Source organism: Emys orbicularis, chromosome 5 (genome assembly GCF_028017835.1).
Source record: "Emys orbicularis isolate rEmyOrb1 chromosome 5, rEmyOrb1.hap1, whole genome shotgun sequence".
Taxonomy (NCBI): Eukaryota; Metazoa; Chordata; order Testudines; family Emydidae; genus Emys; species Emys orbicularis.
The window spans coordinates 58,654,109-58,726,197 of NC_088687.1; the positions used below are offsets into that span (position 1 = coordinate 58,654,109).

At 41.3% G+C, this 72,089-nt stretch overlaps 1 protein-coding gene across 2 annotated transcripts; it reads left to right on the plus strand.

Annotated features, from left to right (window-relative positions):
* The first annotated feature begins 18,960 nt into the window (after positions 1-18,960).
* On the plus strand, positions 18,961-57,412 carry EDNRA (endothelin receptor type A). 2 transcript variants are annotated; one of them, XM_065405074.1, is made up of 7 exons: positions 18,961-19,362; positions 41,405-41,532; positions 48,923-49,121; positions 52,238-52,390; positions 54,278-54,411; positions 54,866-54,974; positions 57,272-57,412. In XM_065405074.1, the coding sequence occupies exons 1-7, from the start codon at positions 18,961-18,963 to the stop codon at positions 57,410-57,412; spliced, it is 1,266 nt and encodes a 421-aa protein (XP_065261146.1). The 2 variants fall into 2 exon arrangements, with proteins under 2 accessions (XP_065261146.1, XP_065261147.1); XM_065405075.1 differs by lacking the exons at positions 41,405-41,532; positions 48,923-49,121.
* The last annotated feature ends 14,677 nt before the right edge of the window (positions 57,413-72,089 follow it).

Below are 72,089 nucleotides of genomic sequence, written 5' to 3' on the forward strand. Positions count from 1 at the left end.
GTAATCTCAATAGAACCTACCACAGGAACCCCGCTTCTTCTCTCCTGACTGATTTTACCTCAGTCTTCCTGGGAACTCCATTTCTTCCCAGGCCTGCCTTCCGTATATGCTTGCTTTCTTCCACTGATCATGCCTAACCTAGGCAGGCCATTCATCTGGTATTAAACCAGACAGTTCTGCTTTTCTAGAATTTGTCCCCTGTACAGTACTCAGACAAAACCGGATGTGGTTTTGTCTGGTATTTGATGGGGCATGCTATTTTGAAGAATGTGCCACTCCACCCCCACCAGTGTGACCTTGAATGCCAGCAGGGGAGGAGCGGTGCATTCTTCAAAATGGTCCACCCCACCCCCATGGTGTGACATGGTGGAGCTTCTTCAGGAATGTGTAGCTCAAACACTTATCTCTTTCATCAGCAGAAGTTGGTCCATTGATTAAAAGATATTACCTCACCCATCTTGTCTCTCTAATATAGGGTGACCAGACAGCAAGTGTGAAAAATCGGGATGGGGTGAGGGGTAATAAGAGCTTATATAAGAAAAAGACCCAAAAATCGGGACTGTCCCTATAAAATCGGGACATCTGGTCACCCTACTCTAATATCCTAGTATCCACAGCTACAACAACACTGCTTAGCAGGATTGTGTCATGTCACTGCCAGGCCAGAGCCAATGGTGAGAGAACAACACTCAATGATGGTCTATTCAACGTTAAACACCTTAGGACAATGGATTTGTTCTAACTGGGAGAAGATACTTCTTCCTCCTCCTGTCTGAAGGGAGGAGGTTTTGAGAGCAATGGAAAAATCACCAAAAGGCAGAACAGCAGCAGTCTAATAAAAGGGGGGAACTGGGAGTGAGAGCCATTTTGTACCAGATTAAGATACGGGAGGCTGCTGCAGGGGCAGGGTAAGTAAGGGGGCAGAGGATTCTTCTTGCCAGAACACAGATGGTCCCCCAAGGATTCCAAAGGGTAAGGTGAGCTACTGAGGGACATTGCATTTAGGATGTTTTATTGTTTTGTATCATCTCTATTCTCCTCTGCTTCACATGATTAAGGATAAAAGAGTATAAAGATGTTACTCTGTACAAGCGTATGCATATTGACTGCTTCACAAATGTTGTTTTCCCCTGAGAGAGTTAAAGCTTCACACCTTTTGGGTGGAGTTCTGAGTGAGGGGTGCATTTAAGTCCTGGAAAGTCTGAAGGGTCAGTGTTGTGCCCAGAGGGGGTAGGCATCTGGGCAGTGGGTTCCAACATTCAGAAGGTGGTGCCAGACAGAAAGTCTGAATCCTGAGACTGTGCCTAGGGCCCTCAAGTTTGGGGCAGTGGCTAGACTCCATTCAGTCTCCAGGAGCTTGAAACACCCTGAGGATCCAGAGTAACACAGGCTTCAATTCCCCTCCCAGCTATTGTAGTGGGTGGCCAGGAAGGTGCAATCTCTAGGATCTGTGAGAGAAGGAACGGGCACATTTCCAGTGGTGTGAGAGACTGGGAAGAGAAAAGCCATTAGGTCCTCAGCAGAGGAAGTGAGGACCAGCAATGTGAGGATGTCAGCCAACTGGGGTTGTGGGGCCTTCTGGTACACATATGAAGCAAGAAAAGATATGAGAGGGCCTTGCTAGAGAGAAAGGAGCAGGAAGAGAAACAAGGCTCCTGATGATCTGGGATGTAGGGAAAAGAGGAGTGAAATGAGTGCCAAGTCTCCTTGACTCCCAACCCCTAGTTTAGAATCCTCAAGATAAGTGCAATTATCCTGAGGGTTCCCAGACTTAACATACATTTTGTTCTGTTAATGTAGCCAAGTACTGATGAGTGAATTAGTTCCATACAGGGCCTGATTTTCAACAGTACTGAGCAGCTCCCAATGGGAAAAAGGCCCATAGCTGCACTATAAAAATATTATGGATTGAGTCAATAAAATCCAAACCCATAAAACTTCTGTTACAGTAAATAACCAAGCATAATTCTGCATGGGGCTCATGATCAATGTGGAGGATCTCAAAATAGTTCCTTAATTTTGATATTATTTATTTTATATTATTTATTGTAAATGCATATCATTGTTACTAGGTTTCCAGTCGAAATGGCAGTTTAATTTCAAGTATCCAGGAAATGTTTGATTTGATGCAGTAAAAAAGTAAAAGGGTGAAACTATCTCCTGGTTCTTTTTCCTGGAATTATTAGTATTTCTGTAATATAGAACAAGTAAAGAAGATTTGATGTACGTAGGCACCACCACAACTAGTGGGAGCTGAGAGGACATGACCCCTTCAGTGTTCAGGCATGCACATACTTGGTCTCCCAGCTCTTTGATGTGATTGCATATGTTTTATAGCAATAATAAAAATATCCTTAGTGAACAGTCCCTATGTGGATGAGAAAGGGATACATACTAGATTAATGGAAATTAAATGGAATGAGCCAGACTGAGAAGAAGTAAAACTGCCAAACAATACCAAAGCTTTATAAATCAACTAGGAGACCAATGTAAAGAGAACCTATATCATTTCACTCTGCATATAAACAATTGTTACATATTACGTGTACCTGCAATGCCATATGTCTACTTATGAACATACTCTGCAGACAAAAAATACCAATAAACACAATTTTTAAAAGAAAATTATTTTAAACATTGAAAACCACAACATTTAAAAGGTCATTCATATTTATTTTCCCACATCGCTTGCATGGACTCAGTCAACACATTGTGCTCTGTGTGACAAGAAACATTTTGCATCTATAGCAGGAGACTTTAACTTAAGAGCTTTATCTACTGGAAAACATTCCAGGTCTTTTACGACTTTCATCCTGAATTAGCTGGTATATCCAGACCCAACTCACTAAAATCTAATCCTACAGAAGAAAAACTCCTTTTTTTTTTTTTTATAGAGAGAGAGAGAGAGAGATCATTTCTGGACTGTGATTTTATGATAAAAGGAACCAACCTGCTCAATAGACAAACTCTTACTGCCCTCAAAGGCCCCAATTCAGAAAAGCATATTTAAGTACATACATAAATCCATCTTAGTTCAGCAAAGAATTTAAGCGCATTGAAGTCAATTGGATTAAAGTCAAGCATGTATTTAAATTAGGATGGGCTACTGAATCAGGGCTGAAGGGATTAGGATCAGGCCAGATTGTGCCCAGATGCTTCACAAGTGTACAGTAGAGGAGGGGGAAGCAGTGGTGAAGGAGCCCTGCCCTTTACATCCCTGCCCAGCAGGGGACACAATATCAGTCCTTGAGCCCTCCATGAACCTCCTCAGGTATAAGATACCCTAAAGAGGGTAGGGAGAATGAGTTGTCAGGAGTGTACCATTTCACACATTGGCCACAAAGTTGGTCAGCCATGTGGGGGTGAATATGCAGTAACCCTGAAGAGTGTATCAGAAAGCATGCTCTCCCTGGAGCAGTGCAATTTCTTAATGCCCCCAACACATGGCTGTACCTTAAAGACACTAATGATCCCTAAACTCTTTTATCCATAGCCTGTTAATCCTGAATCATTAGAACGGTTTTTTTCTCCACTGCGTAGTTATGAATTTGGATATTTCGCTGAAGAGTTACTCTAAACATAAACAACCATTCGGCCTGACCAACCTAACCTCAAGGCTCTTTAAAAAAAAATCTGGCTTCTTGCTGTTGGGAAGTTTTCTACTATTCAAAAAAAAATTTGACTCTTAGTCCTGCCAGTCTGAGCATTTGTCTTCTTTACACAGATTTCATCATCTGAACAAGTAGGCTTCTAGTAGAAATCAGTCAAGAATAGGCGAGTCAGAATGTCTCCAAAAGAAACTGCAGTTGACTGAATTTCAAGTAGCCACGGCAATCTCCATTTTTCCAGATACCCTGCATATAATTGAGTCAGTCAAATTATTCATCGCAAATGATATTCTTTGCAAAGTTGCAACAGGAGGATTGGGCATATATACAAAGGCAAAACCACACAATTGGTCATTTCTGACTGGGAAGAAAAACACTGTAACATAACAAATATGCTTGTCATTACACATTAGTGGTATTTTACAGAAGTACCTCAAAAGCAACAACTTTTATACATTGACACATGTTGGACCCTAAACTAATAGCTGTGACTTAAGATGAAACCTAACAGAATGATGGGGTGGAAAGCCATTGGCAAAGCACTGTGAGCCACACTGGTGCACATCTCCAAGCCCAGACATTTTTGACTGATAAAAAAGCTGTGTTACAGTCAAAACAAAACAGTTTTACATTTGTAGCAATATTTTATAGCTACAAGGTAACTCCACCAAGCTAAACCAATCCACTTCCGAAGTTATTCACTGGTTTACTAATCTGGGTTTGTTTATTTGAATGTTGTTAATCACCTCTCTTGGCATAAAAAGGAAGAAGAATAGAACTATCTGCAAACCAATTACTCTTTCCCCATTTTATTTATCATCATACTGAAGCAGCCCAGAAGAATTAATTTTCCTGCACTTGTATAAAACTTTAAATTGTACAGTTCATTTTACAGAAACTGTAACTTCTAGCTCACACCCCTACACAGCACCTCTCATCAACATTTTGTCTTAATCTAAGGGGAAGAGGTGGTGTAAAAAAAAATTCCATTACAATGATTAAAAGATACATTCTACCAACCTTTAAAAATAGCATTAGCTTGTTTTTAAAATTTTGCACAGCATGCAAAAAAAATAAAATAATAGCCAAACAAAACCTTCTCTACATAGAAAGATAGGAGATAACTGTACTAAAGGCTCATCATCTGTAAATTGTGAAGAAAATTTTAGATTCCAGGGTACAGTGAAAAAATCCATCATTTACCCATGGGTTTTACTAGTTAAAAAATAAAAATAAAAAGACAAACCATAGCTTTGTAACTTCATGAAGGATAGAGGTAAAGGCTGTCCCCCACACTCCCTTCCTCTTTTCCCAAATTCTCTTTTTTAATCAAAAACTTCCATCTTCTCAATATCCTTCTGTTAGACATACTGTTTATCATAAAAGGTCTAATGACCTGAATTAAGGCTTTAGTCACCATAATGCCTCTTTTTTTCAGTAATTTCTCAGGTATATCATATATTATCGTACATTATTTAACACTGTAAATTAACTAGAGTTACATCTTATATAAAAGTATAATGTAAATTTGTATATAAGAACAGGAAAAATAATTCTTTAGCGCCCCTTCAGTGTGATGAAAAATAAAACAAAAACAAATAAATGTAATAGTTGCTTTGCAGGTACTATTACAAAATATCACCAAGTATGTCATCTGCCCAGTGCTTTTATTAAATATTACATATTCTATATATATTCTGATACCCTGTGACAGAGCAATTAGATAGTTTGGCAAAACAATAATGCCTCATGAAGTCTGGTAGAGTTTCTGCATGACAAATGCTTGTCCATGCTCTAGCACGACCACTATCAAAGGATGGATACAAAACAGTTTCAAACCCAAAAAAATTCAATCCGTTGTCAAAGTTTCCCCTAAAATCGAAGTCAGCTCTTACCCCCATACTCTGTTTTTTTATGTTAAACTTTTGAAAGTTTAGTATAGTTTATTTTTAAGACTTTATTTGATGTTATTTTTTATTTCATAGACATGATTAAAAATTGTATGTTTAACAGAAAAATATGGAAAAAATGGCAGTTTTTAATTTTAAAAAGTCAAGAAAAGACATACTGTATAGAATTTTCAGGAGAATATTTTGTATGTATTTACTGTCTCCCAAAAACTAAAATATAGGTTTCCCGAATACTCCATTGCTATTTTTGTTTTATTACTAAAATGTATATGTAGTATAATTTGCTAAAATATTCTTTTAATTTATCTGTCCTTCAAAAACTTTTCTAAAATTATGAGGCCTCTAATACAGTTGCTAATTTCCAGTAAGGATACAACGTTATGAAGGAAGACATTACTTTGAGTAAATGGAATAAGGGAAATTTGAATAAGGGTTTGGCATGTAACTACATTAGGTTCTCTATCTGTTTTGCAAGACGATTGTTAAAGGAATTGTATAAAAAGAGGAAATTTTATTCCTGATCCGGAATTAAAAAACAAATAAGGCTAATTGCTAAATTAGCATAAGTTTTGTAAAAAGTTTTCTAAAGAAATCTACATACATGCTCATTTTGGATGGTATTTTATCTTTCAGTTACAATTTAATGTACCACAATGAATAATTCCACAAAAGGCCATAGGGTTAGAAAAATCTTCATGAAATGTAATGCAATTTAATATTTTATGATACAGTATATGATTCCATCAGGTCAAAGAACAGGAGTTTCTGCCATTTGGCTAGTAACAGTCTATGAGGTGAGATGCTTTTCTCTTCGCTCTGCCTTTTTTGTGCTTTCTGTGCTTTTTTTAAAAAAAATAACTTTTATGGATATATGTATTGACACTTCTCCTTTGTTGATTTTGTACAATTTTAATAACTTTAGATGTGTACTAAATGCATAACAAGCATATGTTCCCCTTAAAATGAGGAAAAGGCATGAAATCTATAGTTATTCATTTATTTTAATGATTTCAGTAAGGATAAATTAAATAAAATTTAAAAATCCCTCGCCCTCAAAGTGGTCAATAGTACCAAAAATGCACATGTCCAAACATGATACCTGGGGCTCCTGGGACAGGTAAGAGGGACTTTGCTGCATACAGTCAACTCCTGGGGCAAAAGGGGGTGGAACAAAATATAACAGGGGGCATGGAAACCTGTCAAAAATATATGAAGAGTAAAAGTACAGAGTTATTACTACTTATATTCTTTCATAAAATCCCCTCCCCTCTCTGCAAACCAGGGATCTTGGATGAAATATGTTTGGTGGGGGGTGGGGGGGTTGTGGCTTGACATGGTATATTCTTTGTGATGCTGATACTCTCTGCTTATGGTAGTTTTTCCCAGTAAATGGAAAACTACTGTAACAATTTTCATGTTTAAAGAGGCAAGGAAACGTAACATTTTGTTTTATATCCCCAATGGTTTGATGCTGACAAACTATAACACAGAGCAGCACTTCCTACCTCTCCCAGACACTGTTTCCTGGGTTTATTCTTAGACTATAATTTCAAACAAAATATGAAAAAATACTCCTGGGGGACGCAGAAAGGGTCAGTAATTGAAGACAGTAAATGATTCAGGTTAGCGATTCTCCAAGCTGCATGCTAAAAGGCCAGTGATCTCCTTTCTTATTGTAGCTTTTGTATCATTCTTCTCTAAAATAATTTCATTTATATACAGGATAATGTAATCTATGGGTAACCAAGTGTAGCACAACTGTAATAAGGTATATTAAACTGGAGGAGCCTTACATCTTTCCGATAGAGGGTGAAATCCACTACACTCACAGAGAGCCTGAGAAGTCACACTCTGTACAAGTGGAGTGCAGAGAAATTTGGAAGGTAAAATTCACATGCCCCCAAATCAGGATCAGTGGGAGAGGCTGTGTGAATGGGTGTATAAACTGCACACCAAACAAGAGCTCAAGATCTCTTTTAGCCCCATTTTGTTACATCTCAAAGGTGAGTCAGACTCAGGAGGGAGGAGTTAAAGGGAAGGAGTTTAGTGCAGTGTGAAAAGTAGACCCAGGAAAGCAGGGCCGGCTCCAGGCACCAGCTGACTAAGCACGTGCTTGGGGCGGCACCTTCTAAGGGGCAGCCAATCTTGGGGTGGTAGGGCAGCGCTCCGTTTTTTTTGTTTTGTTTTGTTTCGTTTCGGTGGGCGGCGCTCGCGGGGGGGAGGGTGTTTTGGCGGGGCGGCGCTCGGGTTTTTTTTTTTTTTTTGGTTCGGCAGGGCGGCGCTCGGGGGGTTTTTTGTTGTTGTTGTTTCGGCGGGGTGGCACTTGGGTTTTGGTTTTTTTTTGGTTTGGCGGGGCGGCGCTCAGGGGGTTTTGTTTTTGTTTCGGCGAGGCGGCGCTGGGGGGGGGGTTGTTACGACGGGGCGGTGCTCGTTTTTTTTTTTTTGCTTGGGGCTGCAAAAAAGTTAGAGCCGGCCCTGCAAGAAAGAGGTGGCCTGGAGTTCTTTTTCTGTGGGAAGGGCCTGAGGGAAGCCAGGTGGCCAGGTATCTATGGGAAAGGAGTGGAGTTAGCTCTTTGTGGGCCTTGAAACCGGGGCAAGATTCCAAGGAGGTAGTCATGTAGGCTGATGTTCTGCAGAAGAGTGGAGCAATGGGAAGAGTGTAAAATGGAATAAAAGCTCAAGACAAGGAGCACCGGAAAAAATTGCTTTTTTTTTTAAGATTTGCTGAGGGACTCCATTGCTCTGGAAGAAAAGTGAGGCTGAAGAGGAGCCCAGGAGGGACGGAAGAGGTTGTGTAGGTTATCACTATTTGCCAGGCACTATTTGTCTGGCACATAAATACCCCAGAAGGGGAGGAACTATAATATGACCTGGCAGGAGGACCAAGTCACCACTGTACCAGACCACTGAGGTCTTGAGGAGGAGAGCAAAGCAGAGTCTCTGAAATACTGTGTCACACCTTGAGGGGATGCTCTGGGATGGTGAGACCACAACAGGCTGCAACACAGCTCCAAAGCCCATTCCACATCCTCAACCCCTGACTAATATTCTCATTTATGGGCTGGAATAGCAGCTGCAGCTCTTCCTGAACCAATTGCACAAGGTGTTGGCTCTACTACGTCATTTAAACATGGATCCTCTATCCTTTCCTCGCACTCCATCACAGCCTTGTGCCTAAGCCACTACAAGGCCACCATGGAGATTCTTCGGTGGCACTACTCTGAACATCTACCTAATTATGATGAGCTAATATAAAAATGTCCTCCTTATAATTTACTTTGAATTATAAATTCGTGTTATTAGTGGCTATAGTACTCTGGGAACATGATGAAAGAAGGGAGAGAATAAGTTGTACTTGGCACAGGAATAGAGGGTTTATTTGCGCTTATCATTTAGGTGGAGTAAATATGTCATTACAGGAAACATACTGTAAATAAAGCACTTACTGGGAAACCGTGACTTTCTGTGTATTTTATGAAAAGCAATCAGATTTTTACAAACTTCAATGAGTATGATATTAGATCAGTTAAAATATTTCATTCTTTGCATCTCTACTAATATACACGTTCCCTCAGACATTATATTCCATTACCTACAATGCTAGCCACACATAAGGTTGGTTCCCAGAATGTATAATAATGGTTTTGTGAAGGGGTTCATTCATCTAGTGGTCAGGCAGGGCGTGGCAGGCCCTCTTCTCTCCTGGTGCCCCAGTTCACACCTATTGAAGTCTGGGAGGCAAGTGGGTGCAAGCCCGCCCACATCTGAAGGCCCCTCCCCCCACCTAAGGGGAGGAGCTACTGGACACGGGATTCAAATGAGGATGGGGGACAACTAATGAAGAACAGGGTCAAGAGTGAGGGTCATAAGTACAAAATCAGGGATCCAGAGGATGCCCCTGTTGACAGTTGCTCTGGTGCTGCGGTGATCTGGTCCTTCCATGACAGCCCCCTCTGATCAGGTCACATGTTTCGAGTCTGCCCCTTTCTGGGTATATGAAGAGTTCAACAAAAGAGTAGCTCTCTGGGTTAATTGTGGGACTCTGGGTCTCCCTATGAGTTGAGGTCTCGGTGTCTTGTCCTTCAGGCTTCAGGACCTTCTCTCCCTTAGACTCCCTGTATCAGGGATCTGCTTCCGTTTTGGCACACCTTAGGGGTTCGTAGGCCAGTCCTCTCCACCGCGTTCCCATGCAGGGCCCAGTGTAGGCAGCTACATCCTGCAGTACCAAAGTGCTATACTGTTGTCTCCCTGGATCACACTTCCTACCAGTCCTCTCTTTTCCAACGGGTAAAGTAAAGACATTAAATAAGTGGAAATCAAAGATAAATTCTCAGACCTACAACTCCCAAGTCTCTTCTCTTTGGGTTTGGCCATACTACAGTAAGGCCTCAGACTGCAGGAGCTCAGAAATGTAGGTCAGCTAACCTCTACAGTCTGATGCCTTACTGAGCTGGCCTGCTCCCCTTTTGAGCTCCTCCTCCAAGCCATGCATGCTTTTGCAGGTGTGATGGGTTGGGGCTGCCTAGGCCCAGAGCAGCTGCTTAACCCCTTCCTTAGTGGTGCGAGGTTTGTATACCCCATCACAGGTGTAAACATTGAGTCAGTTGCCATGCTGGATATATGAAAAGGTGGAGATCAGTGCCCAAAATGGGTTTATGTTACAGCAACTCCATAAATAATGTATCAGTGAGGGTGGTTGATAATCACATTTAGGAACATGAACAAATGTATATCTGGATTATTTTCCTTCGAAAATGGAGGAAAATACTAAAGTCTATGCACCACAAAGTACTGCACTTGCTTAGGGGTGCTGCAAATAGAGACCTCAATGGAGTTTTCAAATGCTTTCTGCTATTGATTATTCTTAAGAGGAATTTTAATGTCTTGAGTGCAGGTTATAGAATTTGGCTTATACACTATTATGTGTTCCTCGGAGATGCAGTTGTATGGGAGAGACAGAAGCTTACTTGGGTTAGCTACCATCTTCTAATTGCTTCTTCTTCATTGTTCAGTTTCTTTTTTAAATAACTTGGTCTAGGAACTGTCTAACTCAACCTGTGGCCCGCAAGCCACTTGCGGCCCAAACAGCACAGAGCTGCAGCCCATGTTACATCCTCAGGGCCATACAGGTAGTATTGGATTGGCCCAAAATGGTAAATAGGTTGAGAACTACTGGCTAACTTGTAGATACACAGAGAAAGCTCAAGACGCTAGATTAAATTTAATTCTGAACTGTACAAAGTTCTGTTAGTGTTATGCCATGGAAAATATCTCCAATGGTTCACAGACCTTTGGCATCTCATCGTTTAAAGTTAGCATCATCCAGTCCTGGAGGAAAACCTGATGGCCCATACATCCAGGAAGCCACTGTGAGTTCTGGCATTACACCAAGGTACCCAATTATTTTTCTCCATATTTGCAGAATGTTCCCTAGGATAGGATTTTGTCTGATCTCTTGAGGGAGACAAATATCTGTCATAAATCAAGTTGGAAAGAATAAAAGTAACAAGCTGTTTCAATGTTTTGCCCTGGAGAGCTGTTTTTCTGTAAAATCCAACCTGTTCCAAGCATTTTAAATTACCGTTGTCCAGATTGCAATGACAGGGAGGGTGTTAGTATCTTTGTATGCTTTCTTTCTTTTAAACCTCAGCAAATGGATTTATGGGCACTTTTCAAGCTATAAAAATTGTAGCATATTCATTTTATCTACTCCTTTTTTTATACCAACCAGGTAGCAGTACTAGAAAGACTTGTGGGTACTATCGTACTCAGGTAACATTAATTTTAATCCAGTTAACTCATCCAAACATAGATAATGCTAAATTATGCCACCTTTGAAGGGCAAGTGTATAAAAGGAGTTGCAGGTTTAACATTATCAGTTTAGTTAAACTGGGTAAAAGTTGTGCTCCTTTGACACCTGAATTCCTCACGGGACCATCAGCATAAGAAAGTACTTAGTATCTCATTGAAAGGTCACTCGCTTCAGCTCTCAAAACATAGTCCTGTACGCCTTTAAGAATTATTTAAGGTATAGAATGGAAGCTTGTGTTTCACTGAAATATAATAGGATGTCCATCTGCACAGCCAATAATCATGTCATCATGAATGTTATGATGCTCTGAATCTCTTAAAGCTATTGCAAGTGGTTTGATGGAGAAACCTGTCAGGAGAGGTAAGAGAACATCCTTGCGCTGTGCCACTTTTTCAGGAGAATGTCTCTAATCGGGATCTGTTCAAATAAAGAAATGTATACAGAGACTTACAGATAATGAAGGCCAAAATTTCTCTAGTACTAAAAGAATGTAGACCCAAAAAACCCTATTGAATGCCTTCTCAGTATCTATGGCAAATTGCATTTTGCTTAATGTTGTTTTACTCTGTAGGGTACTCTGTAGGTAAGGTTTCATTTTCAGATTTTATTTATTTTAGAATTTCCCATGTCTTGATTAAAAAAAAGTAAAAATGGGTGAAAAACACTACAAAAAAATCAACTCAGAGTTTCTGGGCAAATATCAGGGTCAATATTGGGGGATGGGAGAACAGAAGAAAAGCAACAGAGAAAAGAAGGAGTACTTCTGACTCTGCTACCCACTCCAGAAGGAGAGATGGCAATTCGATAACCTGGGTCGCCCACGTCACCAAGCAGCTTTCTCCCTTTCCAGAGTGGGAGGGAGTTGGGTATGGGGGAATCCCTCTGGGCTCCCATAGGGTCTGCCCAAGTTACCAAGCTGCCATCTCTCCTTGCAGCACAGGGAAGCTGGGTCTGGGGAGTTGTTTTTGCCATATGTCTGCATGTGTGTACCTTCCACTACATTTCCTCACTTTACAGACAGCCTCACATTTACAATTAAATTAATTTATTAGCATAAACACATCTACCTACTGTAATCTATTCTATTTTCTTAATATAATCAGTAATTTCATGTACTTGCATACATGTACTCAAAATTCAGGTGAAAATTGATGAAAACTGAATAACTTTTGTAAACCTCAGGAATTTTTCGGTAAAAACAAAAACTTAAGAGCCTTGTCTATAGATAAACTAGCTGGTAATTGGCTCACTAATTATATGAAACTTCTAAATTAAACCAGATTTTAGATACATTAAAACTAAATACACCACCCTGCTGAGGGTAAACTGTCACGATTAAAGACAGAACAAAGGTCCAGTCATTAAAGAACACAGAACCATTATTAACCATACATTAATATTGTCATACTGTATAGTTAACACTAGATAGACTGACTGGCAATAATAGAATTATGTACTATGGTAACAGCCCTCTCTCTCTTTTCTCTTTTTTTATCTTTATTGTAATTTGTAGGAGAGAGAGCTTTACAAGTACTATGAAATTTTCTTATTTTGTTTAATATTAAATACATAAAACTAAACATGGCATATTTTGGAGTGTGTTGTTTGAACCTTCCAAATTGATTGGATTAGTTGTAAATCAGTAAGGTAAGATGTGGGCTTGAATGAGAGCAGAAATTCAAGTTTACTCCTATTCAGCAAGTTAGGCATTAGGATCAATAGGCCATAGGAAAGGAATAGGATGTTGAGACTGTTTAGAGAGTCTATGAGAAAGATATAAATGGTATTTCATATAGGCCGCCTTAATGCATGCTTAGTCTATTGATTATATGGAAAGTGCAGACTGCACTCAGTCTGGATCATCAATGATTGTCAATACAATTTTTACACATGATGATTCCTAATAAAAACATATCAGTGACTCTAAGTATGTACAATAAAACTAATAAATATGAATTATTTAAATACCTTTCATTTAACAAACAATATTGCCAGTTTAATTATATACCAGCATTAATTTAATGTAAAATATGCCTTAAGATATGTTGAGTTAAGCTTTTCTGCTTGACTTTGCAAATTTCAGGCTTCTGAAGAGTTTCTAAACAAGGGATTATGTTTCTTTTAAGATAGTCAGTGTTCTTACTCATCAAGTAGGTGAGCTGGTTTTCTAGGAGATACATAAAAGTGCCTGTTGTTTGGACTGATTCAGATGCCACAACTCTTTTTTCCACTGCTGTTATCTGATTTTGAAATCTATCAAACTTTTCACTTAGTTGGTCTAAAAGAGGATTTTAGAGACATTTCAGTTTCTGAAAATTTACTATCCAATACTCAGAGCAAGTATAAATGAATTTCTCATATGATCTGGTTACCAAATCTCCACATTCTGCAGACTGTGTGGCTCCACCATCTTGATCCATTCTTCCTAATCTGTTCTTATTCTTTTAGAACTGCAAATGTTGACATCAAATTGAGCAGGGTTGTCTTTTAGTGCTCAAAAAGGAGTCCACAAAAGTTTATAAAGCTATTCCACTGGTGTAACCATTTGGGAAGACAAAATTAGCTCTTGAAATGAAGATCTTAAAAGGCTTCAGCCAGGGGCTCAAAGACAACATTGGTTAGCTTTCATGGAGTATCAGATCATCTCAGCCAGGGCTGAATGAAAACATGGGCACTACAGGCCTTTGCCTAGACCCAAGCTTTGGCATGTGATTACATCAAAATCTGAGCTTTCATTTAAAAAATATTTCCAGCCCTGGTGGCTTAAAAGAAGAGCTTGAAAACATAAGCTAAATGTAACTGATACTGGAACGTCTGCAGAGATCCTGAAACAATAGCTCCAAGAGGAGTAAACTGCCCTATTAATTTCAATGGGGGTGTTAACTCCAAGACCTAGTGCTCAGAGTGCTCAGGTTGGTAGGGAGAGGCACTATCAGCACCATCCCAGCAGAACATTCTGGGAAGGATCTTCCCACCTACCCAATCAGGTGCACCTCAACTGCTGGGGTAAGGACCAGGCTATCACTTGCTGCCTCCTCTGCCTCTCTACTGGAGAAAGAGGACCTTTGCTGCTCCCAAAGAGACATTGGCCCCTGCTGCCATTTTTGGGGGGTGGAGAAAGGCCCTGACACCTCTGTTTCTCTGAGAGAGAAGTGGGCCCTTCTGCTTTTGCCACACCAACCGCAGGTGGACCCTGGGCCAGATAGGATATGTCTACACAGCAAAGAAAAAAACGTGGCTGGCCCATGCCAGCCAACTCAAGGTTGGGCTGCGAGGCTGTTTCATTGCTGTGTAGTCCGGGCTCGGGCTAGGGCCCAAACTCTATGACTCTGTGGGGTGGCAGGGTCCCAGAGCTCGGGCTCCAGCCCGAGTCCAGAAGTCTATACAGCAATGAAACAGCCCTGCAGCTCAAGCCTCATGCGCCCAAGTTGCTTGGAATGGGCCAGCCGTGGGGTTTTGTTGTTGTTGTTGTGTAGACATACCCACAGAGCCCTGGATTGTAGTGTGCTTGCATTCCTGGATTGCTTTAATACGACACTTATCCTAGCCCAAATTTTTTACTGTGCCTAAGGCCCTGTGAGTGGAGACAGGTGCCTTCGGTGAGATAATCATATTTTTCTCAGAATGAAAAAGGTTCATGACCATAAGGTGGGGCTTCTCAAACTTTTGATAGCATGGACCTCATTTGAATAGAGAGACTGGCTCATGGACATCTCCCCTCTCATCTGCAATTCCATGGACAGTATGCCCTCCCATTCACAAATGCTTAACATTTTTGAGGCAACTACAACTACACAAGTTATTGCTCACCTGGAAGAATAATACTAGGAAATATTAGGAAACATAGCAATATTAGGAAAAGTAATGTATTTTCACTGACTTTTTTAATGCATTTTAGCAGTTGGAAATCGGGAGGAGGAAATATAGCAACATGTGACCACCAAGCTATCCATGGACCACAGTTTGGAGAATTCTGCCTCTGGGCAATCTGACTTTCTGGATACAGGTTTTTTAACACTTTACAAATCATATTTTAGTGAGTCTCTTGTAAAAGTCTTTTAATCATAACAAATGGGAAATTACAAAGCAAAGATTATGGAAATCTTCAAGAGCCAATGTTTTCCCACTGTGCTTATCGGTCTTATGCCTCCTATTTCGCTCATTTGTCCAGTATTTCAATGGGCTGTCCTGGGCTTCTTTAGCAGAAAGCTACTGTAGTGGATTTCTAAGATCTATTGCTTAAATGAACCCAGCATATTAGGTTAACTCCATTTCAGGGAGGAAATGGTTAAAGAACTCACTGTTCCCTTGTGCCCGGGAGGCAGCCTTTGTGTTTAACATTGGCAGGGTCTCAGTCTGGGCTGGAGGTTTGGGGAGGAGGGGGTATATGGGGGAGGGGACAGAAAGAGGGGACGTTCTGACATCTCTGTCTCTCTCTCTCTCTTGCTGATACAGCGGAGGTGGAGATTTCCAATCCCACCCAGTCACATTGAGAAAGGAGGATTTGGTAAGGCTTCCCCAGGAGAAGCCACACTGAGGCAATTCTCAGCAGCAGCCTGAACTACACTTGGAGTGGTTTTGCAGTCTCCTATGCACGGAATTGGGGGCAGAAGCAGCTGCATATTCCCCGGGTGAGAGCCTAGAGGGAGCTTCATGGTATGGTTTTAGCACTTATCCTTAACAATTCAGAAAGGGATTGGGTGATGATGATAAAAGTGTGTGTTAGTTATCAGGCATCTTATTTTACCTTTGCAATAAATGTTATTTTAAAAAGTTTAAAATATATAGAGCATGTCAGTTACCCAGTACTGAAGGGGAGTTGTGGATGGTAATGCTTTGCCACTTGTATTTTGGAACTGATCTTTTGACAGTGCTAGAAGGGAGGGTGTTTTCTTTTGTGTTGGAAGAAGGGAAAAGGGCAGATATCCCACAACCAACTACACTTTGCTTAGTGAGATCTAACTAGAAGAAAATTATTTTTTTCAGTACTTTTTATTGTAATTGCTTTGAAACTTCCATCCTAGTTAAGTTTGTTAGATCCCATTTTAAACCTCGTGTGCCTTTTGGCCTTTTTAATTTAATGAATTAAATGTTTACAAATCTCAATAGTGTTTAATCAATTAAACAATTCATTTCAAACTGCCCGGTTTGGTTTTGGAAATCTTGGCATGGGGATTGTCCTGGCTTTACTCTCCCTAGCAGGATATTTGTTGCTGGGAAGTTAGGAGTTTTGTTTTCAGCGTCCCATGCTGCTTGTAAGAAATTTTGTGTACCATTTGTGTTAGTGACACACTGACACCACATGCATATGGCCTGTAAATGCACAGAAATTCCTTAGCTATTGTAGATACTGAGATTACATAAATACAATGGGCTATTATATTGTATTCTTACAGACAGTTAACACAAGTATTATTATATTGCATGCAATGGGGTGCTTGTGCACTGCTATTACACATACATACAGGCATACTGAAAACAAGCACATAGTAATGGAGGATTTGTCAGTGACTCCATATCTTGAATATGTATATCATGAATCCATGTTCTTGGAAATTAGTATATGGGAATTTTTTTTTATTTTATTTTGCTACCTCTTCAGGAAAAGTTTCTTCCTGGGGTCTTGGGTATTTTGTCCATCGTTCCTCATGCTGTTTGTACAACTGCCATGTTGACATCACATTTATGTGGTATATAAGTAATATATCAAATTTGCACATAAAAAGTTCATAAATTGAGAAAGAGAAATCAGATCTGGATTCTATACCTGGCTGTATCACTGTATCACTGATTTATTGTATGAATGGGATAAATCACTGCAATTCTCGGTGACTTAGTTTTCCCCATTTGTAAAATTGTTGTTGTAAAATTGTTACGAAGCGCTTTAGAATCCTAAACTGAAAGCACTAAAGCGGTGCAAAGTATTGCTAGTGGTCCTGAGATACCAGTAGAACAAGCATTTTTTAAATAAATATCTTAGACAGATATCCAGTTCATTAGGGTTTAAGATCATATACACAGACTAATATAGTGGGCCAGATTATGATTTTAGCTACACCAATGTAGTAGAGTCAGAATTTGTACCACTGAGGACAAACACAGGCATACATATACTCTATGCAAAATACGCACACACACACACACATTAGGGATATGTATGCTCCTGTTACACACTCATGACTCTTTACATACCACCTACTGGAATGGAAGAGCATAGTAGGTAGTAGTACTAAATATTTGTATTATGATAGTGCCCAAAGGCCCAGTGTCAGTGAACTCTCTCTCATTGCTTTCTACTGTAAATTCTTCACTGTTATTCGGGAATCTCCACATATACTGGAATTTATTAACTTTAAAGTATCTCTGCAACTCCTTCATTCAAGTTCTCCTAGTAATATTATGCAACACTGGACTTTTGAATCTCTAGTTTGGCTCAACACTGCCCTTGACTTTATCCTAGCTCACACAGAGATGTCTTGTGATAGTTTGTCACACTGAGCTGAAGGGAAGGGGAAAAAATCTTTGGGGCTTGGGAGTGCGCACTAAACTTCACAAAAGAGAATCCCAGAATGGTTTCTATGACCTGAAGCATGATGCAGCATTACTAATATTGATGATAACCATCCTCCACTGCAGTAAATAGGCCACAGACTTTTCTGTTACTCAGGGTCACACTTGTGGTGGAAGAATGTCCTGCTACTGATGTGCCCTTTACAAGCTGCAGATTTCATGGGTTATTCCTTGGAATGCCATGCCAAGTATTTAGTATGCAATATCTATCATGTTTTCTTTTTATATAATTATAATTAACTTATCTACGGCTAACATCTGAACATGAGCTGCACTGGAATTCTGAAATATCCAGGATAAATTTCTACTAGCCTACTGGTATATGTAGCAGATTTAAAAGCATTAAGGGCCTGATCCAAAGCCTACTGAAGTCAATATAAGTCTCCCCACTCACTTCTGAGGGCTTTGGATCTGGCACTAAATGAACTACTTATTCATGAACTGGATTTGAAAATTATATATTCAGGGCTTTTAAATTTTAAAAGCCAGCTAATGATTATGGCAAAGAAAAATAGGTCTTTAGCATCATTTTTGCAGTACACCAAATATTAAAACAAATAATAATAATACATTCTGGCCTTAAATAGAATTTATGAATTTAGGGTTGTGGCTTTGTTATTTAGCAGAACTCCAGCTATGGAAAATTTTAAAAAAATTTTTGACTAAAGTATCAGTAATGCCGCCAAGACATCCCATGCTGATTTACTCGACTTGGAAGCCTAAGTCTTGTGACAAAACTCTTATCCACCACTTGTTGTCTGGAATGCTTTATCCCTTATATAGACAAATACTCCTACACACTTTTGTGATATGGCAGGATTTCTTTAGCACTACCCCTCAAATGCCATGGGGATTTTCTGGCTCATTTTGTAATCTATTATCCAAGATAGCTTAACTAGTATAAAAAACAAGCTGTACAAGCACTTCTTTTGAAATGAGAAATAAGATGATTGTCAATCTGTGTTTTGTTTCTCCATATAGGTGAAGAAGTGAGAAGGATCACACTGAAACTTTGAAAGAAGTATTTCATTGATTGTGCCTGCCATTCAAGACTTTAGGATGGAAACCTTTTGTTTAAGAGTCTCCTTGCTACTGCTTGTCGCTGGATGTGGCCTCAGCGACAGTTCTGACAGATATTACACCAATCTGAGTGATTCTGGAAACTATTTGACCACCTACTCTGGACTAGAGCCCAGCCTACTCCTTACTACTATCCGACCCATGGTACCCAACAAAACAGACTATTGCTCCGAACGGACCAAAATTGCTGACACTTTCAAATACATTAACACAGTGATATCTTGTATTATTTTCATCGTTGGATTGGTTGGGAATGCAACTTTGCTGAGGATCATTTACCAGAACAAGTGTATGAGGAATGGCCCCAATGCGCTGATAGCTAGCCTGGCACTCGGAGATCTTATCTATATTGTCATTGATATTCCTATCAATGTATATAAGGTAGGAAGCAACAACGGGTACACTTTAACTGCTGTTCTTTAACAGGTTCACAACATATCAGTGTGTTTGTTTCTAATTACTGGTTTTCTATTTATTAATAAGCAAAGTATAAAGGAAAGGGAAATGAAACTCAGTCTATGTTCAAAAGCAAATGTCAAGACATCATTTTTAGGTTTCTTCTTATGAAGATACAATGTATCCTCTTTTGCAAGTTATTCTGACCTACCATAGCAAGGTGTGTCCTTGTGTATTTAGCAGCACCTGGTTACAAATAAAATACAATAGAATTTGATTTTGGATGGTGTCCTTCAGACAACTGAGGACAGAATTAAACAAATGAAGAGAGCGAATTTTTGAAAAGACTGCTATTCTCTTTATGGATCAGATTGATAACTACTATTTTGGGACCATATCCTTTTCTTCCTTTGTTTATACAGAAAATATTTCCCATGATTTACCCAGTCTTTATGTGATGATTTAATAGCCCTTCTAGAGTTGAGTGTTAGGGCTTGAATTTAACATTCATTCATGGCAGAGGCTCAAATCAGTTTATGATTGTTAAGGCCACTTATATATCAGAATAGTGTTTAAATACTGTTTGGCAGCTGGATTTGTCAAAATACATAAAGGATTATAAACAACTCTTTTAAATGTAACTAAATTACACAGTGCAGCCTTGATTTAATATACAAACCCACAAAGGTTACTTTTTATATTGTATTATACATTTACTGGCCCAAATTTGACCATAAACTTGCATGATTAATCATATGATTATATTGGGCCCAAAGAGGTCTAGACTTCACTGATATATGCTGCGGGTTGGAAAGACAGAACTACAATTAGAAATAGATTTTAAAAGACAAATTTTTTTAAATAAGCAAAAGACTCCTGTGGGCCCTAATATAGCTGCTGTTGACATGAATAAGAACAGGATTGGACTCTTGTTATTTTTCATGAGGATCAAAATATTTGGCTGATCTTGAAACTTGCTTGAATGTGTTTTAGAAACCCTTGAAATATGTTTGTAAAGTTTTTCTCACTTTAGCCTTGTGAGCCTGGAAAGCAAACATACTGCTGAGATTATTATGACTATTCTTTCCTTAGGACCTCAAACAAGGCATAATATTATAAAATAATGGCTTTCAATCTTTTTTTCATTTGTGGACCCCTAACAACTTTTGAATGAGGTGCAGGCCCCTTTGGAAATCTTAGACATAGCCTGCAGATCCCCAGGGGTTCGCCGACCACAGGTTGAAAACCACTGTTCTATGGTAATGACAACCTTTCACGGACCTCTTACACATAGTCTGTGAACCCCCAACGGTCCATAGACCACAGGTTGAAAACCACTGTTATAAAATAAACAATTTAAGCCCCAAAGATTTTGGCAAATTTCAGATTTTGTTCACACTCACATATATATCTTTATTCATGAATATAATATATAGTAAATGTTTGCCTATTAGGGCTTAAAAATGGGTTTTAAAATAAAAAGAAAATAGCTCAGATTTTGAAAATATCCCTCTCTAGAAATATGTACTATGAATTATAATTAGGGGCATAACTATAATACAGTTGTACATACCACAAGGCTATAAGAAATTCTAATTTGTTTTTTTATAAAACTAATCAAATATATATATATATATATATATATATATATGTATGAAATAAGACACAAGGCCTGTTTCTGATCTCACTTACACTGGTATAAATTAGAGGTTATTCCATTTAAGTTAATAGCATTACCCTGGTTTTAAACCAGTGAGATCAGAATCAAGCCAAAGCGGTGGTCATAAAAATGCACGTGTTGTAGTAGAAGCTGGTAGCAACTACAGTGGATGTACATTTTCCATGAAAAATTGTTTTTCAATGGAAAGTGCAAATTCTGCAAAAATTGAAATCTTCTGTGGCAAAATTTTAACTTTGCCAAAAATGTTCGATTTTCCATTGGGAAAATCAAAATGAAATATTTTGTTTTGGGCTGAGCTGACCCAAATCAAAATATTTTGGCTTATCGAATAGACTCTAAAGATTTAGATTTGGGTCAGTTTGACATTAATATACATCTGCCTGAGCTGCTTTGGTGCCTTATGGGAGATCATAGAATCATAGAATATTAGGGTTGGAAGAGACCTCAGGAGGTCATCTAGTCCAACCCCCTGCTCAAAGCAGGACCAATCCCCAACTAAATCATCCCTGCCAGGGTTTTGTCAAGACGGGCCTTAAAAACCTCTAAGGATGGAGATTCCACCACCTCCCTAGGTAACCCATTCCAGTGCTTCACCACCCTCCTAGTGAAATAGTGTTTCCTAATATCCAACCTAGACCTCCCCCACTGCAACTTGAGACAATTGCTTCTTGTTCTGTCATCTGCCACCACTGAGAACAGCCTAGCTCCATCCTCTTTGGAACCCCCCTTCAGGTAGTTGAAGGCTGCTATCAAATCCCCTCTCACTCGTCTCTTCTGCAGACTAAATAACCCAGTTCCCTCATCCTCTCCTCGTAAGTCATGTGCCCCAGCCCCCTAATCATTTTCGTTGCCCTCCGCTGGACTCTTTCCAATTTGTCCACATCCCTTTTGTAGTGGGGGGACCAAAACTGGATGCAATACTCCAGGTGTGGCCTCACCAGTGCCGAATAGAGGGGAATAATCACTTTCCTCGATCTGCTGGCAATGCTCCTACTAATACAGCCCAATATGCCATTGGCCTTCTTGGCAACAAGGGCACACTGCTGACTCATATCCAGCTTCTCGTCCACTGTAATCCCCAGGTCCTTTTCTGCAGAACTGCTCCTTAGCCAGTTGGTCCTCAGGCTGTAGCGGGGCATGGGTTTCTTCCTTCCTAAGTGCAGGACTCTGCACTTGTCCTTGTTGAACCTTATCTGATTTATTTTGGCCCAATCCTCCAATTTGTCTAAGTCACTCTGGACCCTATCCCTAGCCTCCAGCATATCTATCTCTCCCCCCAGTTTAGTGTCATCTGAGAATTTGCTGAGGGTGCAATTCATCCCATCATCCAGATCATTAATAAAGATGTTGAACAAAACCGGCCCCAGGACCGACCTCTGGGGCATTCCACTTGATACCGGCAGCCAACTAGACATCGAGCCGTTGATCACTACCCGTTGAGCCTGACAATCTAGCCAGCTTTCTATCCACCTTATAGTCCATTCATCCAGTCCATACTTTTTTAACTTGCTGGCAAGAATACTGTGGGAGACTGTATCAAAAGCTTTGCTAAAGTCAAGATACATCACATCCACTGCTTTCCCCATATTCACAGAGCCAGTTATCTCATCATAGGAGGCAATCAGGTTGGTCAGGCATGACTTGCCCTTGATGAATCCATGTTGACTGTTCCTGATCACCTTCCTCTCCTCCAAGTGCTTCAAAATGAATTCCTTGACGACCTGCTCCATGATTTTGCTGGGGACTGAAGTGAGTCTGTAGTTTGCCAGGTTCTCTTTCTTCTCTTTTTTAAATATGGGCACTATATTTGCCTTTTTTCATCTGTGACCTCCCCCAATCGCCATGAATTTTCAAAGATAATGGCCAATGGCTCTGCAATCACATCAGCCAACCCCCTCAGCACCCTGGGCTGCATTAGATCTGGACCCATGGACTTGTGAATGTCCAGCTTTTCTAAATAGTCCTTAACCTGTTCTTTCACCACTGAGGGCTGCTCACCTCCTCCCCATACTGTGTTGCCCAGTATAGTAGTCTGGGAGCTGACCTTGTCTGTGAAGACCGAGGCAAAAAAAGCATTGAGTACTTCAGCTTTTTCCACATTATCTGTCACTATGTTGCCTCGCCCACTCCCCCAGGTGCCTCATGCTCCCATTCAGGTGCCTTATGCTCCCATTCTTCTCTGTGGGCTGGACTTGGTGGCTGAACCACATCCCCTATGATCTCTAGTCTTCCTCTGGTTGAACTGCCATGGTGCATCTTGGAATATTTTCTATGCTCTGCTTTTGCCTGAGATGGAATTTGACTGGAAAGTTTCAGCAAAAGTGGTACAGGTGTTTTGAGAATGAGGTTAGAGGTAATTTTGCTAATATTAAAATTTTTCCTCAAGCTATTTTTTAAAGAGCTCTAGCCCCTCCTTGATTTAGAGCAGGAACTTGAAATTAGGGAGGAGGATAGTCCTGGATCAGCCTTTTGCTGGTTTTATGAAAATTCATTGAAATTTAGTCAAGCTACAAGCTAAAGAAAGTTGTCATTTTTAGATGCATCGTAGAACCTGTTTGAGATTTGTTCATTAACTTTCTAAATATTCTATTATTGTGTGCAGTGTAGCTATAGCCATGTCAGTTCCAGGATATTGGAGAGACAAGGTGGGTGAGGTAATATCTTTTATTGGACCAACTTCTGTTGGTGAGAGAGAGAAGCTTTTGAGACACAGAGAGCTCTTAAGCTTTTGAGCCACAAAAGCTCTTCTTCAGACCTGAGAAGAGCTCTCTGTGGCTCGAAAACTTGTCTCTCTCACCAACAGAAGTTGGTCTAATAAAAGATATTACCCACCCTATATCTCTGAATATTCCATTGGCACTATGCATGCTCCCCCCAGCCCTGCTGTATCTCATGCATCATTCTGAAGCAGCCACACCAAATACAAACAAAATGGCCCTAGCTCACCCTATCAAAATACCCTTTTGGCACTGTGGAAAAAATAGTATATAATCATGTAATTAAAGACTGTAGTTGAAATCCTGGCCCCATTGAAGTCAGTGGGAGTTTTGCCATTTACTTCTCTGGGGCTAGGATTTCAATTTGTGTTCAATTCATACACACAGGGAGCAGAATTAAAGTTGCATTAAAGTTAATTCTCCCATTTCTTAATTTTTGAGTACTTGACTTTGCAACCTGAATAAGTTTTTGAAATATAATATATTATATACTTACATCCCTGAAGTATACTGTGAGTTGACTGACAAGCGTTTATTAGAACTGAGCACCTTGGCAATTCCCCTAACAAATGTTAATGCTATTATAGCACATTTTTAATATAAACCATTCCATGACTTAAAAAAAAACATGGTGATATTACTAGTCAAAGGAAGAGTTGTTTTTAAATAGTAAATACTTTTTAAAATAATGTTCTACTTTATAATTTAGTTTAAAATACGCTCCATCTTTAGGACATATAGGAATCCTAAATCCACAGCAGCATTTAACAGCATTCTGACAGCTGCAACTCATGACATCTTCTTTGGGACCTTGCTGAAAATACTACTGGAATTTGGAAATGAATGTGACTGGTTTTTCATGAAAAAATCAGAATTCAAAGACACAGAGAGTTTGCTTTCTTCCTTGCGGGTCAAACACCAGTTTCAAGGTTTTCTGCAGTCAGTTTTGAACTAAATTTTAAGGGTCTATATTTCAGAGGTCAGCTTCATGCTGAGCCATATAAACTTCAGCAAAGCCAGACCAGTTTGAGTTGGAGGGGCCAGAACAGTTTTCTGCTGTAGATAGTATTAATTGCTTCTATTACTAATTAATATAACACAATCTTTTATGTATAAATGATTTCAAATGTTTTGTAAGTTATAGATCTGATCCTGCACCATTTAGTCAGGCAAACTGCCATGGACATCAGAGAGTGCAAACATTTATCTGGATAATAAGACTTCCACAGTTAGGTAACATAGGATAAAAATGTATAAGAGATAGAAACCTTCATGATTCAAGGCATAAACCATACACTAACTGACTGGGCCTAAGAATAAGCTTCCTTTATGGGCAGGTTATTCCATTATTGTTTGCTGTATCAAAATCTGTTTGTTTTGTGTTTCTTTGTATTTGCATTTGTTTGCATTTATAACGTATATGCAATCATGAAAATATAAATTAACCTAAATGTATTATAGTCATAAAATGCAGCAAATCTCAAATGCAGCAAATTTCAAATGCAGCAAATCTACTAATTGTCAGTCATACACGATCATAAAAAGTGAAGAATATATTCAGAACTTGGATATATTTTTCCATAAACCTAATCAAAATGCTAGAAAGTGGTCTCCAGGAAATAAATTACTGGATTTACTCTCACAATCTGAACCTTTATATCTTCTTGAAGAGTCCACCACTATATTACCAATTGAGATCCTTCCTGTAATACGCAGTTTGAATTAATTAAATGTGAAGCAATACTGCAAACAGACATAGTAGAGCCATATATCAGCTGAGGATCTGGTCCTTTATGTTTAAGTTATTTTCTAAACCTGCCTTGGCAGAAAGATGGACTCAAATATCTTCTAGGACTTTTTTTGTCTCCAACTACTATTACCCTATAACCTCTTTTCCTCATGACTGCTTCCCCCTAAGGATTTACAAAAATGTTCTAGACATTAGCAATATTCACTAATGACCTTTGAAGTTGGCCTGAGCCCGAACAGACTGAAACATTGGTCTTAAGACAACTTTTAGTTTTGTTTGTAATCAAATTTCTATTGTGTTTACACTGCTTGGGCCCAAATCTCCACACCCACACCCACCCCCCCCAGGGATCCTGATGCCTACAAGTCCATGAGAGTTACTTGTCTCCAGCAAGGGAATAATAAAACTGATCACTATTTTTTGTAAAAAATTGCTGGAGCAGTGAACATAAGATGTAAAATATGGCAGTGTTCAGGACTGAGTAATATTTGATGAGGGTTGAAATAGGACTTCATAAATATTTATTATTAAAACATAAATTAAATAGTCTAATGAAACCTAGCTTCCCAGGAAAGCATTCAGTTACAATTTTTATATGAGCTCCCCTTCCACTCTGTGTGTGTTTTTAATGTATATTTAAAGCAAAGATCTAATCATTCAAAACTAACCTAGGAAATAAGGTTGATGTATGACTCATTGCCTTACATTTAATAGTTTTTAACTCTCTGGACCATTAGGTTACATACAAATAACTGAGGCCAAACTGGCCCCTTCTGTTCCTTGCTTCTTTAAATCTGATTAACAGGGCATTTTTCATATTCATTTTACTGGTGGTGAAGTCAATGACCCCAATTCAGAGAGCTGATATATATCTCCAGTGCTCAAGCTGAACAAAAGGGTGTTATCTTTTATGGACTGAGGTTTTCTGTTGGTAGGTTCATATTCTAGTCACACCAGCATCCAAACCTCAGCAGTTCATGTAGAGTGGCATTAGGCTGAGTATTGTGAATGGCACGCCTCTGGTAAATAGCAAGTGACCAGCCTGTGTCTTCCCCATTTGCACTGTGGGAGCAGACTATAGTAACCTAAAAGAAAGTACAACATGTACCCTCGCACTGTACTCCAAAGAGCTGGGGGAAGAGATTTTGCCTCCTGCGGTACAATCCTTACCAGAGCTCCCCCTGTGGTGGTGCAGAGCTGCAACACCTCTTACTCACAGCTGTACCTAGTAGGCAGTATCGAGACCCCTTGAGAGGTAACTTCTCCTCACCCAGCACATAACCAATTCCTCCCTGCCCTTTCTTCTAATATATGGTGTCTGTGGATTTGTAGTGCATTGATCACTGTAGTAGCTAGGTGCCCTAGGTATAACAAGAATGTTTTAGAATGTTCTCTCTGTTCCTTCTTCAATCAGCTGAAATAGACAGATAACAAGGGAGTGTTCTGACTGCGCATATCCAGGGTTCACGAGTTCTGCAGTAGTTCGTTAGCAATACTGTCACTCTCTTTTAGCAACATACAACAGGCAACACAGTTGGAAATAAAATAAAAGAGGCACTTTGCCCAGGGATTGGGAAAAAAATCTTTTCAACAAACCACCATGCACACAAGCATACCTAACAGATAATTCCTCTGAAGAAGAGCAGCACAGCTTGAAGTACAGTACACCTCAGAAGAAGAGGACGTTTGCCAACACCACAGACCAAATAAAAAGAGCAACTAATCATACTGTGTAAACAATAAAAATACCACAAGGGAGATGTCTAGAATTGTAAGGAATGCTTTACCACTAGGCAGACTTTGTAAAATAATAGTACAAGGATTTTAAAGACAAACTCAAACTCAAAAACGTTTACCTGCTGTTTGCTTCAGAACCAGGCATTCGTTATCTGAGCTTTCAGCATCTCTGTGAAATGTAACCCTTCTGCTTCAGGCCCATACAGCCCCATCCATAGTTACATCTCACTGCCTAAGTGGGAAGAAAAAAACTAGGAATCCAAGGATATTATTGCCAGAGGCCCTGTTGCTCACTCCCACCTCTGCTTAGCAGGACAAAGGAGAGTAAAAGCTGCAGAAAAAACTGTGATGGGACAGTGCAGAGGGGAGAAAATGAAATGGCTTTGCTGATACTAACTACCTCTCCACATGACCTTTCACCCCTCACAAAAAAATACAGGCAGCCCATTGTCCTCGCAGAAAATCGAATAGGAGGGAGGAGCAAAACTAACAATATGCTCCCCACAACAAATTGCTAAAGGACTGCAATATGCATTGTGGAAAGTTAGTGTTGTTTGAAGCTCCACACTCCATGATCCCCTATAACGGGTTCTCAACCTTTTTCTTTCTGAGGCCAAGGCCGGCTCCACGCACCAGCGTAGCAAGCAGGTGCCTGGGACGGCCAATGAAGAGGGGGGCAGCACATCTGGCCGTTCGGCAGCAATTCGGCGACAGGGCCGTCACTCCCTCTCAGAGCGAAGGACCTGCTGCCGTAGAATGAAGCGGCTTTTTTTTTTTTTTTTTTGCTGCTTGGGGCGGCAAAAACGCTAGAGCCAGCCCTGTCTCAGGCCCCCACCAACATGCTATGAAAACTCCAGGGCCCACCTGTGCCACAGTAACTGGTTTTCTGCATATAAAAGCCAGGGCTGGCTATACAGGGTAGCAAGCAGGGCAATTGCCTGGGGCCCCACGCCACAGGAGTCCCGGTGAAGCTACATTGCTCAGGGTTCGGCTTCAGCCCCGGGTGGTGGGACTCAGAGCCCCGGACTTCAATCCCATGTGAAGCGGCTTTGGCTTTCTGCCCTGGGCCCCAGCAAGTCTAACATTGGCCCCAGCAAGTCTAACAAGGGCGGCCCCCCTGAAACCTGCTCACAGCTCCCCAGGGGGCCCCGGGCCCCTGGTTGAGAACGACTGACCTATAAAACATAAGGGTAGATGACCAATGATAGCATACTAGCCAGAAGTGGCTGGGGGAGGACCAGAGAGATGTGTAGAGGGAGTCCCAACACACAGCTGGCTGGGTATCTTCAATATTGAGGCTTGGGATAGCTTGGGTCCCAGACTAACTCCCTGCCTCCCATCCATACTCCCCCAATAATCTCACAGACCAGGGGGAGGGTACACCAGGACTGTGGCTCTGGAAGAGCTAACGATATTTTATATTAGTTTGTTCTCTTCCATCCAGTTTTGGGCAGGAGGGAAATATGGGCCAAAATCATCTTCTTTTACTCTACAAACAGCAGAGCTGTAAGCAAAAAATGTCACATTGCTCTGCTTCAAGTTGCATGGTTCATTTCAAGGATTTTGAGACTTTTTCAAAATGAGGGCCATATTAGCAAGTTGTGACAAGCAGATTGCAGTCCTAGAGGTACAGCTGTTGGAGACTACAATGCCTAACAAAGCTCCATCTAGATGTCTTCACTAAGCGGCAAATCCAGCCCCACCTCCACAGCAACAAAGGGTCCTTTGGTCATGGAACCTATTCAATTCCACTGCATATGGGGAAGGTGTGCTACATAAAAAGCACACACCCTCTGTTAAACAGAGCTCAGTTTCAGGGGGGACACAAGGTCATGCTGTCAGGTCCAGGTTGGCATGCTCTGAAAAATGGCATCCTCCATGTGGTGTAACCTTACATGTACCATGTGTGTGAGGTCACACCGGCAGGGGAGGGCCCATGCCATTCCTAGAAATACCAGAATTTTCTTAGAAATACCGGAATGCAGTACCCAATGCAGCCCATGTATTTGGTTCTAGAGTCAAGATTTTCCTATGGACATATGTATTGGTATGTACACATGTAGGACTATAACATTATGTCCCTTAGACTGTAAGTTGCTTGGGACCCGGACTACGTGCCTGGATCTTTATCTGTGTTTTGTACAGCAGCTAGCACACTAATGGTGCTTAACAAATAGCAAGAACAGCAAAGTAAAACCAACTGGGTGACATTTAAAAATCATTCCAGTGGAATGTTCTCAACACTTCTGCTTTGTTTGCTTCAATTCTCCAGAATCAGTGTGGAGAGGTCGCTGTAGGAAGAGAGGGGGATGTTCTGGAAGTTGTGGTTGGTTGGTCAATTTTTCTGAATACCAAGAGTAGAACCTTGAAATCTCAGTTTCTGATTTCAGTGTATAAATATGTTGTTGACAACACTCTGTTCTCTCTAAGGCCTGGTCTACACTAGGAGTTTATGTCGAATTTAGCGCCGTTACATCGAATTAACCCTGCACCCGTCCACACCACGAAGCTATTTAGTTCGACATAGAGCTCTCTTAAATTCGACTTCTGTACTCCTCGAAAACGAGAGGAGTAGCGCTAAATTCGAAATGGCAATATCGAATTAGGCTAGGTGTGGATGGAAATCGACGGTAATAGCTCCGGGAGCTATCCCACAGTGCACCACTCTGTTGACGCTCTGGACAGCAGTTCGAGCTCGGATGCTCTGACCAGCCACACAGGAAAAGCCCCGGGAAAATTTGAATTCCTTTTCCTGTCTGGGCAGTTTGAATCTCATTTTCTGTTTGGACAGCGTGGCGAGCTCAGCAGCACTTGCAATGATGCAGAGCTCTCCAGCAGAGATGGCCGTGCAATCTAATAGAAAGAGGGCCCCAGCATGGACTGATCGGGAAGTCTTGGATCTCATCGCTGTGTGGGGCGATGAGTCCGTGCTTTCAGAGCTGCGCTACAAAAGAAGGAATGCAAAGATCTACGAGAAGATCTCTAAAGCCATGGCAGAGAGAGGATACAGCCGGGATGCAACGCAGTGCCGCGTGAAAATCAAGGAGCTGAGACAAGGCTACCAGAAAACCAAAGAGGCAAACGGACGCTCCGGATCCCAGCCCCACACATCCCGTTTCTACGAGGCACTGCATTCCATCCTAGGTGCGGCCGCCACCACTACCCCACCACTGACCGTGGACTCTGAGGATGGGATATTGTCCACGGCCGGTTCCTCGTCGGAAATGTTAGCGGACGGGGAAGATGAGGAAGGAGATGAGGAGGACGAGGCAGTCGACAGCGCTTGCACCGCTGATTTCCCCGACAGCCAGGAGCTCTTCATCACCCTTACCGAGATCCCCTACCAACCGTCCCCATCCGTTACCCCAGACACCGAATCAGGGGAAGGATCAAGCAGTGAGTGCTTTAAACATCTAAACATTTAATTTTAACATAACTGGAATATTTATATTGTTAACAATGGGGTTTTCATTCACTCATTTAAACATAGAAACTTTTATTTATAACACAACAGGAATATTAACTATATCAGCAATTGGGTGTTCATGATTTCTTTGCCTTAGGCAACTATTTAGTCCCAACTATGTATAAAAAATCAAATAATGTCCGGATTTTCATGATTAGGCAACCACAGGACGCTCCACTCTGTAGTCCCTTCCAGTACAGTTACACCAAAATACGGTCAATATGTCCGGGAATTGACAGAGAGTCCTCCTGGGAGAGCTCAGCATAGCTCTCCTGGAGGTACTGCTCAAGCCTGCGCATCAGGTTCCGTGGCAGGGCGATCTTGTTAGGTCCACCGTGGTAAGACACGTTCCCACGCCATGACTCTATCAAGTAGTCCGGGATCATAGCACGGCAGAGCATGGCGGCATACGGGCCTGGCTTCTGCATGCTCTCCCGAAGCATCCATCCCCTGTCACTCTCCGAGATCCTCATCAGCGTGATGTCGCACATGACGCCCTGCTTTAAATTAGGGAGGGGAATGTTAGTATTGGGACTGCTTTACAGCCACGCGGTGGAGGCGGCAGAGGGGCAGCATACAGGGATCTTTCCCTGGGACAGCCGCGAGGTGGTGGGACAGGGGCAGAGCTCATGCTTCCCTGATTGCTGCCAGCAGAGAGTGGCATTGCTTTCAGTGCGAAAGGAGCCCAGTGCTACTATTAAAGTTTTAAGCTGCCACAAGTCTACGGCTTACCATGTTTTCCTGCAACAAAAGTAGAGGTGTCCTGCCACGCTTCTCAGATCGCGACTGCAAGACCCCAGGCACTGAAGGCGAGGGCCGAAAATTCGACCTTGTCCTGAGTGCGCATGTGAAAGGTGCAGTGCATGGTGTTGTTCACAGAGAAAGACTATGTTCTTTGTTAGCAACTTCATTTATCTGTCTCAGGAATTCACTCCCTTTTTCCCATTCCCACAGACACATCTGCGACTGTCTCCCAACCCAGCCTGGCATCACACTCCCAGAGGCTAGCGCAGATTAGGAGAAGGAAGAAGAAGACGCGTGAGGACATGTTCTATGAACTTATGGACTGCTCACGAGCGCAGGCAGCCCAGACGACACAGTGGAGGGAGAACTTGTCACAAATGCACCGAGCAGTCATGGAACGGGAGGAGAGGTGGCGCCAGGAAGACCAGCAGGCTACTCAAACCCTGCTTGGACTAATGAGGGAGCAAATGGAGACGCTCCGGCGCCTAGTGGATGTTCTGCAAGACCGGAGGCAGGAGGACAGAGCCCCGCTGCAGTCTATCTCTAACCGCCCTCCCCCGCCACCAAGTCCCACACCCCCCTCACCAAAAGTCCAAAGAAGGAGGGGCGGCAAGGGCCGTTAAAACTTTTAGTCAACCCCTGCAGACTGCTGCAGCAATAGAAGGCTCTCGTTCCACAAAGTTTGAAAAGTCCTTTCCTACCCATCTCACACAAGCCCCCGTCCAAGTTTCCTCCCCCCCCTTTTCATGTGCGGTTCATAATAAAACATCTGTTTCTGTTAAGTACTGTTTCCAAGATTGTCTTTTAGAGGAGATTCTGTCTGAAGGGGGGGAAGGGGTTTGTTAATTGGACAGGACAGTCACCTTTAGCAGGCTACAGAGGCGGGGGCAGGTCCAGCATCAGGACACATATACAGTGCAGTCACCAGTTACCCTGGTCAGTCTGGGAGGTGGTTTTCATGTTCTGGGGGGCGGGGGGGTTGATCTGTGACTTTGTGGCGGGGGAGGGCAGTTACAGATCTTATGCCGCGGTCCTTATCCTGGATCACAGAGCCACGCAGCAGGGGGTCTGTAACCCTCCGCCCCCTGCCAGAAAGTCACTTGGCCGACACATACACGCAGTCCCGCCCAGGACTGCTGGCAGGCTCCGTTGAAACAACCAATCCACCACTGCGGAGCCTGTCATTCCCGGAGTTTAGAAGCATCATTTGCATCAGAACACTAAACCCGCCCCCCGCCACAGTCTGCGTCCCCGGTTTAAAACATTCCCGCGAAAACAATAAGAAAGAGAACGTTGTTCATTAACAAAACGGAACAGATTTTATTTGTTGGGAAGGTGGTGAAGGGGGTATGTAACTTGGAAGGATAGTCAACAGTAACTGGGTAAAGAAACGGGGGCAGGTTCAGCATCTGTGTCCACAAACTAAACAGTCACTGGAGACCCTGCTCAGTCAGGAACCTGGCTTTCAAAGCCTCCCTGATGCACAGCGCGTCCCGCTGGGATCTTCTAATCGCCCGGCTGTCTGGCTGGGCGTAATCAGCAGCCAGGCTATTTGCCTCAACCTCCCACCCCGCCATAAAGGTCTCCCCCTTGCTCTCACACAGATTGTGGAGCACACAGCAAGCAGCTATCACAATGGGGATATTGGTTTCGCTGAGATCACAGCGAGTGAGTAAACTTCTCCATCTCCCCTTGAGACGGCCAAAAGCACACTCCACCACCATTCTGCACTTGCTCAGCCGGTAGTTGAAGAGTTCTTTCTCTGAGTCCAGTGCGCCAGTGTAGGGCTTCATGAGCCAGGGCATTAGCGGGTATGCAGGGTCCCCGAGGATCACTGTAGGCATCTCCACATCCCCAAGGCTTATTTTGTGGTCCGGGAAGTAAAGACCTTCCTGCAGCCGTCTAAACAGACCAGAGTTCCTAAAAACACGAGCGTCATGAACCTTGCCAGGCCATCCAACGTTGATATTTGTAAAACGTCCCCGATGGTCCACCAGTGCTTGCAGCACCATTGAAAAGTATCCCTTTCTGTTTATGTACTGGCTGGCCTGGTGGTCCGGTCCCAGGATAGGGATGTGAGTCCCATCTATAGCCCCACCGCAGTTTGGGAATCCCATCTCGGCAAAGCCATCTATGATGAGCTCCACGTTTCCCAGGGTCACTACCTTTGATAGCAGTACCTTGACGATTGCCTTGGCTACTTGCATGACAGCAACCCCCACGGTAGACTTGCCCACACCAAAGTGGTTCGCGACTGACCGGTAGCTGTCTGGCGTTGCAAGCTTCCAGAGGGCTATGGCCACTCGCTTCTGGACAGTCAGGGCTGCTCGCATCCGGGTGTCCTTTCGCTTCAGGGCAGGGGACAGCAACTCACACAGTTCGAGGAAAGTCCCCTTCCGCATGCGAAAGTTTCGCAGCCACTGGGATTCATCCCAGACCTGCAGCACTATGCGGTCCCACCAGTCCGTGCTTGTTTCCAGGGCCCAGAATCGCCGTTCCACAGTATCCACAAGACCCAGTGACACCGAGATGTCCTGGGCGCTGGGTCTCGTGTTTTCTGAGAGCTCGGAGCTACTCTCCGACTTCATGACCTCACGGTGGTGCCGTAGCCTCCTCTCCTGATTTCTCTGCAGCTGCCTCTGGTAAAGGTGGATGAGAAGCTGTGAGGCGTTGAGAACTGCCACAACTGCAGCGATGGTCGCAGCGGGATCCATGCTCGCACTGCTGTGGCGTCCGCGCTGTCACTAATCAGAAAAGTGCGCGAACTGATTTCCCGCCGGCGCTTTCAGGGAGGGAGGGAGGGCGGGAGTGACGGACGGATGACGACAGGCGCCCAAAAGCACCCTCGACACATTTTTTTACCCAGAAGGCATTTGGGGCTCGACCCAGAATTCCAATGGGCAGCGGGGACTGCGGGAACTGTGGGATAGCTGCCCACAGTGCACCGCTTCCAATGTCGACGCTTTCCCCGTTAGTGTGGACTCACAAAGTCGAATTACAGACTACCCTGTGGCTGTGAAACGCACAAGGGGAAAACATGTTTCTTTTGGGAAGTGTCCTGTCCTGAAACCTTGGAGACTTTACTAATGGTATTGCAGAAGCAGAATCCATTTGACGGTGGACCTCAAAACTTAGGTCGACAGAGCTACGGTGATCAAGGGTATAAAAAATCCACACCCCTGAGCACTGTAGCTACGCCGTCATAACCCCAGTGTAAACGCAGCTCCAGCAATGAAAGAATTCTTCCATTGACCTAGCTACCATCGCTCAGGGAGGTGGGGTTCCAACAGTGACAGGGAAATCCCTTCTGTTGCGGTAGGCTGCATCTACGCTAGTGGGTTATACTGGCAAAGCTGTGGTGCTGTAGATGTGTCCCTATAGTTCCTGTAGTGGAGACGTGGCCTGTGTTATGGAGAGTCAGAACACCCGGAGGGATACTGAGCCTGATTCTCCACTGTCTTGTTCCTTGAGTGCCATTTTCATTAGGTAGCTTTATACATCCACTTTGCACAGGCTATATAACATGCAAGACAATGGAAGATCAGGCCCAGTGGGTCCGATTTTTATCTCATGCCCATGTAAATCAGAAGTTACTCCATTAAAATCAATGGGTCCAAAAGTCCCATGCAAAGGATATGAGTAACTCCTACTAAAGTTCTTAGGAGTTACTTGTACCCTAATGGGAAAGTAGAGACCATTGGACTTGTAGTGGTATAAAACTAATGCAAGTGCTAGCAGGATCAGACCTACTGATTCTAAAGATATTTGAAGAGGAAAAATCTGACACCTTATCCAAAGGAAAGTAATGAATGCATAAGCAGGACTGAATAATAATGGAAACTACCCACCAAAATAATTGTAAAATTAATCTGAAAAATGAAATAAATTAATTCTGATTCCAGTGATTTTTATTAAAATCAACTTAAAAGGGACGTACAATGATTCAGTACTAGTGTTACTTCAGTTAAGGAAAAAATAGAAAGGACGAAACAAAAGGAATAAAATACTTTTCATCTTGCGAAAGGAGAGATTCCTGGGGTGTCGGGAGGAAGTGTACATGCTGCAACTATGACAGGGTCTCACTGTGAAAACCAGTGACTAAATGAACCTTTTTCAAGTACAAGACTTTTCTTTTTGATGCCAATATTTGCTTTGTAGTAGCAGAGTTTCAGATAGTCACTACAAAGTGCACATTCGTTTCCATTGCTTGAAATATGCTGGGGCCATATATGGTGCAAATAAAAGAACAACTGACTTTCTTTCTACTAACTCTTAAATGTTAACTATAATGGTACATAAATGTTTGGATGGCTAAGGGGATTGATAACAGCATGCCAAGCCTTTCCCCTTGACAGTGCCACTTCAAATCCTACCTTCAGCAGTAGGAAGTGAAAGCAATAGTTATTTGGCCCAGATCCAAACACTGACAGTCTGGAATCAAAATCTAGATCATGGCAGCTGGAGCCACGTTTCCGTAACTGGCTGGGCAATTATCTTGTGGGGCATTGGAAATCGAAATCTTACAGATTAGGCCCTTCCATCTCTGACAGCTATTCTGTGGCCTCTGAAATGAATTGAAGGCCTCAGCCAAGAGAAGAGTTATTGAGAAAAAGCAAATATATACCTGGCAAATATTTGTTAGAGTACAGCCAGTCCATATAGAATAGATTCTTGCTGGCTGTACTAAAGTGGTCATCAAGAAGTTAATTGGGTTACTCGGAGTATAACGAGTGGGAGCCAGACTCCACTCCTCCCTGTTTAATAGATGGGAATGTAGGTAGAGTGTGTTTCTTGTGCACATGATGATCCCTTTGCAAAACTGGAGCTTGTAGTTTGTTAAATACAGTCTATAAGTTCAGCTAGAATCAGAGGAACTGGTCAATAACTTGCTGGTGAAACTCCATCCTATCATTCATGATTATTTACAATGGTTCAAGCACAAATCCTAGTTAGGATATCAGAAGTTGGTACGTAGGGTGTATGTTTTCATCAAAGTGGGAAACCACTGGAAAGCTGACAGCATTTTGTCTGCTATGGTTTGGTTAAATACAAGTGTACTGCTTTACAGATCACACCTGAAAGTGCTGAGCATTTCCTGGGGAAGGTGAAGTGCTCAGTGCCTTGTAGAATCATGCCCTTAGTATAATAGCAAGTGAAACCAAGCTTATATTCTAAACCTCTCCAGAAATAAGGGGTACTGAGACCTGGGATTTTGGTCTGGGGCCCCCTCTCTCTCTAGTATTTACATATTTTATATACAGTTAAAGGAACAAAATATTCCTGTTAAAATCTGAGTAATCCAATTAGAACATGGAGGTGGGCCTGAAATGAAGGAAAGCAGATGCTCCACACACACACACTGATTTTTTCAAATGTTTGAAGGGGCACTTTTAAAAAAAAACTATTATGTGCCAAAAAATATAAATAGAAGCAATCTGAGTATTCTGAGTGACTGTGGCAGATGGGTGTAGACTGGGGCAAAATTTCAATGGGCCAGATCAGAGCTGATCCTTAAAGGACAGGTTGAATACCTAAATGCTCAGTATTCAATGAATACTGAATATTTTGCTGTGATATGCAAACTTTTCCCACTCTACACCCAGTAGCTCTGACAACCACAAGCTGTGAATTTTAATTTAGAAATACTAGATAAGTAGCCTGTACTATAAGTAAGATTAAACCAGACGTAAATGTTGCTGATCCCATAGGAATATTTATAATTTGTCATATTTTGATTAAATAATTTTTAACAATTGAAACACATTAATAGAGAGAAAAAGAGCATTTACCTTGGATGTCACAATGCAGAGCTATTACCAGTGTCTATTCTGTAATTCTGCTGCTGCAGAATTTGGTGCAGCATTCACCCACACATGCTGCAGAATTGTGCTCCAAAGTCTAAGCTTTCATTTGGAAAAAAAGCTTATGTCTGCAAAGATAACTTTCAGAATATGAACTTACTATTTGCCAAAGCAGTAGAGTCTATTCAAGTAGGCAGATAGCCCAAAACATAAACTGGGTGTTGACTCTGAAACCTAACGACATTGATTGTCAACATTATTAACTATTTTACTGCTTATTATATTAGAAAAAACATTCAGATAATATGCTTATCCCAATATATTAAGCTGCCTCCTGCGTTTCCCAGGTAGTAAAACTTCCAACTATCAAAACTTTGAGCTTCCCCCGCCCACTTGTTATCCAGCTTCTAAAATGCAGTTATAGAATGCTACTACAACAAGCTGCAAAACATGGAAAAATGAAAACGGCAGGGGCAAAATAAAATTAATTAAATTCAATATCAAAACAACAAGCAACTTTGTACCAATTTGTATTGGATTACATGAAAATGAATAATGGAAACTTCCATTTTTGAATTGGACTAAATGCCACAGACACCAAAGAAAACAGGAGCCTAGACAAATGAATTTAGGCCAACTTGACAGTCAGCACAGCATTGGCACTAGCCCAGTTACAAAGATAATCTTCATTTTAATCTCTTTAGGGTCAAATCCATAGGTTCAATTATTTAGTACTGATAACATTAGTAATGCTTTTGCACTCAAAGTACATTGAAAACATTGCACAATAAACCTGGTAAGTAAGCATTATTTTAAAGGTCGGTAAACTGAGGCACGGAGACATGCAGTGACTTGCCTATTTACACAGCAGTCAGGGGCAGAGCTGGGAATAGAACTAAGTAGTCATGATTCTCAGTCCTGTGCTCAAAACTGCTACTATACACCTTCCCTTTACCAACATTGATGGTCATCCACATCATATGTGGATTCTGGAATGTAATCTTGAAAAAATTAAAGTCCAAATTACTAACCATATAATCAAGGTGGATAGAAGAATTGATGGCCTGGAAACCAAAGTGCACAGACAGAAGAGACAGATTTTCAAAATATCTCCAAAGATAAAAAGCTTTAGCAACAAAGTAGTGTAGGGGAGAGATGTTTGGAATTGGCTGAGAACAATAGGAATTGCCATAACAGATCAAACCCTGTTGTCCAGTTTATTCCAGGATCCTGTCATAGCCAGATGCTTCAAAGGAAGGTGCAAGAAACCCCATAACAAACAATTATGCACTGACGAATGACTGAAAACCAACTAATACCACAGAGTAATCATTTGTCTGGGCTTCAGTCAGGAAACAAGAGGACAGATGTTTATGGACCATCTGATTGTCAAAGCTCTGAATTAGACTTACCTGAGGAGCCAATCTCGGTATAAAAGCACTTCAGGAATAGATGCCTTTATGGTGTCCAGTAATAAACAATAAGGGTTGGGAAAAGTTCCCTGACCTCCACAGTGACCAGAGTTCTGTTTGGGGCTCACGTGAGGAAAGATGCTGGCTGGGAAGTGTCCAAGATCTTCTCTTTCCCCAGATTTCAGGCTGAAAATAGAAAGGAAGGGGTGGGGAAGAGAATTTGTGGAAATAAACTCAAGATTTTTGTAATCTAAAAACAAGCAAACTCAAGCTAGCACTCAGACGGTGGGCTGTTGTACAGATGGGCAGTATCAGTTTACAGGGATGAAGTCTCATTCTGCTACCATTTGTACCAATGCAATCAGAGTAATTCCACTGAGTTATAATGAGGTAAAACCAGCATAAGAAAGAGGAGAAAAAGGCCCAAAGGCTCTGCTGGGAATTGGAGAGAATCGGATCTATTCCAATTCTACAAACACAATCAGAAAAGATGTTATATAGTTTTTTTCTCTGAGTGATTTTATCTTGAGAGGCTCCTTGAGACATTATACCAAAGACCTCACCTTGTAGCTTTCTTAGTAGCAGAGTTAATATACAAGATTATTCCATGACTTTTAAGCCTACTGCAGCAATAATGGAGTACAGACCCACTAACACTCACTTTTCCTTTTGTATTCAAAAGGCAAAAGCACCGCGATTCCAACTGATTCTTGTGTAGCTGTACAAGGGAAAAGGATGACTCCTTGCTCCCACCTTTCACCATTGTGCCCTTGCTCAGTGGCAGCCGGAATATGACGTACCACAAATTTTTGATTGGAAATGCCACAGTTGTATCTCTAGGCTATTACGTTGACATTTGAAAATAATATTGTGTGTGCTTAGCAGATGTGTAGGAAATGTACACAGCAAAACCCAAATGTCATGAAACTCATGTGGTTTCATTATCAATTCTAATTCGGCACCATTTCACACTGTGATTGGCCAGTGTTTAGAACAAGGCTGGTCTGATTTAAGGTTTTTGGTCAGATTGTGCCTGACCTGGGTGCTGGTGTGCAGAGAGGAAAAAAAGCACAAGTGCAGGGACTACTCTTTCCTGAGGTGAAACTTGGGGATATTCAAATTTCAGGGTTTAATTCAGCCATCCACATAATTAAGATCTAGATCTGGATCTGAACTTCCTCAAATGTTCAGAGGATTAGGACCCAAGGAGGCTGGTTGGGCCCATCATTGCTGTTAATTAAGTAATGCACAACGAGAAATTCAGCATAGTCTCTCCAACTTTCTAAAGTAACTGGGTATTACTTCCCACCTTCCCCTGAAACAAATGGAAGACATTTGTGATTACCACTTGCAGAGTGTCATGCAAATGCGCTATGTTCCATGCCTTTGGTCAGTAAGACTGGGTATAAATAAAAAAATGAACGTATTGTTATTATTCTGTACTTCCTTCAAAAAATGATGTTATGCAGACTTCAGGACATTGACAGAATCTCATCCCAGGCTCAGATGCATTGTATTTCAATTTTACATATAAGGTTTTGAGTTATATAACCTATTTCATAGATGTGAAAAAAAGTGTGAGTAATACAAGGAGCAAAGCTTTGTAAGCATCTTTACTTGTTCAAAGCATAATTGACAGCTGGGATGGAGATTACTGTTGGTTCCCTAATTATGCAGAAGAATCAATTTATTCACATTTGTTATGTTGATACATCCTAGGGGAGAGAAATGTTAGTCCAAACTGCTGCCACTCATGCATATACTCACTTACAACTGCCTGTCTATTGTCACCTACCACAGCCCACCTGGGGGATGCCTGCCCTTTAAAATATAACATGGTACAAATTGTATACATGTAATAATAATCTTTCCACAGGTTTCATAATTCAGCATCCAAAACTGTCACAAGTGGTAAATTTACAATGATAAGAATCTGTTTGTGTGCAACAATGAGAATTAGGCTCTTAAGTGTCCCATTATGAGGTGTGAGTCATGCCTTGAATGCTAGACTCTGGGCCAAATTCAGCCCTGGTGAAAGCAGACACATGGGGTTTGGTCCAGCTTATGCCAGGCAGGGCCGGCTTTAGGCCGATTCCACCGATTCCCCGGAATCGGGCCCCGCCTAAGAGGACCCCGCGCCTTAGGCGCCTTTTTAAATTTTAAATTTTTTTTACTCACCCGGCGGCGGTCCGCTCCGGCTCTTTGGCGGCACTTCAGCGGTGGGGGTCCGCTCTGGGTCTTCAGCAGCATTTCAGCGGCGGGGGGTCCTTCAGTGCCACGGAAGATGCAGAGCGGACCCCCCGCCGCCAAAGTGCCGCCGAGGACCGGGACCACTGCCGGGTATTCGAATCGGGCCCCGCAGGTCCTAAAGCCGGCCCTGATGCCAGGGTAGGGTTGACTTTGATTTTCTGTGTGCATAACAGTGGCTGAAGCATTTTAGGAAAGGCTCCTTTAACAGTGAAACTGTTACTACCTCAGTTGGAGAGGATCAATACATCCTTCCACTGCTTATGTTTAAACACTCTCCTTAATTCCTCCATGTTTCTACGGCAGCAGAATTACCTCCCAGTTTCATTCATTACCAAGAGAATTGCTTAAACATGAAGAATTTGGGGCTGTTAGGGCTGGATCCGAAGATAGGTCATGATTACAGTTTGTTACATATTCACGGTCTACATTATCATTCAAAGTTTCTGATTATCTTATGTCCTTTCTTTAGCTTCATGCTCAGCGGTGGCCATTTGAGGATTCTGCTTTCGGGCTGTTTCTTTGCAAATTCCTCCCCTTTATACAGAAGGCATCAGTGGGCATCACAGTCCTCAATCTCTGTGCCCTTAGTGTGGACAGGTATAGTATCTCTCATCCTTTTGTTGGACACTCTTCTTTGAGACCTCTCACTTGTGCTTGTTCTAGAACTGAGAGCCTTATACCACAGGTATAAGTGCATATCTTAACAGTGCATCTTGTTCATATTCTCAAAAACATATAGGATTCAGTTTTACTGTTAGGATTTGTTGTATGGCAAGTTTTAGTCTTTTTTGAAAATGTATGTACTAAAATCCCTATTTTTCCTCACTCAAAGGACAAAAAGCTTTCTAGGCGCAAGTCATTGTAGGCAATGATCTAAAAGCACAGCACAGGGGCCAAAGAATCTCTGTGTTCTAATCCTGGCTGGCGCTTACTTCCTTTGTAGCCATGGACAAATCACTCATGCCCAAATTTTCAAACCTGAATGCCTAAGATCAAGAACCTACATCCATATGTAGGTCCCTAAATAAAAGTGTCCTTATTTTTAGGGGTGCACTCAAAGAGCATCCAGTGCTCCTACTGATGTCAGTAGATGTCCCATTGACTTAAATAAAGTGGGCCTGATTTTCAAACATGTTGAAGTCAGTGGGAGATCCGAGTGCATCTCTGAAACTCAGGTCACTTTTATGTAAGTATTTAACTTTAGACACCCTCATTTGAAAATTTTGGTATTAACCTCTCTGGGTCAGTTCCTGATTTCACTGGGGTTAATTGAGATTTACTCTGGTGCAACTGAAATTTGAATCTGACCTTACATGTCTGTTTGCCCCCAACATATTCCCTGCAAATATTTACTATAGTAGTGTGAGGTGCTAAATAATGTATCCTTGGCAAAACATATAAAATGGGGATAACAATACCCTTGTGAGGAATGTTAAGTTTTGAGAACTAACAAGATACAGTAACTCCTCACTTAAAGTCATCGTTGCTGATCAATTAGAGAACATGCTCGTTTAAAGTTGTGCAATGCTCCCTTATAACGTTGTTTGGCAGCCACCTGCTTTGTCCACTGCTTGCAGAAAGAGCAGCCCGTTGGAGCTAGCTGGTGGGGGCTTGGAACCAGGGTGGACCAGCAGCCCCCCTATCAGCTCCCGTCTCCCCTAAGTTCCCTGTGCAGCAGCCACCCAGCAGGCTATCAATTGCTGGCAGTTCAGCTGCCCCTCCCCCACCTGCCATATGCTGCTCCTGCCCTCTGCCTTGGAGCTGCTCCCGGGAGCCTCCTGCTTGCTGTGCGGGGGGGGGGCAAAGGGGGGCTAATATCAGGGTGTCTCCCTCCCCCCTGCTCCTGCCCCCCCTTGCCCCATCTCCATAAAGCAGGGGGAGGACACGACAGGGCTCAACTTGCTGATCTACTTAAAAAGGCAATGTACTTAGAGTGGGGTCAGCATACTTAAAGGGGTAATGCGCATCTCTCTCTCACACACAGGGGGTGTGTCTGTCTGCCATGCTGTCTCCCCTCCCTCCATTTGTGCTGCCTTGTAGAGTATGAGGCTACATTAACAACAATGTGTTAACCCTTGAGGGCTCAGCCGAGTGCTAGATTTAGCAGTAAGGCATTCCCTGGAAAATATCCCACCCTCTTACTTCACCACCCCAACCAAGCTTCACAATCATCATTTCTGTGTACAGTACTAAATTGTTTGTTTAAAACTTATACCGTGTGTGTGTGTGTGTGTGTGTGTGTATATATATATATATATATATATATATATATATATATATATATAGTCTTTTGTCTGGTGAAAAAAATTTCCCTGGAACCTAACCCCCCAATTTACATTAATTCTTATGGGGAAATTGGATTCTCGTAACATCGTTTCGCTTAAAGTCGCATTTTTCAGGAACATAACTACAACGTTAAGCGAGAAGTTACAGTACTGATTCTAATCCCACACTAGCTTTATACTTCAATGGAAATAGCATAGAGTTGTTTTGGTGATTAATTAGTTAATGTTTGTAAAGTATTATATATGTGATAATTAACTACAATGGAGTTACTCCCAATTTACTGCAGTATTAGTGAGAGTAGCATAGGGCCCAGTGGGATTGCACTGGTCAGAATTTATCCCATAAACTATACATTCCACATATGTTGTTGATGTAGGATCTGTTCCTTAGAGCACTCTCTCACGATCTCACATTTCTACTTCAAAGTTTTACACTGAGGCAAATATCATTCCCACATCTTTTGGGAGATAAAATTATTTTTCCAGTGCTCAGACCCAGTATTTGGATGGAGTTTTGAGTTTTTCAGTTTTGGGGTGCAGTTAAAGAAATATGAGGTAATAGCGCAATGTTATGTTCCACTTCAGATACAGATACTACTAAGTTACCCATGCTGATTGTGAATTATGTAAATTTTTTAATTGTGCATCTTGTTTTCCATGGTGCAAAACTAAGCCAACATAGTTTTTGGAAGTGCTGCTTTAAGCTTGGCATCAGTGCATTAACACAACATCATTTCTTATATTTGTGGACAAATTGTGTATCAAAGTTATCAACATTTTCAACTAGAACTTGAGAAAGTAAAGCAGAGAACAAAATAAGTATGTGTTACATAAGTAAAAGTTTCATTTGTTGTTGCCAAATTAATTGGTCTTATTGTGCAAAGCACAGAAACATGGGTTGGGAGTAAAATAACAGTATTCATAAACATGATAACTATTATCATCTTGCTATCAAAGATGATTGGACATCTTTTGTCATTCAAAATAACAAATTTATATGTAAAAACGGATCATGGGTTGTTTGTTATGAACTTCCAAATTAGTGTTAGCAGCAGAAAGAATTTTAGAATTGTTGAAACCACATAGCAAGCTAAATGAATATATTCCAGTAAAATATGACCAATTAGCCCTGTAAATTACCAAAACAAGAATCGTTCTTATTTTTCATAGGTAACAAGCTAAAAAAAAAAACCCTCCAACCTCTTTTGTCATATTAAAAGCCTTGTTAAAATACAAAATAAATCTGAGATCTTACTGGAAAAGAAGTCTGAACACTGATTCAAACTCCAGCGAAATTCTATCTGAAAGGGAAGCCAAGACAAAGCATTGCTGCTTTAACTACTACTTCTCTAGAGAAATAGGTAATTAAATATCTGGAAAAGTTATACATGGTCATTAATAAAACAGCTTTGTTTTATGCCTCAAGCCCCACAGTTGGTGTCAATTACACATACATCCTTGACTTCAAATGGCAGAACTTAATCAGAAAAACCCAGTGTTCCACATCTTTGGTCACTGTTGCTCCTCTAATCATCTTTTGTGGATGTTAACCCTGATTTAGGAACCTTAAGTTTGCTCCTTTTTGCAAGGATTGTCCCTGCCTTTAACTATATCTGTCTATTATGAAACCCTGCCCATTACCCATGCCCACGCAGAAACTGGCCTGCATGGATGGTGTACTAAGGTTTAACTGTTTATGCCCAGGGGAACAATGCTGTTCACATGTGGAGAAGGTTTTTAGAGGCTGACAGACAGTGCCACACCAGCCGTTTACCCTTTAAAGGAAATGCACATTTGTTGCAAATCCCTGTCAGGCATTTTTAAACTCTGGTTCATGGTGATGACTACAGTCTGAGTCTTTTCTAAACAGTGCCTGACTGTGACTAAGGCTATGTCTACAGTACTGCCTAATGTTGGGAAAACTTAGGTCACTAAGGGGTTTTTTTTCCCACTGAGTTTTTTACTCTTGCTCATGTCCCAGACAATGATTGTAAGGTGAAGGGTAAAGGTAAGGATCTTATCCCGTATGTGTAAGGTCTCATTTAGCCTTTGTTGCATACTGTACTGTGTGGAACTCACTCCAGGTTATATGCTTTCACCTGGTAGCCCAGTTTTCAGTATCTATAAAGATGGGTAAGATCATGCCAATAAACCACAGCACTGAGTGGTCGCCATAAATATCCTCCCAGCCACCACCCAGCTGGCTGCAGCTGAGCTGGCTTTTCTAGTGAGCAGTCATTGTAGTCTCTTCCCAAAAAGAACAGATCAATAGCAGGAGAACCAGTGTGGTTTAGTGGAGTTAGCATAGGAATGAAAGCAAGGGATTATTTGTACTCTAAATTTGATTCTGACAATAACTCGTTCTTTGTCCTTGGTCAAATCACTTCCCCTTTCTGCATTAGTTTCCCCTTCTGTAAAATGGGGATGGTAGTACTTTACTACTATAGGGATTACATAATGTTTGTTAACCTCTATATAAACAGGGGAGTAGTGAGTAGGAGCAGATAGATGATTTTACCTCTGTATTCAGCATTGGTGAGACCGATACGGGAATACTGCATACAGTTCTGATGTCCACATTTCAAAAAATTGGAGAGGGTGCAGGAAAAACCCACAAAAATAATTCAAAGCCTGGGGGGGAAGCCTTCCACTGAGACACTTAAAAACCTCTGTCGGTTCAGTTTATCAAACAGAAAATTGAGAATTACTTGATTACAGTGTATAAGTACCTCTGCTGGAAGAAAATACCGGATACTAAAGTGCTCTTCATTCTAGTGGAGGAAGGCATAAGAACCAATGGCTGGAAGATGAAGTGAGGCAAATTCCAATCAGAAATAAGGCAAGCATTTTTAACAGTGAGGGTGATTAACCATTGGAACAACCTGCCAAGGATAGTGGTGGATTCTCCATCTCCTGATGTCTGCAAATCAAGACGGGATGCTTTTTTTGGAGCAAATACTTTACCCAAACACAAACTATTGGGCTCAATGCAGGGGTACCCAGCTCTGCAACATTTTCACACTCCTAATTATAGGCCGTTGGGGGCTAGACAAAGATCCTTTGTATTAAATAGTTCACAGTACACACACTTGTAAAATTACAGTACACTATTTTACTGAAGTTATCTTTGTACCAATTGAGTACAGCTGACCATATAATTTCTGTATGAAAATGTATTCAACAAATTCTGATAATCAAATTATTACATTTATTCTTTATTTGAAATTATTCAAATTCAATAAATAATTCTTGGTCTGATGAGTCATTTGAATTGTGAGCTGCAAAAATCACAACTGAATATGCAGGACCCAATTCTCCACTGCCCTCCCTCTTGTATAGTGATTTACAGCTGTGCAAAAAGGTTGTAAAACATGACCAATTCTGAATAATAGTTTACTTTGCACAAGTGTAAATGACTGCACAAAGTGTAGGGAAGTAGAGAATCAGGTTCACAACTTGCAATTCACTCAATTACAAAAGTTACATGAGTAACTAACAGCACGAACTTCAGATAGTGTATTTGACTGTAATTTGCAGTTCACAGTTACACACAGTATTAGTTATATATATAATCCAATTGGGGAACTGAAATAATATCACATGACTTGTGTAACTGAATGAGAATTTTACAAACATACAATTCTAAGTTCAGTTTCTATTAATATTCATGTACATGTGCTGAAATGATCCTTCTATGGATATTCCTGCTAATAAAATTCAAGCACTTGAAATTTTTTCACAAAGCAACACTGAAAAGGGTCAAAGATATGATCAAACCAACTTGATTTTGAAAGTGAATAAATATTAAGGCAAAATTTCTTTGGCTATTCAGTCAGCTCTGTTACTGAGGGTAATTTCCTAAATCATTCAAATACAGTTTGCTCAGTTAGATGATCTTATAGCTTTGTCTCATATGCCCTCCAGGGACTGAGCAATCACCTAAACTCTTAGGGCATTCTCAGAGCATAGGAATACATTTCAAATAAGGTTTTTTTGAGTTTTTCCTTTGTTTTCCCCCCTGCAAGTCTAAAATGGCCTTCGTTGTTTTAATATCTTGAAGAGCTTATATAACTTAAGACTAAGGCTAGGTCTACACTACCCGCCTGAATCGGCGGGTAGAAATCGATCTCTTGGGGATCAACTTATCACGTCTCGTCAGGACGCGACAATCGATCCCCGAATCGACGCGCTTACTCCACCAGCGGAGGTGGGAGTAAGCGCCGTCGACTGGGAGCCGCGGCAGTCGATTTTGCCGCCGTCCTCACAACAGGGTAAGTCGGATCTGATACGTCGAATTCAGCTACGCTATTCGCGTAGCTGAATTTGCGTATCTTAAATCGACCCCCCCCCCTGTAGTGAGGATGTAGCCTAAGAGCCTTTCCCCAGCATGTCTTGCAAGTATGCTGTATGAGCCTGTAGTATACACCAGAGAGAGATATTCTAGTCTGTATACTATTAAAGTGATGAAAAACTGAGCACTTTGCACCTTCCACTTTTATATTCTCTGCTATTATTCTACAGTCCTGCCATCCAATAGTTTTCCTCTGAGAGTAAGGGCCCAATCCTGCATCCATTGATTCAGTCTATTTCCCAAACATCCTTGCTGTATGAGACTGAATTCATAAGTCCACCATCACATTAATGAGATTGTACATGGAACTTCCACCAGGCCCTACAATGACTAACAACATCTCCCATTGGTATTTTTACTTTTTCAGTGGGCCCATATTCATATTGTACATAACTATTGTGTAAGGAGTTGGACAGTATTTCTAGGATTCCTATTTTGTTTTCCAAACTTCAAAAAAATACTTCTTCAGCAGACAGTATGATAAACCTATACCTCCCCATCTGGAATTACTATACTATATTTATTTATTACTATTTTGGGGAAATAAACAAACAAATTAAGCATAAACAGTTTGCAAAGTGGAACTGAATAGATTAAAGAATTCTGCCCACCAGGCCACTTTAGATTATTACAGGGGGACAATATACTGTTGCTGCCAGAGAACCACAGCCTGTTTCTGAAAAGTACTGGTAACCTCTTTATTTTTAAATGGATAACGTTATGGAAAAAAGTGTACTGTTTTTAGCATGGATTTTATTTTCAGACTTTCTTACCCTGTGCTTCAGTTTCTCATAGGAAAAGTGATGTAGGTACTGAGACTGAATTGATATGCTGTCAATAGCACTATCTAGCACCCTTACTATTTGTATTCTGAGGCCAGGCTAGAAATTGCCCCATACTATAAAATTCGGTATTTTTAGCATTTAAAATAAATGGAAGATTGCACTTTAAACCGAGTAAACAAAACACACATGTTTTCCTGCTTGTGATTGGTTTTGTTTTGGGTTTTTTTTCAGTATTTTAGTCTAGGAAGATTGACAACCCTACTCTGGGTATAAAATATTAGTTAACTGCCTGCAGATACAGTGCTGCCCTATGTAAATATTTGCATCCAGCTGTCTACCACCAGCCTCCTGATCTGTTCCACAATGCTCCTGGTGGCATTATGGGTGGTAGGTTTCCTGGATGAGTAGGGTCCTCTGTTATCACATAGGTAACACAGATCTAAGGCTGCCACTCTGAGGGAGTTTAAGGAATCTAGAACCATCCCTGATATGTTAAGACAACCCAAGAGCTCTAGCTCTTAATAAAGAAAATAGGTTGGAATGTCATGCTTATCTCTTTATTTTAGGTACAGAGCAGTTGCCTCCTGGAGTCGTGTTCAGGGAATTGGTATCCCCATGATCACTGCTATTGAAATTTTCTCCATTTGGATTCTCTCCTTTATACTGGCTATTCCAGAAGCAATCGGTTTTGTCATGATACCTTTCAAATACAAAGATGAAAATCATATTACCTGCATGCTCAGTGCTACAAACAAGTTTATGATGGTATGTATAATATTCAAGTAATCAAAGTTCCTTCTTTTGCAATCAACAGTTTAGAATATAGACTCTTGCAGGATGTCGGACTGAAGAGTGAAACAAAGCTTTATTTATCCATTAAAGTTTGAGACTCATACAAAAGTAGATTAACTAGGATAGGGAACTTCAGTTTTAGTCATGAGTCCCCATAGTCAGCCACAGGTAATAAAAGTAAATCTGACCTTAAAGCATTATCCTTTGAAAGACTTGAACGACTCATGTGAGGACATGAATCCCAGGAGGCTGAGAGCATTAGGAAACATGTTTAAAATGCACATTTCCTGTAGAAAACTAGTTCCATGTGGACTTACAAGGCAAACAAAAGGATGCCTATTTCTCTTAAATCAGCCCAGTTTTGTACTTTGATGTAAGCTTCTTTGCAGCTCAGATTCCTTAATTAATCATTTACAGACATCTTGCTGTAGGTTTTATAACTTGGACATGTCAATAAGTAAGTGCTGCATACAGAGTGTACAAGTTGGTCAAGGTTGTGGGTGTATTTTTTGTTGTTCATTTGAACTTTTCTTTATCACACTCATGTAGTCCTCATGGGAGTTTTAGAAAGTGAGGTGTTCCTTTTCAGCACAGAACAGGTCCACCATGGGTAACAGCAGTGCAAGTTTCCCTACATTCCCCTACCAAGATGCTTCAAGCATGATCTGGAGGAACATCCTGTAGCAGGGAAAATAATTCTCTCTGTGTGTGTCTTCTCAGTCCTTGTCTCTCTGCCAACAAGGTGGCAAATGGCAATCTCCACCTGCCCAGCCCAGGCAGCAAAAATTTTAAAATGTGAGGCTTGACTCTCTTTTGGGTTTCTACTACCAGAATCCAGGCTGTGCATCCCTAGTGGTGGAACTTCTGCCCACAGAGAATACAGCTATGCAAAGAGCCCACCACCCCCTCCTCCACGTGGTGATGATGAGAAAAGAGCCAACCAATACAATTCAGAAAGTCAGCTGGGGAGGGGGTTTGGCCAATGCACTAAGGGTGTGTGCTGATTCATCATATGCCCTGAGTGGCTTTTCTAGGTGTGCTCCTATGAAGTCCCATCTGGAACGTAAAGTTGTTCCCCTGAGACGTCCTCCTGAACTATCTCCTTTACTCCTCCCTCCCAATACCACCTCTCAGATCTCAGTTCTGGACTTTATCTGTGCAACAGGAGAAGGAGTAAGTTCACTGAAGTTTGACCTGGTTATATCCTAGCTAGTGGGGATGTCCATTGGAAATTGGGTGCACTGGGCTTTAAAACCCTACTTAAGACCCAAAATCATTCTAGAGGAGAAGTGCTATTGGGCCCAGTTCTGAAAATCTTATCCTGAGTAGTACTTTCTTACTAACAGTCCCACTGGCTTCAATGGGAATATTTGTGTGATAGTCAACATGCATAAAGGTTTCAGAATCAGGCCTATGACCAGTGGTCCCTCCTTTCCTTCCACCTGTGCAGAGAGAAAGCTTTTCCTTAGTAACTTATGTTTTCTCTCATGTAACCCATGGCTGTACTGATGGAGTGCATAAAAAATCAACCTCATTAAATGGACGTCAATTAATCTGGAGTATAGCTTTGATTTTGTTCCTTTTCAGAAGCTGAGCACTATTCAGAAATATACCTAAACAAGATCTCAGACCTCTGACTTCTTTCTACAGTAGTTAGGAGACACATAATCCTCCATTATTAACATCTGATATTTTGGTGCGGGAACTGTGATGTTACAAGTAAGATCACATCCGTTAGGAATAAACAAGCTAGGGGAAAGTGTTTGAGAAAGAAGGGGGTGGTCCCATTTTACACACATCCAGCTCAGTGACTAATAACCTAGAGACAGGAAGTATTTAAAATGTCATATTTCAATGGAGAGTTTTGGTGATTAAAACAGCTCTTCTTTAAAAAGGAAAAATAGAATACAGCATGTCCTCAAGTGTGCAAATATAGCTGCCAACAGAGGAATAAAATTGTAAATGTTTTGTCAAATGTAATATGCCTCCTAAATCACTACCAGCAGTTTAACTGTACATAGGAAAATACTGGGAAGTTATTGTTGGGCCTGATTTCCTGTCGTGAAAGTCACATAGCACACGTACCAGGTAAATAAAGGGTTAAAACTAACCAGACAGCTGAAGCCATTGGAAGCAGCCAGTATTAAGCTTCACATTTTCCAGACAAGCACACATTAAGTGGCCTCTATCTGCCCACTACATAAGCACACCAACTAGTAATCTATCCACTGATAGCTGAGGATGATTACACTTACAAGACATTTTTAACCTGCCCATTTTGGAATCCAAAACAGTTTACAGGAGCCTTAAAAGGTAAATGACTTTTGCTGAGAAAGGCTCTTATCAAGACTTGTTATCCTAGAGGTTTAATATGCAGTTTAGTGTTTGTGTTATTATTGGGACTTAGGAGTCAACTTCCAGCTTGTTTCAATTTGGCAAGTCAGTTGTGTGGTGTTGAGCACTGGTTTACATGAATGAGCATAAATACCCAGCAAGCACTTCCTCAAGCAGCAATTTCCAACCCAAGACAGATTGTAACAAAGTTATAGACAGGTTATCACCAGGGTAAATTAAATGTTTATACTGCTGCCAAATGCCTGTTTTGTCTCTATAAAGTATTCAAGGCTAAAGGTCATCTCCCTGATTCCTCTATATTAGATATAGAAATAGCATGGTAATCAAGGGCATAATATGCTAGGTGCAAACCTTTGTAAAAGAACACCTTATAACTATTTAGTTTCATATAAGGGATGAGTTTAGTCACACCATTATGGAGATTATACTACAGGTTTATTACTAATTCAAACCCTTTAAAACTTTGGGCTAATTAACAAGTGATGGTAAATCAGGAGTAGGAATTAGATATATTTATCTTGTTCCCTGAGAAATGTCTTGATGATGCCTTCTGCAAACAGTCAGAATCCTACTCCACCACAAACACATCTTAGAAGGAACAAGAATGCACAAAGTTCACTCCACTTAATAGGCTCAGAAGAACCACTATCAACCACCACATGTTCCGTTATATATCTGTTGTCCGTTGCATTGCATTTGGAGAGAATTCATTCTCTTTTTTCTCTCATCTTCAGTTTTACAAAAACGCAAAGGATTGGTGGCTGTTTGGATTTTATTTCTGTGTGCCACTAGCATGTACTGCTGTCTTTTACACACTAATGACTTGTGAAATGTTAAACAGAAGGAACAGCAATTTGAGAATTGCCCTCAGCGAACATCTTAAGCAGGTAAATATTAGGGAATCCAAGGTCGGGAAAACACTGCTGCTGTGTCTGCAAGTTGGTTTATAAACATTTCAAAACAGGTTTTAATAAAATAAATTCCAGAAATAGAAAGTGAGGCTACTGGTGACTTCTGACCTTGAGGTATTCAACCAAACCCAGAACACAAGAGTAATTTATAGAATAGGTAAATATTGGAGACTGTATGTTCAAGAGCCTAAACAGCGTTTATTTCCTTTCCTAAGAAAGTGTGAGAGTCTTGCTCACCCACTCTTTAACCTTAAATCTCTACTGGCTAAATTCCTTGGAATGCTGCTACAAAGATTTGGCAAAAATTGGCAAAATGATCTCTAGCTCTTTTCAAGAAATGTAAAGTATTCAGCTGTAGCTAAAGTGGAAAGGACCAGCAGAGCTTTATGTTTTCTGAATTTTTACCCCTAAACATAAAGCTCTGCTGGTCCTTTCCACTTTAGCTACAGCTGAATACTTCACATTTCTTGAAAAGAGCTAGAGATCATGCATCCTAGTTATAAACACTTTGGCCTTGTCTAAACTAGACTCTTTGGAGAAATCACCCTTTGTTGTACTGGTGGTAGAAACAGTAAGAGCACTAGTGTAGACAGGGTTCGGGCCGCCATCAGCATTTTTGCTACTCTCTCATCTACACCTACTCTGAACAGTTTTAGATAGTGATAAAAACACCAGTGTCTTGTTTACATTGATGCTCCCATCATTGCAACCATGAGTGGCAAAAAGAAGTCTAGTGTAAACACTGATTACGGTGCAAAGTCACTCACAGTAATATCAGACCGTACTTTGCTTGGTTTGCAGCTCTTTTCTATATTACCTTCTGGACTGCGGTTTTAAAACCTTTAGCCAAGTCCCTGCAATTAAGGTCTGAAAGGAGGCTACAATTGCTACCTCACCCCCTCAAATCCTGACCCTCTGTCTACAGCTGTGAATGACCCTTTAAAGGCTGTACCTGTGCAGTCTCACTGCACAAGGGTGAGTCCTAGGGTTTTTACCCCATTCATAATACAAAGTGAGCTCTATGAGAGTGCTCTCCACAGCTGTGCTTGAAAGGGAATAGAGCCAGAGTCAGGTGGGCCAAAGGAGAGACTAAATCCTCCACCATTCAGATGCTCCAGTCCTTTCCCACATGGGGCAGGTGGCTTTAGGACCCCAGAGTACACTCCAGACATTAGAAATAGAAGTGTGTGGGGAGGACTCCTCCCACTACTTTCCCCTTGCTGTGATCTCCAAAGCCCAGCCAAGGTGGATTTGTGCCTCAGTTTATAAAAAAGTGTCTTTTTAATTGTCATTTTTGCTCTCTCACTTTCTCCCCTTCCTCACACAGCCTCCTCCACATTGAATCTTAATTATGCTCCTGGCTGCAGCAGCCCCATTCTTAGCACAGAAGTCAAAGTTACATCAGATTTCATATTTTGATAACTGCTATTAAAAGAAAGAAGCAATAATAATATTAAGTCATATTAGGAGATTAACTGGAGTAATGTGGCTGAAAATTGTAACAACTTTGGCTTACCCTCCATGTTATATTCCAGTGGCAGCTGCAAAGGCAACAACTATATTCTCAACACCCTCCCCCCCCACACACACACAATTCCTTTCACTAACCCACCCACACCTGTTGGACAGGACATGTGCATTGACAAGACTCAGGTGAAACCATCTGTAAAGGCCTGAGCCTGTAGTCTGCTCATGAAAAGCTCCCCCTCAATTTAATAGTTGTTCCTGAATAAACATGAGTTTTGCATGAGCAATCTTAAGTGCATGCATTTATCTAGACTGCCTATTTTTGTGCTGCTATCACTTATATAGCAATGTGACTGACATGTATCAGTAATCTTTTTATTTGCTTTCTTCCTTCAGCGTCGAGAAGTTGCAAAGACAGTTTTCTGTCTGGTAGTGATTTTTGCCCTTTGCTGGTTTCCTCTCCATTTGAGCCGAATTTTGAAGAAAATGGTATACAATGAAAGGGACCCTAACAGATGTGAACTGCTCAGGTACTGTATCTTCTTACCTCAACCATTTATAATGAAAAAATATAGGGTGATATGTTACCTAGAGTTTAATGTGATTGTTCATGCAGCTGTGAGAACTGGTAACTTAACCTGTCAGAGCCAGACACTAGAAGATTATAAGTGCTGACTCTTCCATTTTCTGATCCTTCCATTATATCCTTCAGTTTTAGGGGATTCCATTCCAATGAGGTTTCATAATAAAGCAGAATTTGGACCATTGCCATTATGTTCACCTTCCTCTCATTTTTCCAAACTGGAATGTCTGACTAGTTATTTCAGACAGGCCTTTGCTGACACATTGCCTATGTTAGAAGAAGATCAGTATAGACCGTAGAGAATTGGCCTATACATCAGAGAAAAGTATCCATGTGCTATGCTTGTGCCCTTACAATGTGTAAAGAGTTGTAATTATTTTACTTTCTCTTTTGTTGCCTAGTTTCTTGTTGCCACTGGATTACATCAGCATTAACCTGGCAACCATGAACTCTTGTATAAACCCCATAGCTCTCTATTTTGTGAGCAAGAAGTTTAAAAACTGTTTCCAGGTAAGACTTCTGGCATGAGACATTTTTATGTAGCTGTCCCGCAGACATGCTCCATTAAAGTACTTAATGATGATATAGGTATTTATAAAGTTTAAGGAAGAGCATGTAAAGGTATGAAGTTATCTAATTTATTAGCTAGAAGGTCACATAGCACACATACCAGACTGAGAGCTGAAGCTATCCATGCAGTGTAGATACTAAACCAGTATAATAGAATTTTGACAAACTCCACCAAGTCAAACATTCAGTGATCTATGCATGTACATCTTAGGTACTGTCTACCCACTTAATGCGCAGACATGGAGTGGAATTCATTTGATCACATTTCTCCCAATATTAGCATCTACTCAGAATGATGAATATGTCTGGCAGAAATCCCAATCTGCCTGTGATCAGGAAATCACAGTTTGGCTCAAATTTGCAACTTTGGAAGCCCAAAGTTAGGAAACTAAATCCAAACTCTGGAAGTTAAATAAGTGGAATGGCTTTCAGAATTGTTGGACAGCTGTATAGTCCATTTTTCACATGAACTCAAAATGGACACCTGAAAACTTAGGGCTAAAGTAACCTCCTTTACTTATCACACTGTACCTCCAGATTGCTGTTGTTGGTGCTTCCTAAAGTATCCATTCACAACAAAAGTAGTAAAGTGAGAGAGAAGATGAGAGTGAAGAGCAGAGTAGAAAGAAGTAGAATGGGGGGGAGGGGACTGTGAAACCAGCTGACCCTTCAAAATATGTATAGTTTCCTTAGCTGTTAGGATTATATGCAAAGGAAAGAAAGCAAACCCGCCAATGTGTGACACAAGCCAATGAATCATGTGACAAATGGTTACAATGTGGAACACCTGTGTTTTGTTCAGCATTGCATGCACTAATTTAGAGGGTTTTTTAGGATATTTCCAGGGCCGGCTCTAGGCACCAGCATTCCAAGCATGTGCTTGGGGCGGCACTCTTCAAGGGGGCGACATTCCGGCCCTTTGGGTGGCACTTTTCAAGGGGCGGCACTCCAGCTTTTTTTGTTGTTGTTGTTGCTTGGGGCAGCAAAATACCTGGAGCTGGCCCTGGATATTTCCACACTTTATAAATGAAATAAAACCAGGTTTGCAAGCAGTTACAAATTGCGGGGGGCTGAGGCGGCAATCCCTGCCCAGGATGCTTGGGGACTGGTGCGTTTGTGGAAAGGATCTTTGCCTGGACCTCTCATTGGATATCTGGAGAACTGGGGCTGGAAATAGAGTTGGACTTACCCAGGCTGCCTCCAATATAATTAATTCAGTCCCTCTGCCTGCCCCAGTACAATTAGTTCAGGCCATCCCCCACCCCATCATACAATTAATTTATGCCTCTCATCCCCTCACTATAACCCACCCCCACATCTCCCATACCAAAAACAATACATTCAGGCTACCCTCCCATGTTACAATTAAGTTATCCCCCTACCTGAGTATCAATACCGTTATTTTACATCCCAACCCACAGATACACAATACAGTTAACTTAAGTCTAGCTCTGCCTATCTGCAAAGCTCTTTTGCTGCTGTGTCCCAGAGAGGTCACTAGTCCTGCTATTGCTGCTGGAATCCCAGTCCTCATTCCCCTTCCCTCTCCGGAGCAGAGTCACGAATCCCACCTGCCTAGGATCGGACTTTGTTTTCCATGAGAGGGGGGAGAAAGCCTGAGGGAGCAGGTTGTGCTGCTGCACTTTTCAAAAGAGGTAATGGAGCCTCCCAGCCTGTGCAGAATCCAGCATCATAGGCTTGAGTCACCATCCTCACCACTCTCCTGGCTAAAAAGAAAAAAAAAGTCTGCTCCTGCTCTTACTCTCTCTGCTTCTTAGAGGGTGGAAGGGATGAAGAAGGAGGGAAAGAAAGGATGAGAATCTAAAGAGGATGAGGATGAGGATCTCTTGTTTTCCTCACCCCCACCTGTCTGCTACTACTAGACCTTGTCTTGGAACACTGCCTTAGTTTGCAGGACAGGAAGGGATCATCTGCTGTAGAGTGGAATGCATTACACTTGAGGAGCGTGGTGGGATCTCAACTTGCACACCTTACTCAGGCAAAATTCCCATTCAGTGAAGTGAAAATTTTGCCTAAATAAGGAGTGTAAGGTCAGGCCTTAATTTTGTGTCATACAGATGGGCAATTACAGAATCACCTGCATTTTTAAGGCCAAACTCTGCCTATGTGCAGCTCCCACTTCTTCACTTGGAATCCCATGCACACATTTGAAGACAGAATATAGTTCTATAGAGAGTTTCTAGATTTATGTTATTTGGAATCTTTTTTCTTTCCAGTCATGTCTCTGCTGTTGCTGCTACCGATCCAAAAGTCTAGTGACTTCAGTGCCAATGAATGGAACAAGCATTCAGTGGAAAAACCATGAACTAAATAACCACAATACAGATCGAAGCAGCCATAAGGACAGCATAAACTGAGACTGAAGGACACTGAGACCACTTCAGAATCCAGGAGGAAAAAATGTCACATGAAAGCTGTTTAAGAGGGAATCCACTGAGTGTTCCACAAAATATAATCCATTCAGAAGCTCTTTGCCCTTCTACCCTAATTTCAGAGGTGATTTAATGGATTGACTATAAATTTAAAGATCTGCAAATTGGGATCCTCTTGACAATGTTGCTGTCTCTGAAAATTACATTCACCTTCTTAATGAAAAATGAAAGACTCACTCAGCACTGTGCAGGATGTTTGCAATCTTTGACCCAAGCAGGAAGTGTCCAGTGGGTACCTGGTACCCAGCCATCTTTTTACTTGATAGCCAATTAGAATTAGTCACCATGGGATTTTCAGAAGATGTTGAATGTGGAATCTGTGAGGATATAGTTTATCTCTGTCTTTCTGCCACTTTTTAAAGGAAACATTTAACTGAGTGGTGAATATATTCTGTATAGAAGTATGTTTAGCATGAATTTTAAAAGCTTTTATTTGGAAATGTGTCAGTCCACACCAGTATTTTATTTCCTTAATTTTGCAAAATGAGACAATACATTAGCTGGGAAGTTAGCATTTCACAATTCAAAGATAGGAATAGACCATCTAAAAATAGCACCAACATTAGGCACTTACAGCACAGACTGATACCAAAAGTAGGGTATTATAATGTGCTATTTATTCTAACTCTCTTTACAAAATAAACATATATTTTTCTATATCAGCAAAAGAGCAATCATTTGTAAAAGAGAATCTTGAAGCACATTTATAATTAGCCAGTCATGTTTAGCTCTTAGGTCTGTTATTCTGCAGAGACTGTATCTGTTTTGGATTTAAGTTGAAGTGGAGTGCAGCAATATCAATGTAACACAGTAAGGTATCAGAGGGGTAGCCATGTTAGTCTGAATCTGTAAAAAGCAACAGAGGGTCCTGTGGCACCTTTAAGACTAACAGAAGTATTGGGAGCATAAGCTTTCGTGGGTAAGAACCTCACTTGCATCTGAAGAAGTGAGGTTCTTACCCACGAAAGCTTATGCTCCCAATACTTCTGTTACACAGTAAAGTGTTACTAAAAGTGTCCAAAACTGTTCTCAGAAGATGGCCACTAAATTACAGCAATGCATAATACTGCTTACAAATTGTGGGCCTGAAGTTAGTCCACGTGAAGGCAAAACTCCTATTGGAATCCATAGGAGTCGTGCATGCATATTGTCTGAAGAGGGGTGTGTGTGTGTGTGTGTGTGTGTGTGTGTGTGTGTGTGTGAGAGAGAGAGAGGGAGAGATGCTTACAAAGTTCAAACATTTAAAATTAGTTTGATGTTTTATTGGGGTTATTAACCATATAAATGCAACTGACAATATAATGTATAGATGCTATTGCTCGCATACATATAAACGTGTGACATAACTTTCTGTTTGTTATTGTCAACTTTTTGGTTACATGGCATGAAAATCATTGTCTGGCTGTTACATTTGCTGATTAGGTAGCATTTTACTAAATAGTGGAATGAAATATAGCACTATCCTATACAATATTCCTGCTGCAGAAATCTGCCATAAGATTTATAGTATCTGTTTTGCCAGGTTTAAAGGTAATAGCAACAGCTACACAATGTAGTTCTTAACATCCAGTTGTGTTTCAAATGGAAGACATGAGCCTGCACATTATTTACAAAGTCAAAATATTAAGTGACTACAGTGACTTCCACTGCACAATTTCTCAAATGTTTACATGCACAGTGTATATTAAAAAATTGCTCCATAAATTACTTTATGTATTTTTGTGTGCTTTTGTCTTTATGGCATATATGCATGTATATATACACACATATGACTGTGTGCTAATATATTAAAAACTTAAATATAATCTGACAATGCTCTGTAATGGTGCCCAAGAGCATGCTATTGAATGAGACCTGGCTGAATTTCTTTCAAAACAGCCTATCACCCAAACTGTATAAATAATCGGAGGGAACAAATAATGATAATTCTCTGAGAGTTTTGGCATAGTGGAGTTTCTCTGTACTCTGACATCACCAATGCCACAGTGACAGAATGCATTATGATGTGACACAGTTCAACATGAATTGATGTCTCTAGTAAACTCTGTTCTCTTGACCTATACTCCCTCATTTAGGGTGTCTATCCTGCAGTGAGAGATCTGGTTACCCCTTGTGTAGACAGATCCATGCTCGCTCCAATTTAGCTAGTGTGGCCAACAATTGCAGTGAAGGTATAGCAGAGTGGGCTCTACGAGCTTGTCCATCTCACACTGTTTTCATTTTTATTGTAACTTTGTAACTGTATTATTTGATTCTCATAGCATTGTGGGATACAGTTTGCATGAAGACATGATACAAAATCAAACTCTATAGAATTATATACAAGCAAAGATTTCTGCTCGAATATTCTGAAATTTCCTCAAGGCACAACAAACATTTCCATTCAGGCTGCATACTAACATTGCCCTAATTCCTTCAAGGGAAGCTGCCATTCAAAACTTGGATCAGCAATTATCCCTAATTTACACTCCTCAGCCTGCCAAAGACTCAACAAGGGCCATTATCTTCAAAATGTGAGTGGGTGAAGCAGCATAAAAGGTTTATAAAAACAGAAACCACCACAGCTACCACCCCAAACTGTATAGAAAAAAAATCATGGAATGTTTATAATGCTGATATAAAATAAACACAGTACAGTATGGGCAAAGGGAAAGAAAAACGGATCTAAAATGTAGGTTACTTGCACTTTCTCTAAAGGAAGATGAAATAAAATGACCTCCGAGACTCCATCTACAGTCAGCAAGACTCTATGCAGACGTGATTGCTGCCAAAATCAGTTGCTTCTTGATTTACACTTCTGCAGTCTCATAGGTTACAGTAGCTCTCGGGTTGTTGTTCTGTCTAAAAATACTTTTTCTAAATTCCAAATTCCTCTGGGTCTTTACATACATTAAAGTGTAGCTCTGTATTTTTCCAGTTCTGTCCATCTGTTACGTGCAACCAATGAAGTAAGGTAAAGATCATGATGCTCAGGTTTTGTTTACCTGTAAGATTTGGTCATGGCGAGACACCACAAAACTCAAGTAGTCCCAGTGTGACTTGATCAGATTTTCAGCATAGTATACTGTGAACCTTCTCACAAGCTGTCTGTATAGTAGTTGCCACTTTCCACTTTTAGACACTAAAGGTTAATACCTCCAGCTTTTCTTCCCTCTTTCAGAAAGGCTTCTCCTTGCTGCTTGCAAAGCACACTGTCTAAGAGCCCCCTGCACGTACAAACACACAGCTCTATGCCAGCACTGACACAAAATCATTGAGCTGGAAAAGCACTGTACATAATGACATGTAAAAGGATACACCAAGCATTTCACTTTGCTTCTAGAATTCCTATACTCTGTGCTGCCTCACCATATGTCTTTTAGAACTGAAGTCAGAAGTGTCAACAGGAGGATAGAGTTGGCCTGGGAGCAAATTGCTCCAGTTTGAAAAGGCTGCATATTGTAGCACTGTTGGAAATGCTGATTTAAAAGTAAAGCAAACTGCATACCCAGTGTCAGAATAGTGCCACTTTAAATTCATGGAAGTAACCTGAAAAATTTGTTTCTGCACTTTATTCATTTCAGCAATGTGTACTGCAAGCCATTGCATGGTATTTGATTATGTTGTACTGTCTGTGTGTCAACAGAATGTATATCACATCCCTCCTGCAATTGTTATCAAGAGCTGAAAATGTAACTCTCCTTGTCCCTTATATTCAAATGAAAGTATTGCATTACATGTATTCCTGCTAATACACAATTCAGCAAAACAGGTAAGAGTCTCTCTCTCTGTCTCAAATATTTTCTGCTCTTTAGTAATCTAAAAGTATTGTATAAATAGAATTGGCCTATGGTAATTCAATACACCTTGACATAAAATCAGGAAGCAAAGTTGAAACCATGAAAGGGAAAAGCAGAGGGTGAGTTACTATTAGACTTAAGGCCAAATGTGTGCTTCATTGGAGTCCAGCTAACACCCAAAAAGAAATTAATATTTATAAGATAAAAATGCATCTTTTAAAAATCCAAATGTTGGACTCCTGGAAGTGAATAGTTATGGAATCAGCCTGTTCCTCAATGACACATAATCCTTCAGCACTTACTAATATCCCACCTAACTTATATGGCTCATCCAACCTTAACATTGTTTCCTAAAATGTGGAAAAATATACACAAAGGTCAAAATAAATTTCTAGGAGATTATAAAATGTATTTGCTATTCAAGGGATCAATTTCTAGTATATTAAAATACTAATATCTACACCTCTACCTCGATATAACACTGTCCTCGGGAGCCAAAAAATCTTACCGCGTTATAGGTGAAACCGCATTATATCAAACTTGCTTTGATCCACCGGAGTGCGCAGCCCCGTCACCCCGGAACACTGCTTTACCGCATTATATCCGAATTCGTGTTATATCGGGTTGCGTTATATTGGGGTAGAGGTGTACTATGCTAGAAGAAAGCTACCTATGTTAGCTGCTACACATTATAGTTAAAAATAGACATTTGAAAGGTCTCTACTGGAGCCGTGTGAGTAACTGATTTTTCAGTTTGGTAGCCAAACCAGGAAAAAAATTGTTTTGGGTCAAACAAAACCTTTTGTTTATCTCCAAATGATACATTTCATTTTGTTCTCAGGTTTTTCACTTTTTTAAAAATAAAACTGCACTAAAATTCAAAACAAAAAGTTATTTCCAATCAACAAATAGAAACATTTAATTTTTGTTTCAACATTTTCAAACTTTTCATTTTTCTGGAATTTTTGTTGTTTCCCCCCCCCTGCATTTTTTGGCATAATGTGGGGATGGGGAGTTGCACGAAAAATGTTGCCCAGCTCTAGTCTGCATATGCTTATATAACCCTATACCACGACACAATCGACACACTTCATAACTCCAAAGCAGCTCAATTATCCAATTCTATTAATAAAGCATTATTCTACTCAGTGAACACATGACATTCAGGAACCCTTGCACTCTATTCCTTTTGAAATCTTATACAATCATATTTATTCATTGTTTAATACAGATTTCAAAAGGAACAAGAGTCACTGGTTATGGCTCACATGCACAAGACTCTCCTGCCCTCTCATTACCCATTTCCAGGCCACTGACACCTCATATCTCATTTCCCAGATCCACCACTCCACCTTCTTATTTCAGGGTCTCTCTGACTCTTTTCTCACCACTCTACTCCCAAGCCCACCATACCTAGTGATTTCAGGTCACATAGGCTACCCACCTACCCCAGGTCACCCCAGGGTGCTGAAGGAATTAGCTGAAGAAATCTTGGGGCCACTGGCAATAATATTTGCAAACGCATGGATGACAGAAGAGGTTCTGGAAGACTGGAGAAGGGCTAACATAGTGCCCCATCTTTAAAAAGGGGGGAAAGGAGGAGCCGGGGAACTATAGATCAATCAGCCTGACCTTGATACCTGGGAAGCTACTAGAGCAATATATAAAACATTCAATTTGCGAAAACCTGGAGGTTGAAGGTGTGATCACTACCAGCCAGCATGGATTTACTAGAACAAACCATGCCAAACCAGCTTGATTCCCTTCTTTCACAGGGTAACTGGCTTGGAGTATAGGAGGAATGTGGTGGACATAATATAGCTGGACTTTAGCAAGGCTTTTGACACAGTCCCACATGACATTCTGATAAGTAAACTGGAGAAATGCGGGCTCAACGGAATTACCATTAAGTGGATACATAATTGGTTAAACAACCGCAAACAAAGAGTAGCTATGAATGGAATGAGGTCAGATTGCAAGGAGGTCTCAAGTGGGGTTCCACAGGGATCTGTTCTGGGTCAGGTGTTGTTTAACATCTTTCTTAATTACCTGGATGTAGGAATGGAGAGCAGACTGATCACATTTGCAGTTAACACAAAGTTGGGGGGTGGAGGAGTGCTGCCAAAACGTTGGAGGATTGAGCTAAAATTCAGAGGATCTTGATACATTGGAGAACTGGGCTATAGACAATAAAATTAAATTCAGCAAAGACAAATGTAAGGTGCTACACTTAGGGAAGAAAAACCAAATGCACAAACGCAGGATGGGGGATAACTGGCTTGGAGCAGCACTGCTGAGAAGGATCTGGGAATTGTGGTGAATGACAATTTCAACATGAGTCAACATGCGATTCTATTGCAAAAATAGCAAATGCAATTTTAGGTTGCATTAACAGACGCATAGCATGTAAGTCTCAGGAAGTGATAGTATCACTCTACTCAGCGCTGATTAGGCCTCAGCTGGAGTACTGTGATCAATTTTGGTCACCAATGTATAGCAAGGATGTAGCTAAACTGGAAAGGATCCAGAAGTGAGTGACAAAGATGATCAAAGGGATGGAACGCAAGCCATATGAGCAAAGGCTGAAGGAGCTGAGTATGTATAGTCTGGAAAAGAGGAGATTAAAGGGGGACATGATAGAGATCTTCAAATATTTGAAAGCTGTCATAAAAAGATGGAGAAAAGTTGTTCTCTCTTGCCACAGAGACCAACACAAGAGGCAATGGGTTCAAACTACAGCATAGCAGATTTAGATTAAATCTCAGGAAAAACTTCCTAACTGTAAGAACAGTAGGACAATGGAACAGATGGCCTAGGGAGGTTGTGGAAGCTTCTTCACTGAAGGTTTTCAAAAGAAGGCTGGATAGCCATCTGATGGCTTAGACACAACAAATCCTGTATCTTGGCAGGGGGTTAGACTAGATGACCCTTCTAACCCTATGGTTCTATGATTCTAGGGCCTATTAGCCCCACCCTAGGCAGAGGTCTCTGTACAATCTCCAGAGAGCAGCAGTTGAACAGGCTGAGACTCCTCTCCTGAACTGCAAAGCAAGGAGGCAACAGCTGCAGCTATGGTCATGGGGCAAGGGAAGGGACCACCCATGTGAACAATGTCAACAGCAGCTACAGCAAGCAGGGTCACTGACAAACCTTACCTAGATCATAGAATTCATCCTCCAATGCTGCTGTTTCAGCAGGATACAAACAGGCTTTGCGAACAGGGGCTGCTAACAGGGAGTTTCACAAGGGAGTTTAGAAGGGGAGTGGGAAGGGGGCAAGGCCCCCTTGCTGTTAGTTTTGGTTTAAAACCTATAAACTAAACTACCGTCAAAACTTCTTGCTTCATTAACTAGGAGGCAATGCAGGCAGAAGCCCAGCAGCAGAGTGGGGGCTATCCAGTTTATTGTGCTGAGTGCGGCATGTATGATTACCTGCCCTGTGGGCGGGTGGCGTATGTGTGCAAGCGGTGCAAGGAGCTCCTGGCCCTCAGAGACCGCGTACAGGCTTTGGAGCCCAGGGTGGCAGAACTGGAGGCACTAAGGGAGGCAGAGAGGTATGTTGATGAGGCTTTCCAGGACACTGTAGAATTGTCCCACCTCCAGTCAGACAGCTCCTGCGCTGTTGAGGAGGATGAAAGGCCCAGGGAAGCAGAGCAGTCTACAGGAGCAGAGGGAAACCTTCCCATAGTTGGGACCCTCCTTCCAGATGGTGTTGGGGTATCCTCTCACACTGAGGTTACCTCTCCGAGGGAGGGAACTCCAGTTACTAGGAAAAAGCAGGTGTTAGTAATGGGAGATTCGATCATTAGAAACATAGATAGCTGGTTTGTGATGATCGGGAGAACCGTATGGTGACTTGCCTGCCTGGTGCGAAGGTTGCGGATCTCTCGATGCATCTAGACAGACTTATGTGTAGTGCTGGGGAGGAGCCGGTGGTCGCGGTACATATAAGTACCAATGACATAGGGAAGGGTAGGAGAGACGTCTTGGAGGCCAAATTTAGGCTGCTAGGGAAGAGACTGAAATCCAGGACCTCTATGGTGGCATTCTCAGAAATGCTCCCAGTTCCACGCGCAGGGCCAGGTAGGCAGGCAGAGCTTCAGAGTTTCAATGCGTGGATGAGACGATGGTGTAGAGAGGAGGGGTTTAGATTCATTAGGAATTGGGGAAACTTTTGGGATGGGGGAGCCTATACAGGAGAGATGGGCTCCACCTAAACCAAAGTGGAACCAAACTGCTGGCACTAAACATTAAAAAGGTTGTAGAACAGTTTTTAAACTAGAAGATGGGGGAAAGCCGACTGCTGCAGAGGAGCATGTGGATCGGACAGAGACTTCTCTTAGAGGAGAGTCTATTGATAGAAAGAACAGGAGTACTTGTGGCACCCTAGAGACTAACAAATTTATTAGAGCATAAGCTTTCGTGGGCTACAACCCACTTCAAGTGGTTGTCTCTAGGGTGCCACAAGTACTCCTGTTCTTTTTGCGGATACAGACTAACACGGCTGCTACTCTGAAATCTGTCTATTGATAGAGATTCTCTAGGTTATAGTCAGGAGCAGAGGATGGAAGAGGATAATGTAAGGGCCAGATCAGATGAGAAACATTCACATAAAAAAGAATCTGACACATCAGAAAAGGGCAGACAAATAAACAGTGACAAGTTTTTAAAGTGCTTTAAAAGTTTTAAAGTGTACACAAATGCTAGAAGTCTAAATAATAAGATGGGTGAACTAGAGTGCCTCGTGATAAAGGAGGATATTGATATAATAGGCATCACAGAAACCTGGTGGACTGAGGACAATCAATGGGACACAGTCATTCCAGGGTACAAAATATATCGGAAGGACAGAACAGGTCGTGCGGGGGGGGAGTGGCACTATATGTGAAAGAAAATGTAGAATCAAATGAAGTAAAAATCTTAAGTGAATCCACATGTTCCATAGAATCTCTATGGATAGTAATTTCATGCTCTAATAAGAATATAACATTAGGGATCTATTATCGACCACCTGACCAGGACAGTGATAGTGATGATGACATGCTAAGGGAAATTAGAGAGGCTATCAAAATTAAAAACTCAGTAATACTGGGGTATTTCAATTATCCCCATATTGACTGGGAACATGTCACCTCAGGACGAAATGCAGAGACAAAATTTCTCAATACTTTAAATGACTGCTTCTTGGAGCAGCTGGTACGGGAACCCACAAGGGGAGAGGCAACTCTCGATTTAGTCCTGAGTGGAGCGCAGGAGCTGGTCCAAGAGGTAATAATAACAGGACCATTTGGAAATAGTGACCATAATATAATAACATTTAACATCCCTGTGGTGGGAAGAACACCTCAACAGCCCAACACTGTGGCATTTAATTTAAAAAAGGGGAACTATGCAAAAATGAGGAGGTTAGTTAAACAGAAATTAAAAGGTACAGTGACTAAAGTGAAATCCCTGCAAGCTGCATGGGTGCTTTTTAAAGACACCATAATAGAGGCCCAACTTAAATGTATACCCCAAATTAAGAAACACGGTAAAAAAACTAAAAAAGAGCCACCATGGCTTAACAACCATGTAAAAGAAGCAGTAAGAGATAAAAAGACTTCCTTTAAAAAGTGGAAGTCAAATCCTAGCAAGGTAAATAGAAAGGAGCATAAACACTGCCAAATTAAGTGTAAAAATGTAATAAGAAAAGCCAAAGAGGAGTTTGAAGAACGGCTAGCCAAAAACTCAAAATGTAATAACAAAATGTTTTTTAAGTACATCAGAAGCAGGAAGCCTGCTAAACAACCAGTGGGGCCCCTCAATGATAGAGATAGAAAAGGAACGCTTAAAGACGATAAAATCATTGTGGAGAAACTAAACGAATTCTTTTCTTCAGTCTTCACGGCTGAGGATGTTAGGGAGATTCCCAAACCTGAGCCGGCTTTTGTAGGTGACAAATCTGAGGAACTGTCACAGATCGAAGTGTCACGAGAGGAGGTTTTGGAATTAATTGATAAACTTAACATTAACAAGTCACCGGGACCAGATGGCATTCACCCAAGAGTTCTCAAAGAACTCAAATGTGAAATTGCGGAACTATTAACTAGGGTTTGTAACCTGTCCTTTAAATCGGCTTCTGTACCCAACGACTGGAAGATAGCTAATGTAACGTCAATATTTAAAAAGGGCTCTAGAGGTGATCCCGGCAATTACAGACCGGTAAGTCTAATGTCCGTACCGGGCAAAATTGTCAAAACAATAGTAAAGAATAAAATTGTCAGACACATAGAAGAACATAAATTGTTGGGCAAAAGTCAACATGGTTTCTCTAAAGGGAAATCGTGTCTTACTAATCTATTAGAGTTCTTTGAAGGGGTCAACAAACATGTGGACAAGGGGGATCCAGTGGACACAGTGTACTGAGATTTCCAGAAAGCCTTTGACAAGGTCCCTCACCAAAGGCTCGTACGTAAATTAAGCTGTCATGGGATAAAAGGGAAGGTCCTTTCATGGATTGAGAACTGGTTAAAAGACAGGGAACAAAGGGTAGGAATAAATGGTAAATTCTCAGAATGGAGAGGGGTAACTAGTGGTGTTCCCCAAGGGTCACTCCTAGGACCAATCCTATTCAATTTATTCATAAATGATCTGGAGAAAGAGGTAAACAGTGAGATGACAAAGTTTGCAGATGATACTAAACTGCTCAAGATAGTTAAGACCAAAGCAGACTGTGAAGAACTTCAAAAAGATCTCACAAAACTAAGGCTAGGTCTACACTACGGGGGGGGGGGGGAGGGTCGACCTAAGATACGCAACTTCAGCTACGTGAATAGCGTAGCTGAAGTTGCGTATTTTAGGTCGATTTACCTGGCTGTGAGGACGGCGGCGAGTCGACCGCTGCCGCGCCGCCGTCAACTCTGCTTCCGCCTCTTGCCACGGTGGATTTCCGGAGTCGACGGCAGAGCCATCGGGGATCGATTTTATTGCATCTTCACTAGACGTGATAAGTCGATCCCCAATAGATCCATTGCTACCCACCGATCCGGCGGGTAGTGAAGACATGCCCTAAATGATTGGGCAACAAAATGGCAAATGAAATTTAATGTGGATAAATGTAAAGTAATGCACATTGGAAAAAATAACCCCAACTATACATACAATATGATGGGGGCTAATTTAGCTACAACAAATCAGGAAAAAGATCTTGGAGTCATTGTGGATAGTTCTCTGAAGATGTCCACGCAGTGTGCATAGGCGGTCAAAAAAGCAAACAGGATGTTAGGAATCATTAAAAAGGGGATAGAGAATAAGACGGAGAATATATTATTGCCCTTATATAAATCGATGGTACGCCCACATCTTGAATACTGCATAAAGATGTGGTCTCCTCATCTCAAAAAAAGGTATACTGGCACTAGAAAAGGTTCAGAGAAGGGCAACTAAAATGATTAGGGGTTTGGAGAGGGTCCCATATGAGGAGAGATTAAAGAAGCTAGGACTTTTCAGCTTGGAAAAGAGGAGACTAAGGGGGGATATGACAGAGGTATATAAAATTATGAGTGATGTAGAGAAAGTAGATAAGGAAAAGTTATTTACTTATTCCCATAATACAAGAACTAGGGGTCACCAAATGAAATTAATAGGCAGCAGGTTTAAAACAAATAAAAGGAAGTTCTTCACACAGCGCACAGTCAACTTGTGGAACTCCTTACCTGAGGAGGTTGTGAAGGCTAGGACTATAACAGCGTTTAAAACAGAACTGGATAAATTCATGGACGTTATGTCCATTAATGGCTGTTAGCCACGATGGGTAAGGAATGGTGTCCCTAGACTCTGTTTGTTAGAGGGTGGAGATGGATGGCAGGAGAGAGATCACTTGATCATTACCTGTTAGGTTCGCTCCCTCTGGGGCACCTGGCATTGGCCACTGTCGGTAGACAGGATACTGGGCTAGATGGACCTTTGGTCTGACCCAGTACAGCCGTTCTTATGTTCTTATGTTAAACAAACCTAGTCCAACTCATTTCTTGCCCTTCCACTTATCCCCTGAATCTCATACTTACTCAGCCCACTACTGCTCTGTGTTCCCCCCCCCACACACAGACATTATCCCATACTCCTCCAGCCTCCATATCTCCCTGCCTTCCAGCAGTTTCCACAATCACCCAAGCCCACCCCTCAACTCCCTAGTGCCTGCATTTCCCTTACAGCATGGTCCTTAGAAGGGCTGTGCATCTGCAAATACCACTGAAGTCAATTGGAATTGCAAGTGCTCAGTGGGCCTCGGAATAAGGCCTTTAGCCTGAACTCATTCTGGCCTACTTCCCTGGAGTAAAAGAACTCTCTCTTTACTTATTGAATTCAGTGTATAAAAGCATCCTAGTTTTGTGTTGCATAACTAATTTGTTTTTTTCCAGATAGGGGACATATTACATTTTTTAATCTTTTCTATTTTGAAATGATCAGCAAAGAAAACATAAAAATATCAGCGTGGTTCAGCCAATCTAACTGCATTTGTTCAAGATATTTTCATTTTCTTACACAAAGAGCTGCATGCAACCACACTGAATGACATAATTAGCCACATGAGAGATGGAAGGGGAAGCATGCTGCACCCCTTAAAGGAGTGTGATAGATTTCTCTCCAAAGCCTGCATTATCATGAAGCTCCAGGGGGCACTGTAGCATATTTATATTCCTCAGGTAAAGGGTATGGGCCTGATCCTGGAACCCTTACTCACATGAGTAGCCCTTACTTATGCAAATCATTGCATAAACATCATAGGACTAGTTGTGTGAACAAGGATTGCAAGATCAGGCTTTAGTATTTGCTGTTGCAGGGGCTATAACCTGCTCTGTTCCTGAAGCACTGGATACACACAAGAAAAAAAAGCATCTCAGTGGGGTTTTATCCTGTTTTACCCTTTCAATTCTGTTGATATAGACCTGACCTCTGGGACTGGCATCCTTTCAGTTTCCCTACTAAATGTATACTGCACTTTCTGAAAGTTTCATCTCCTGTGGCCGATTATATATTTAGCTGTTCCAACGATGTGTTATGTAGGCTTTGGGAAAATACAGTTTACACTAACTAAACATTGCATGAGAACTGAAATGTAAAGTCATTCCCACTCTGCAGCTTTTACCATGTGTAAGTGATCTCATAAACCTTGCTTTGTACACAAGGAAATTGTCAAGTGGGGAAAGAATTATGCCACACAGAAAATGGTGCTTTCTATGAATTAACCAAACTGACACACTTCTTACCATATGCCACAGAGTTCTGCTATATACTTTTACATAATCCTTGGAATAAAACGAGCCTCAGATAAGAACAGAATGAAAAGCAATGCTTCAATTGCTAGATAATTAACTGCCTTTTTCTCAATTCTTTCTCCCAGTTGAATACAAATAGTTATTTTAATGGATTATCTGTTTATCTCCTATTTGAAAATATAATTTTAGATCTGCCCTGTGCATTGCTTTGCAACTATACTGCCATTACACAGTTTCCTACAATTGGTTAATATCTGCTAGATTGGTGAGGAGTAATTTATTTACTGTGGGTTTTAGGAGAAAATGGGAAGACCTAAATAAACAAACAATGCTGCTCAGGAACAATACTGAACTCACCAGGGACTTTACAAAATGTATTCCAAGTGCTGCTTTGGTTAAAAAAATTGCAGTACAAATAACAATAAAATCTCTTTCTTTTTGTCTGAATAGTCTATATGCAGCAGGATAGGTGACAAGCTCTGCATTAAATTCAAACTCCTCATCCTCAAGGCTTTCCCCCAGATTACAACTTGTCTCTTACATCTCCCATCACCTTCTCATTCTACCTGGGATTCATACCAAACCTGTCAGTGTGATATATCTCAGCTCCTGCAGGACTAATTCCATGTCCTTTCACACAACTCTTCATTTTCTGTCCCATAGGCACTTCCATGCTGTCCCCCATGGCTGAAATGGCTCCCCTGATCCTATACATCCAAACAGTCTCCTCCTTCAAATCCCTCCTCAAAACTCTTTCTATTTTCTGTCCAACAATAATGCCTGCCATTGAAATTCTCGAGTTGCATTAAATTACGCCCCTGCCTTCCCCTTTTCTCCCCTAGCCCACCTCTGAAACACCCTCTGCTACGGCCGGCACAGAGCTCTGATCTTAATTCTACATCAACCAGGGAGGGCCCAGAGCAGGGGTTATTCTTGGGTGGCTGTTTCCATCCCCTTTAGGCTCTTTTATGCTATCAAAATGGCATAAGAAGTCTTAGCGAATTTGGGCTTCACGTCTTTCTTTCCTCTGTAAAGCATCATATCATAGAATCATAGAAATGTAAGGCAGGAAGGGGCCTCAAGAAGTTCTCCAGCCTAGCCCCCTATGCTGAGGCAGGACAAAGTATACCTCTTAGACAATCCCTAACAGATGTTTGTCTAGCATGTTCTTAAGAACCTCCAATGAAGTGGATCCCACAACCTCCTTTGGAAGCCTATTCCAGAATTTAACTACCCTTATAGTGGTTGTGCTGTGCATATTCTCAGACTAGGGAGGGAATTTCAGTTTCTAGTGCTGCTGATCTGACATCTTTCACAAGCACTAAATAAAAAAGAGGGGTGGGAATATAAAGGATTGAATAAAAACACTGAAATAAGTCAATGAAAGTAGGATTATTTTAGCATCATAGAAGAAATTAGACCTAGAGAAACATGGGCAGAAAATAAAAGGGATTAATTTGGGGAAATGTACACTAATACATTTCGGGGGAAATTGAGTTGCTATATAATGAAAGCTAGGACGTATGTGAAATAGACCTACTGTTGACAGTGAACAGCAAATAACTTA

Coding starts and splice junctions, on each gene's coding strand:
- EDNRA (XM_065405074.1), top strand. CDS start 18,961: ATGGAAACCTTTTGTTTAAGAGTCTCCTTGCTACTGCTTGTCGCTGGA. Junction 52,391..54,277: donor TCAGCGAACATCTTAAGCAG/GTAAATATTAGG, acceptor TTCTTCCTTCAG/CGTCGAGAAGTTGCAAAGAC. Junction 54,975..57,271: donor AGTTTAAAAACTGTTTCCAG/GTAAGACTTCTG, acceptor TTTTCTTTCCAG/TCATGTCTCTGCTGTTGCTG.